Raw genomic sequence first — 72,089 nt, 5'->3', positions numbered from 1 at the left:
TGGGGTGTCTAGCTAGATCTGAGGCCGAACAAGACTTCTTGGAACGGAAGGACTGGTCTTTTCATCGCCTGGCCTGACGCAAGATGGACTTCTGCATTGCACTCTGAAAAGCTTTCGTTTTATAAGTTAGATATCTCAGGCTCTGATTTAATTTGATATATGTGTTAAAAATATCATAATGTAGTTATTTTAAACCGAGTTATATCAGTTTATATCAGTATATTGCGATTTTCGGTATTTTCTTTGTTCTGCGTTATGCTGAGTTGGACACATCTGCGCCACATGGCTAACGTTTGCTGATAATTACACAGTTGAAGACGACCTTCTACAACCGAGCAACGATTATTCTGGACAAATGACAACTTGTACAAGATTCTGATGGAAGCTCATCAAATAGTAAGAACTATTTATGATGTTAATTCGTATTTCTGTCGAAAATGTCAAACTATTATTCCGCCATTAATTTCGGCGCGGTCTCGCTTTAACGTACGCTGTGTGTCGTAGTAACGTTAATTTTAAAAATCTAACACAGCGGTTGCATTAAGAACTAGTGTATCTTTAATTTGCTGTCCAACCTGTATTTTTTAGTCAAGTTTATGATTAGTTATTGATTAGATTAGGTGCCTCTCCCAAGATTTCTCCCGACATTTTGTGTGCAGTTTGGCTACTATTCACATTGTAAAACCACGATTTGTGCCGCTAAATATGCACATTTTCGAACAAACCATATATGTATTGTGTAATATGATGTTATAGGACTGTCATCTGATGAAGTTTGAGAAGTTTGAGAAGGTTAGTGAAAAAATTAATATCTTTTGCTGGTTTATTCGCTATCGCTAACGTTATGTTGAATGAATGGGGCTGTGTGGTAGGCTATTGTAGTAAGCTAATATAATGCTATATTGTGTATTGTCTATATCGCTGTAAAACACTTAAAAAATCTGAAATATTGGCTGGATTCACAAGATGTTTGTCTTTAATTTGCTGTACACCGTGTATTTTTCATAAATGTTTTATGATGAGTATTTAGGTATTTCATGTTGGTTTCTGTAGTTATTCTAGCTGCTTTGTGAGAGTTGTGATGGTGGCTGCAATGTAAAACTATGATTTATACCTGAAATATGCACATTTATGCTATACAATAAATCTGTTATAGGACTGTCATCTGATGAAGTTGTTTCTTGGTTAGTGACTATTTATATCTTTATTTGGTCGAATTTGTGATAGCTACCTATGCAGTAAAAAAATGGTGAAAAAAAAAAGTTGGGTCTTTTGCTATCGTGGTTAGCTAATAGAAATACATATTGTGTTTTCCCTGTAAAACATTTTAAAAATCGGAAATGATGGCTGGATTCACAAGATGTGTATCTTTCATCTGGTGTCTTGGACTTGTGATTTCATGATTTAGATGCTAGTATTTACTTGTGGCGCTATGCTCCCGGATCCGGGATGAGTACCAAGTAGAAGTTAAAAGTTGCGTCATACTGCAGCACACCTTGCGGGCTGCCGCAGAATTCTATGGCACGTTATTTAATTGTCAGCCATTGTTACCATTAACTTCTCTGGGATAGGTGGGACAGTAGCGTCCCACTTGGCCAAAATCCAGAAACAATGTAGCGCGCCAAATTCAAATATATTACTATAAAAATCAATCTTTCATGAAATCACACATGAAAGACACCAAATTAAAGCTACACATGTTGTGAATCCAGCCAACATGTCTGATTTCAAAAAGGATTTACGGGGGAAAGCACACCAAACAATTATGTTAGCTCAGTACATAGCCACAGAAAAACACAGCCATTTTCCCAGCAAAAGATAGTAGTCACAAAAAGCAGAAATAGAGATAAAATGAATCACTAACCTTTGATGATCTTCATCAGATGACACTCATAGGACATCATGTTACACAATACATGTATGTTTTGTTCGATAATGTGCATATTTATATCCACAAATCTCGGTTTACATTGGCGCAATGTTCAGAAATGCCTCCAAAATATCCGGAGTAATTGCAGAGAGCCACGTCAAATAACAGAAATACTCATCATAAACTTTGATGAAAAGATACATGTTTTACACAGAATTAAAGATACACTTGTTCTTAATGCAACCGCTGTGTCAGATTTCAAAAAGAAGACAGCTGCAGTACAACATTACAAAATGGAATTATCAACAGGCATTTTTCGTTAGGGCAAATCTGATCTGTGAGAATGTCTAAGGGGCTTTTATATAATTCTAAATGAATGAATAATAATAATCGCTTTGTTTAAAAAAGAACGATATTTTGGAGATGCTTTCGTTTTCAAATAACCTAAAGTGAGCGGGAAAAAGGCCGTTCTTGAACATGGGGTGAGACATTCTTACTAATTTCTATATAAAGCCAGTTTGTTATTTAGAATTATTTATTTCTGTTTTTAGAGGGAGAGAAACCAAAAGCCCACCATCGCCTCATGGATCTCTCGGTTTCTGCCGGCACGGGTATCGAACCAGCATCTGTAACAACGTAGTTTGCACTGCGATGCACTGTCTTAAACCGCTACGCCACTCGGGAGGCCCCATCCACAAAGTTTTTAATGCTGATCAATTGCCTTGCACAATGTATCAGGGTTAATAATAGTAAAACTAATACTTTATCTCCCTTCCACATGTTAAAGGTTCCAATTGATAAAGTTGTTTTATTAATTAGTATATTTGAGTTGAACCACAATAGTTGTAGGCACTCATATGAAAGGGATCTGGAGACAATTCGATGGCAGAAACTTCTGAGCAATAACATGGATGGATCCCAGGGCTTACTCTTTGATGGTGTACTGGAAGCGGCCCTCTTTGCCCTTCATCTCTGGCATGGTGATGTTGCTCAGTTCCTCAACCACAAACTTCTGCGTCTCGTACTTCACTGAAATGCAGGTTGAAAGAGTTGAGTTTAGAGTCTAGAACTACCTAATGAATACCTTAAGCAGACAATCCTGACAACTGAGAGGGGCTAAATGGATGACGGTGCTTTGGTAGAGAAAAATTCTGATAGTGGCAATGCAGTGGAGATGACGTCTTCCTTTGGTCAAGACTGACCGTTGAAGACTGTCTGGGACCATTGTAGACTGTTGAAAACTATTAAGATCACATGTACAAGAGCGTTTTTTGGGTGAATTTCTTACACATTTCGAGCCCCCTGTTAGTGATCCGGATCTTGCAGCCTGGCGGTTCTTCTGCTGACATGGCGGCGATTAGAGGGAACAGGAAGAGGATAGACACCATACAGGAAGCCATCGTGACTGCCTGCAGGGGGGTCAAAACAGAAGAGAGGGAGAGTGGATAAGGACCCAGCCACCTCAAAGCTCAAGCACTAACACATCCGACTCAACCAGGGTTGACTTGGGACCTAAAGAGCCTAAACAGAGTAAGTATTGCCTTACTTGTAGAACTACTCAATACTAGACCTCCAACCGGTCACTCTCAGTCATAAAAGGATCAGTTTATCGTTGGTGAACAGCTTTCTGTGGTTGCTTTACTCTTCTTCGAAATGAGGGCGATAACATGATTCATCCAGTTCTTATGAACTTTATTGATGCTTTGTTCCATGAGACACAATATGAACCTAAAGTCAAGTCATCAAGGTTTATATTATAAAATAAATGGGTATTAATTTCAAACATAAAATGTCATATTAAAGTCAAAGGTTATTTTTAAAGTCAGGTTATGAATGCCTTTTGGAGAAACTTAGTGCACTGTCTATATCAATGTTCCTCTTACCCTTTTCCTGGGACAGTGAACAGAATCGAAAACTAAATGTAGAGACATGATTACTAGCCGCTTACAAACAGGTACATTGTACCCCTTTCATTATCAAAAAGATAGGCAATTTAGAGATACTATGGCAGTGTAGTTACAATAACAGATGTTATTGTAGGCTAATCTGTGCATTCATATTGTCAACCTTGCTTACAAATGTTTTGAAAAGAGTCCCTAGATATCATGAGCAACAGCAACGTCAATGGAGTTATTCCTTCTTGTCCTATACACCACTCTCATGCCCCACCACCCCACATTCTCTCCATCACAAGTTAGAATTCAAAGACTTCTCTTCCCTGAAAAAAATCCTGCACCAAAATCTCTTACCTCAACGATGGAGGGTCTGTGGAAGGCCAAACAAGAGAGAAAAACAAAGAGAACCCCTAAATGTTTGTCTTCTTTAAGGTATCTCCACAGTCTGAAATTCAAATGCTGCAGTCCGTTTCTCTGCCCTGCTGTAGCATGTACAGTTGCTGAGTAAGTGAGTCAGAGAGAGAGAGAGAGAGAGAGAGTGTGTATGTGCGTGTCAAAGAGTGTGTGTGTGTGTGTGTGTGTGTGTGTGTAAAGCTGCACAGCCCTTTGTCTCATTCAACAGCAGGGACAGCAGTGATTGCTCTACTAACCCCCCATGGTGAGGAACTGAAAGGCATCAAAGGAAAGCAGGATGTTTTTTGACCCATAACATTGACTGACTTACAACCCACCCCCGCCAAACCCATTTAGCTTAGACTCTCTACAGTCTAAACTCATAAAAATGCCTCCCAGGGAATGAAACAAATACTCGACAGTAACTCACTAACATCATCCTACACGGTTCTCACATCATCTGCCTTGTCTGGTCTTATCAGCATGTGTGTGTGGAGTGCGGGAACCGGTTAACTCAACAATTGGAGAGAACAAAACAAGATAGAACAGTTATTCAATGAGACTCAAGGAGGTCATTGACCCCCAAGGGGGACATCTACCCAAAGACATTTTCCATTGATTAGACAATTTATACAATTTCCTCACCCCTTTCTCTGAAGGGGTGAAAGATTGAGGGTTCCCAGAAGGAACTGCGTCAGTGTCTTCTGCACAACAGCATTGACCACCACACAAGGAGGAATGCATATGCAGCTGTACATGTCTCACTTCAGACATATAAATCACCAAGTGTTTAAAGCTGCAATATGTCACTTTTTGTATTTGTTTTTATAGTGGTCATCCAAAGTGATGCAACAGTAACAATATTGTGCATCTAGCCTTCCTGGCGAGAACCACTGCATTCATTGGTTTTCATTTTCCTTGTCTGGTCGGATTTTCCAGCCAGATTTTGGGGCGCACACAATGAGTGACGTGTTTTCCATCAGTGAGGTGGCAGTGTGATAGCTAGCTTGCTGAGCCCATGGCCAGCACTTGGCTAATGGCTAGAGGAAATAGCTAGCTTACAGACATGGCAGATGCGAGGGGCAAAAGACCTGACCAGGCAGCAACTATTATTCCATCTAAGCCAAAGAAAGACACATTTTGAGAGCAGACAGGCAAAAAGGGAAAGGGATAGAGAGCGGGCCAAGACGAGAGTAAACCTCAGATTTGCGTTCACACAGTGGAGAGAACTAAGAGAGTTGAAGGGATTTTATTCCATTTTTTTTCTGCTGAAAAGGTAAGTTCTTGATCTGAATGCCCTGTCTTTAGTCAGCTGTTGTACAACACAACATTTGAAATCTTATTCCATCTTTCCGCTAAAGGAGAAACTACAATAACAAGTCTTGAAGGTGAAGTGTCTACACACTGAAAAATACACCGAAATCCCAGGAACTTCAGACAGCAGTGTTGAGAAGACTGGGCTCTTAAATTGGGGCTACCAAGGAGTATAATCCTGAGATCAGATGACCCATGACTCCCTGAAGTGCCACCACCAACAACAGCTGAGCTGCTACAACTTCGAGGAGACGTCGCCCCGCAACACAGCATGCTGCAAACAAACCTTTGAGCTGGGAAGGACCGGCGCTTTCCCTGTTGTCAGACTTTGTGGTTCCCGAGAAGTGTGAAAACCCACAGAGCATTCAGAATTGTTTTTGAAAGAGGTGGGCCTACAACCAAACATATATATTATATAAATAAGGGAAGTTTGTGGGGGCAACAATAAACTTGTGTGAGAGACAATACTTGTGCATGTTTTATCTAGCATATAATTGTCAGTATTGTACTTTTGTAATGGTTTTAGAATCATTTACTAAACGGTTCTCTTTTCCTGGATATCTATACTCTTGACAGTTTACACTTCAAATTAGCAGACGTACAGGGGGGTAGATATCTAGAAAAACAGATGGACTACCCTGGTGTAAATACAGTAAAAAAAACAAGTTGGTCCGATTACACAGATCAGGTCAAAACCTTTTATTAGGGAGATAAACAAGAACACAAGGTAGTCTCTGTAACCTTCCTCAAAATAAAAGACAGTGTAAGGGAAACATTCTGATAAAGTACTGAACTGATATCAACCAGATGAAGGCAAAATTCACACACAAAAAATGACGGAGTATTGTTCCTAATTGGGATCCAAATGAGGAATAAAGTACAGTATAGTGTTAACCTGTTATGTAAACATACTTGGTAATAAATCAATTGAATATTGCAGTGGTGAAATGGCAGCAGTTGTGTGCTGTAAGGTGCATGAGTCTCCCTGTAATTCATACAGGTGCACCATCGAGGTTGTCCGGAGACCGTGGGATAGCTCTCCGGTACTCCATGATGTCAAAAATTACTCCAGGTAGATGGTGCTAACCATCTCGGCCAGCCTCTCTTCTTGCAGTCGAGCAGCCCTTTCAAGGTCTTCCTGTCCAATTCTTTCTGCAGCCCTGCCTGTGCCCCTGGATGGTCTGCGGCTCTTCAAAACTGGAATCCTAAAGACAAAAATATGTGCACACTAAACACTTATTAGGATTGTATTGTAATGTTCACTACATGTATAACCAATAAGAATTTTCATGCAGAAGAGTCGAGTATAAAACTTCTACAATCAATACACATCTTCATAGTCATAGCTCTCGACAATCAAGGGGCCATTCCAGTAATGTTATTAGCCAGCTAGTAAAGGAGTCAGAGAAGGGCAAAGGACTTGCTAAGGCCAAGGACATTTTTTGAGGTCAGGGCTCTGTGCAGGCCGGTCAAGTTCTTCCACACCGATCTCGACAAACCATTCCTGTATGGATCTCGCTTTGTGCACGGGGAAATTGTCATGCTGAAACAGGAAATGGTCTTCCCCAAACTGTTGCCACAAAATTGGAAGCACAGAATCGTCTAGAATGTAATTGTGTGATGTACCATTAAGATTTCCCTTCACTGGAACTAAGGGGCCTTGCCCGAACCATGAAAAACCCCATACTATTATTCGTCCTCCACTTGTGTGCGGCTGGTCGGCCATGGAAACCCATTTCATGAAGCTCCAGACGACCAGTTATTGTGCTGATGTTGCTTCCAGAGGCAGTTTGGAACTCGGTATTGAGTGTTGCAACTGAGAACAGACAATTTTTTAATGTGCTGCGCATTTCACACAAGTTCTGTGAGCTTGTGTGGTCTACCATTTTTCGGCTGAGCCATTGTTGCTCCTATAAGTGTTCACTTCACAATAACAGCACTTAAAGATGACTGGGGCAGCTCTAGCAGGGCAGAAATTTTAAGAAGTCAGTTTGTGCCATGTTGAAAGTAACTGAGCTCTTCAGTAAGGCCATTGTCATGACTGTCCACGAGTATCCAAATAGGTCAGATCAGGTTTGCAATGAATAACTTAAATCAGACCCCCTCTCACCCGTGGAGGAAAGAAGTAGTAGGGATTAACAACTCACGCCCTGTTGTAAATCAAGGGAGAAGATCCAGGCCTATGCTCTCAAAATTCACCAAAGGAATGTACTTTGTCTCAATTGGCTGAAACTCTAACACGTTCAAAAGCGAATACAGGAACAATATTTCTAATGTAGAACGTGAGGAATCGTCAGAGGCGATCTATAGAACAATAATGCAATTTTGTTTGTTATTTTGTGATGTCATTAAACATTTTATAAAATAAATACTGTAACTTGGAAAGTATACCCACTACATGGATGAAGTTTCCATACTATGGATTGTGCATGTAATATGAAAAATTATGAGTGTTTTTGTTAAGAGAGGGATGAGATTTGAGAAGCTATAAGAGATAATTGTTTTCCATAACTTTGCACAGTGAGTAACCACCGCCCTGGAGTGAGGTCAGAGAGTGTGTCAGCCAGCCGGAATCGCCCCTTTAGAGCAAAAAAGGTATAAATGATGGGTTAAGAAATTAACACATTGAACCAGAAAAAGCATGAAGTGGCAGCTAAAATGGTTTGAACTTTGAATCTCAACACGAGGTGGAGATGATTAACTCACCTCCTGGACAATCACTGGTACGACTGATTAGCTGTCCTAAGAACAGTATCCTTGAAAGCAAATTTAAGTAGGACCATCCTGTTACTCTGCTCAAACCATCTTATTACGCTAGTCTCATCACCTCATTGGTGAACCATTGATATGGCTGGCTAGCCTATCTTCAAAAAAGCATCTTCAAGAGCGAATGAAAGGAAAATCAACTCAAGGCTGCCCGTTCACTGAGAGATCGCCAGCGAACCCAGGCATTTCACGTAAATACATTCATATGTTCATGATTTCTTGCTCATTCATGTGCAAAGTATAAGGTTATTGTAGGTGAGAGTAGTTTCTGAATGTGGCAATGTTATTAAGTGTATCTGTCCCTCTCTTCTTTAACAAGTATCCATGTTGTCATTCCGCTAGGGACCTGTTTACATCGTATTACATCTCCAGTCAATAACCAGTGCAGAGTGCATGTGTTTATCCTGTGTTCCCATTTAATTAGCTAGTAAATAAATAATTTAACCAATTTGTGTGGTACTGAATCATAACTAAGGCTCTGGTTTTTGCAGATGCAAGGAGGTTACGACTGTTCAGAATGGTGACATGATACAAGGTTATGATTAATAAGTTGACTGTTTATAGATGTGATGGGTAAAATACCTTTTAGAGTTTAATTAAAGAAACACTCTCGTGGTGCCCCAGATCCTAATGAGTTCATTGTTACATGATTAATTTAAATTGGGTAACAATTAAACATAGTTAGTTAATCTAAAGACTGTTATTTATCTAATTAATGTTAAAGTCAAGTCACAACACCATTCATAGACAATCATTGGCAGTAGGAGATTGCATGGCTGTGTGCTCGATTTTATACACCTGTCAGCAACAGTGTGGCTGAAATAATTGAATCCACTAATTTGAAGGGGTACTTTTTGCATATATAGTGTATGTACAGTGTGACATTTGCCTTGGGCCGTTACTCTTCTCTATCTTTTACAAATGATTTTCCACTTGTCTTACAAGACTCTAAAATGACTAAGAATGCTGATGTTTGCACACTTTAAACATCAGCACCAACAGCCAGTGAGCTCACTGAGACTTTTAGCAATGACTTGCAGTCAGTGTAAGAATGGGTAATTAATGATAAACTGGTCTTAAATACAGTTGAAGTCGGAAGTTTACATACACTTAGGTTGGAGTCATTAAAACTCATTTTTCAACCACTCCACAAATTTCTTGTTAACAAACTACAGTTTTGGCAAGTCAGTTAGGACATCTACTTTGTGCATGACACAAGTAATTTTTCTAACAATTGTTTACAGACAGATTATTTCACTTAGAATTCTCCGTATCACAATTCCAGTCGGTCAGAAGGTTACATACACCAAGTTGACTGGCACAGAAAATTATGTAATAGCTTTAGAAGCTTCTGATAGGCTAATTGACATAATTTGAGTAAATTGGAGGTGTACCTGTGGATGTATTTCAAGGCCTACCTTCAAACTCAGTGCCCCTTTGCTTGACATCATGGGAAAGTCAAAAGAAATCAGCCAAGACCTCAGAAAAAGAACTGGAGACCTCCACAAGTCTGGTTCATCCTTGGGAGCAATTTCCAAACGCCTGAAGGTACCACATTCATCTGTACAAACAATAGTACGCAAGTATAAATACCATGGGACCACGCAGCCATCAAATCAATCCCAGAACAACAGCAAAGGACCTTGTGAAGATGCTGGAGGAAACAGGTACAAAAGTATCTATATCCACAGTAAAACGAGTCCTACATCAACATAACCTGAAAGGCCACTCAGCAAGGAAGAAGCCACTGCTCCAAAACCGCCATAAAAAAGCCAGACTACGGTTTGCAACTGCACATGGGGACAAAGATCGTACTTTTTGGAGAAATGTCCTCTGGTCTGATGAAACAAAAATAGAACTGTTTAGCCATAATGACCATCGTTATGTTTGGAGGGAAAAGGGGGAGGCTTGCAAGCCGAAGAACACCATCCCAACCGTGAAGCACAGGGGTGACAGCATCATGTTGTGGGAGTGCTTTGCTGAAGGAGGGACTGGTGCACTTCACAGAATAGATGGCATCATGAGGCCGGAAAATGTGGATATATTGAAGCATCTCAAGACATCAGTCAGGAAGTTAAAGCTTGGTCTCAAATGGGTCTTCCAAATGGACAATGACCTCAAGCATACTTCCAAAGTTGTGGCAAAATGGCTTAAGGACAACAAAGTCAAGGCATTGGAGTGGCCATCACAAAGCCCTGACCTCAAGCCTATAGAAAATTTGTGGGCAGAACTGAAAAAGCGTGTGTGAGCAAGGAGGCCTACAAACTTGACTCAGTTACAGCAGCTCTGTCAGAATGGGACAAAATTCCCCCAACTTATTGTGGGAAGCTTGTGGAGGTCTACCCAAAACTTTTGACCCAAGTTAAATAATTTAAAGGCAATGCTACCAAATACTAATTGAGTGCATGTAAACTTCTGACCCACTGGGAATGTGATGAAAGAAATAAAAGCTGAAATAAATAATTCTCTCTACTATTATTCTGACATTTCACATTCTTAAAATAAAGTGGTGATCCTAATGGACCTAAGACAGGGAATTTTTTATTAAGATTAAATGTCAGGAATTGTGAAAAACTGAGTTTAAATATATTTGGCTAAGGTGTATGTAAACTTCCGACTTCAACTGTAGATCTAAAACCAAAAGCTTTGTATTCGGTTCAAAGCATTCTCTTAGACCTAAACCTCAACTGGAGTTGTGTATAAAGGGTGTGACCATTGAACAAGTTGAAGAAGCTGAACTCCTTGGAGTAACATTGGATTGTCAGTTATCATGGTCAAGTCATATTGACAAAGGTGTTGTGAAGATGGGGAGAGGTTCAGTATGTCTATTATAAAAATATGTTCTGCGTTTTTGACACCAAGATCAACTGTACTAGTTGTTCAGGTTTTGATATTGATTACTTGATTACTGTCCGGTAATATGGTCAGGTACAGCAAAGAAAGACCTAGCAAAGCTGTAGCTGGCTCAAAAAAAGCAGCACGCCTTGCCCTTAACTGCACACACACAGAACCAACATCAACAACATGCATGATAGTCTTTCGTGGTGGAGGGTTGAGTAGAAATTGATTACTTCTATTCTAATAATTTTAAGAAACATTTGTGTGTTAAAAATGCCTAACAAACTTGTATAATCTATTTCCATGAACTTCAAAAATACATACATACCCCACTAGACACGGCACTATGGGTTTCTTCACGGTACCAAACCAAAAACAGATTTAATGCGTCGCTCAGTTATATATAGAGCCATATCATCGTAGAATGCTCTGCCACCAGAGGTTACTCAGGCAAAAAGGAAGTTTAGCTTTAAACTAGATACAAAAACATATTGTATCACAGCGCCTCTCCTCTTTCTACATTTCTAATTTAAATGTACTGTATATAAGAATATGGATATATGAATGTGTGTAAATAGTATTTTTCTTGTCTTTCCTATATACACCTTCGAAAGGTATTCAGACATCTTGACTTTTTCCACATTTTGTAACGTTACAGCCATATCCTAAAATTGATTAAATAAAAGAAAATCCTCAGCAATCTACACACAATACCCCATAATGACAAAGTGAAAACAGGTTTAGAGTTTCTGCAAATGTATTAAAAATAGAAAACATAAATACCTTATTTACATAAGTATTCAGACCCTTTACTATGAGACTCGAAATTGAGCTTATGTGCATCCTGTTTCCATGAATCATCCTTGAGATGGTTATACAACTTGATTGGAGTCCACCTGTGGTAAATTCAATTGATTGGACATGATTTGGAAAGACACACCTGTCCATACAGTGGCAAGAAAAAGTATGTGAACCCTTTGGAATTACCTGGATTTCTGCATAAATTCATCATACAATTTGATCTGATCTTCATCTAAGTCACAACAATAGACAAACACAGTCTGCTTAAACTAATGACACACAAACAATTATATGTTTTCATGTCTTTATTGAACACATAATGTAAACATTCACAGTGTAGGGTGGGGAAATTATGTAAACCCTTGCATTTAATAACTAGTTGACCCACCTTTGGAAGCAATAACCTCAACCAAACTGTTTCTGTAGTTGCGGATCAGACCTGCACAACGGTCAGGAGGAATTTTGGACCATTCATCTTTACAAAACTGTTTCAGTTCGACAATATTCTTAGGATGTCTGGTGTGAACCGCTCTCGAGGTCATGCCACAGCATTTTAAAATCAGATTGAGGTCAGGACTCTGACTGGGCCACTCCAGAAGGACTATTTTCTTCTGTTGAAGCCATTCTGTTATTGATTTACTGCTGTGTTTTGGTTCGTTGTCCTGTTGGGTCATCCAACTTCTGTTGAGCTTCAATTGGCGGACAGATAGCCTAACATTCTCCTGCAAAATGTCTTGATAAACTTGGGAATTCATTTTTCAGTCGATGATAGCAAGCTGTCCAGGCCCTGAGGCAGCAAAGCAGCCCCAAACCATGATGCTCCCTCCACCATACTTTACAGTTGGGATGAGGTTTTGTTGTTGGTGTGCTGTGCCTTTTTTTCTCCACACACAGTGTTGTGTGTTCCATCCAAACAACTCAACTTTAGTTTAATCTGTCCACAGAATATTTTGCCAGAAGCGCTGTGGAACATCCAGGTGCTCTTTTGCGAACTTCAGGCGTGCACCAATCTTTTTTTTGTACAGCAGTAGCTTCTTCCGTGGTGTTATCCCATGAACACCATTCTTGTTTATCGTAGACTCGTCAACAGAGATGTTAGCATGTTCCAGAGATTTATGTAAGTCTTTAGCTGACACTGACAGGATTCTTCTAAACCTCTTTTAGCATTCTGCACTGTGCTCTTGCAGTCATCTTTGAAGGATGGCCACTCGTAGGGAGAGTAGCAACAGTGCTGAACTTTCTCCATTTATAGACAATTTGTCTTACCGTGGACTGATAAACATCAAGGCTTTAAGATATACTTTTGTAACCCTTTCCAGCTTTATGCAAGTCAACAATTCTTAATATTAGGTCTTCTGAGATCTTTTGTTCGAGGCATGGTTCACATCAGGCAATGCTTCTTGTGAATAGCAAACACAAATATTGTGAGTTTTTTTATAGGGCAAGGCAGCTCTAACCAATATCTCCAATCTCGTCTCATTGATTGGACTCCAGGTTAGCTGACTCCTAACTCCAATTAGCTTTTGGAAAAGTCATTAGCCTAGGAGTTCACATACTTTTTCAAACCAACACTGTGAATGTTTAAATTATGTATTCAATATTGACAAGAAAAATACAATAATCTGTGTGTTATCAGTTTAAGCACACTGTGTTCGTCTGTTGTTGTGACTAAAATGAAGATCAGATCAAACTTTGACTAATTTATGCAGAAATCCAGGTAATTCCAAAGGGTTCACATACTTTTTTCTTGCCACTGTATAAGGTCCCACAGTTGACAGTGCATGTCACAGCAAAAACCAAGCCATAAAGTCGAAGGAATTGTCCTTAGAGCTTTGAGACAGGATTGTGTCGAGGCACAGATCTTAGGGAAGGGTACAAAAAAATGTCTGCAGCATTGAAGGTCCCCACGAACACAGTGGCCTCAATCATTCTTAAATGGAAGATGTTTGGAACCACCAAGACTCTTTCTAGAGCTGGCCGCCCGGCCAAACTGAGCAATCGGGGGAGAAGGGCCATGGTCAGGGAGGTGAACAAGAACCTGTTGGTCACGCTGACAGAGCTCTGGAGTTCCTCTGTGGAGATGGGATAACTTTTCAGAAGAACACCATCTCTGCAGCACTCCACTAATCAAGCCTTTATGATAGTGGTCAGACAGAAGCCACTCCTCAGTAAAAGGCACATGACAGCCCGCTTGGAGTTTTCCAAAAGGCACCTAAAGACTCTCAGACCATGAGAAAGGTCTGATGAAACCAAGATTGAACTCTTTGGCCTGAATGTCAAGTATCACTTCTGGAGGAAACCTGGCACCATCCCTACAGTGAAGCATGGTGGTGGCAGCATCATGCTGTGGGGATGTTTTTCAGCGGCAGGGACTGGGAGACTAGTCAGGATTGAGGGAAGGGTGGAGCAAAGTACAGAGAGATCCTTGATGAAAGCCTGCTCCAGAGTGCTCAGGACCTCTGACTGGGGCGAAGGTTCACCTTCCAACAGGACAATGACCCTAAGCACACAGCCAAGAGAACGCAGGAGTGGCTTTGGGACAAGTCTCTGAATGTCCTTGAGTGGCCCAGCCAGAGCCCGGACTTGGACCCGATAGAACATCTCTGGAGAGACCTGAAAATAGCTGTGCAGCAACGCTCCCCATCCAACCTGACAGAGCTTGAGAGGATCTGCCAAGCTTGTAGTCTGATACCCAAGAAGACTCAATGCTGTGATCACTGCCAAAGGTGCTTCAACAAAGTACTGAGTAAAGGGTCTGAATAATTATGTAAATGTAATATTTCAGTATTTTTATTTGTAATAAATTAGCAACAATTAAAAAAAAAAAAACGTTTTTTGCTTTGTCATTTTGGGGTATTTTGTGTAGATTGATGTGGGGGAAAAAAACATTTAATCAATTTTAGAATAAGGCTGTAACTTAACGTAACAAATTGTGGAAAGAGTCAAGGGGTCTGAATACCTGTTATTATTAATATATATTTATTGATTTAATGAGATATCTTATGTTGTTCTTGTCTGTTACTGTTCTGTACTTTGTCATGTATTTGTACGTTTTATGTGGACCCAATCAAGAGTAGCTGCTACACGTGCAGTAGCTAATGGGGATCCTAATAAACTTAACTAAACCATTGTATATCATCCTCCATCCCCCAGTTATGGGAATCTTTCTCCAGATAACTATTTTGGCTGATAGGAAACAAGTGTTTTGCAACAGAGTAGAGTGAGGGTACTCCAGTTTAAACACACATGTGTACTGTGGTATCCAGGCCATTGACCGATAGAGAACTCTGAGTGAAGAGATCTGGGAAAAGGGCGTGTTTGTATGAGGTTGTATTAATGCTCTCTTGTGTTTAGTATCTCATGAACTCATGTAGTACATAAATCAGGTAATTAGCAGTGGTTTATTATTATGTGTATGCCAAATAATTTCCATTTTAAATAACAAACATCTCAGGAGACACATAGGCAAGAGTAGCCCCAAAAAAGATCAGCCCCCCCAAAAAACTAAACAACAAACTTGCTAGATACCAGGGTTGAGGTCCATTTTGAATTGAGTTGCGAATTGCTCTTTAATACCAATTCAATTCTTGAATTTAATTTGAATTGGCCACACCACACAGGAGGCAGAATTTGAATTGAATTTGAATTATAGGAAGTACAATTTAATTCAATGAAATTCCATGAAATTCAAATGGCTTATTTATTCTACACATCACTATACAAATGCTTATTATGACATCATGTATGGATACCAATTCCATGTAACGTATGGTTGAAACATTTAATTTTAAAAACATTCTCCTAAAACTATATTAAATCCCTACAGTGGCATGTTTTACAGTGGCCTATTCTAAGAACATATTGTGGGTTGTCTATAATAATTTATAATTCCCTTAATGTTTTAAATATCAGGAAATATAAGTTTCCCAGAATGCATTAGATCAAAAACTGGAGTATGAAAGGGAACAATGATCTCATGACAATGAAAAAAACTGTTAGAAATATTTAATATTTGAAATGGTATGTGTATGCTTTGCATTAATTGGCAGATACAAATCTGATAAAATATTTGTCAAATTAATGATATGTTTCATGTCTCAGTTGAATTGGTTTGAATTAAATAATGTTTCCTTCCATTCAAATTCTGCTTCTTGTGGGGTGGGGCCAACTCAAATGCAATGGTTCAATGGAATTAAATTGAGAAATTCCGAATTGACCACAACCCTGCTCGATACCAGTCAAGTAACTAGCAAACTAGTGATGTTATGCGTGTTGAGGCTTTGCATCAAGTTTCCTCACTTGATCTCAGAAATAAGATATTATGCAGAGCAAGTCAGAGCTGACTGATTCAGCACCTGCTACATCTCTACATAAAAAATTGTCATAGCCTCAGGTGCTATTTCAATAGGCATATGACTTAATTTTAGGACCCCAGGGCCTAAAATTTGCTGGTCAAAGTATTACTTTCATTGAGTGAAGATGAGCTGCAATACTGCCGTCGTTGATCATTATTTTCATGTGATCAGTCTTTTTTCCTACTTTCAACATCTATCTCAAAGTTATCATTTTATCATTACTAAAACACAGCACCTTAAATTCCACTGAAAGGTGTCCTCATCAATTAAGCTTTAACTTACACTGTCACACACACCAAGTTGAAACAGAAGAATGTATTGAGATTTTATCAAATCTCTAATCTCAGTGTTGGAATTCATCCAAGAAGTGATATGCTCTAACATAATTACAGTAAACACGGGATTTAAATACAGACCGCTTAAACTGTCTACATAAACAGCATTTTCCACATCCACTTAATACCTTTTGAATTGATAATGGTAACAACCCGTTTGTAAACCTCTAATTGGACGAAGCCTTCCTATAGTTCACTCTGTTGTATCATCCCACATCATAAAACACAAATCCAAACCAGTCTGGAAAAATAAATTCTGTGCAGCATCTCAGCATGAATCTTAGCAGGATATTAGTTTCTAACTTTAATTTAATAAACACATTCAACAATACCTGAAAGTCAAACACCCACTCACCTTTGCTTGTGCCATTGTGGAGATGGCACAGAAAAGTATTTGTCCTCTGCCTGGTCTGTTTACATCAGTGGTTCTCAATCCTGGTCCTGGGGACCAAAAGGGGTGGACATTTTTGTTTTAGCCCTAGCACTACACACCTGATTCAAATCCTCAAAGCCTTTTGATGAGTTGATAATTTGAATCAGCTGTGTAGTGCTAGGGCAAAAACAAAAATGTGCATCCCTTTGGGTCCCCAGGACCAGGATTGAGAACCAGCGGTCTACATCATCTTAATCTCTTTTACTCACATCCCTCATTTCCCTAATTTTGCTTGAGCAGTGAATATAATCAGACATCATACCAATTTTAGAATACATGCAAGTGTATATGCAAAATCCCAAATTATGATTCATTTTCATGACCTGAAACATCCTTGAGGGGCCCAGTTTGCAGATAGCTTTTCTTTTTGCAAGGCTGTCCATAATTTGTGAGAGAACCTGTCTTCTCTTAAGAATGAATGTTTTGCTTTTTAAAAGTATGATGATTCAAAGGTTATTTGAGGTACTCCATGCCACAAGGTTCATTAAATAACAGTAGCCTTGACATTTGGAAAACCAGTCTTCTGACTGAGGTAAAATACAAAAACTGGCTAGTACCAACCATTGGATAGATTGGGCTAAACCAGTGGTATGTTATAATTGTAGCATACTCTTAAGACAGTGAGAATTTCCCAATAAGGTTGCCATTGGAGACCTATATCATATATTTTTACCAGTTTTATTGACCTGGTGCAATGTTAGGTAAGTTGGTGTATGCCATGTCGATTTAGGTCACTTTTATGCCGTCAAGTTGTTGCACAGACAACTGAACTGTACAGGAATGCTGAACAAATTGGGAGCCACAGGGGCAGGGTTGGTTCACAGTGTTAAGCTGTTGCCATTTAAGTCTCTGGAGCAAACAGATCCTAATGGTTCCCAGCTCCTCACCACAATGATGGCTCATCTCACTTCTTTTATGTATATTTTAACATAAAACAGCCATTCTGAGAAGTGGGAGGATATTTAAAATGAGCTAAATGGGGTTCTGCATCAATTGTAGGCTACCGCATGAAATTGAATGGGTGAATTACAATGTGCTCAAAAGGGGCCAGAAGTAATATGTTCATCATGTTTAATAATTTTAATGGCCATAGTAGAACAGAACATCCGTACACCGCCAGATGTTTGTTCAATTGAAACTCTCATTTTAGTTGTTCGGTTTTACAACCATTTGGACTAATGATTACACCCCACTGTTGGCATGCACATTTCAAACAACCCAGTCACACCTGAGGCACAGTAATCACAGCAATAAAAAGCAATTTCTTGAGATCATGTGCAGGGAACAGATGGTATAGATTTTTTTTTTTTTTAGAAATGTCTGAAATTCCTTTAGCCTATTACCAGGACTGCAACTTTTATTTGACAAATAACCAAAATATGTTATACAGTTTAGAATATTTAACATTCAGTGCACACATAATGGAACAATACAAAGAAAGAGACAGAATATCAACATTAATTGATTTATTAGTCTTAGTTATTAATTTATTAGTCAACATAAAGACATGAGTACATCTGGTTGACATGGTATCATCACATAGGCATAATGCAACATCTAACATTATAATAAATACATAGACTACTGAGCATGTCACGAATAATGGGTTGTATCAATTGAAAATGTAGGCACTGCACAAAACAAAACTACACAAAAGTGAATATAATTCGATATTATTTCGTAATCCCAACCATGCCATCGGAGTATTACTGGTTAAATAGTTCAGACGAGTTCGCAAATGTGTTTTTGCATGACTACTTTCATTAGAAAGTTATGAAGAACTAGCTACTAAGATTCAGCAGCATGTCGACGTTGACAAATGCCTTCTACATATGGCTACTTCTCAATGACAAATATTGCCTAAAACGAGGACTAAACTGGCGCGTGCGCAATACCAAGGCCCGAGTCCCCGATACAAGATGGCGGAGAAGGTGGAGAGGCAGGTCCGGATTGAATAGAGCAAAGGCTATACAAGGTTCCCAACAAACCTCTATAAGGTAAGGGGAATAACCACATTAGCGCTATAGGAAGGCCATGGGCAGGTGGCGGAACATGCAGGGTATCATATGATCCACTCAAAATGTACACGCATTGTCAATGCACGAAATAAACAAACAATATTGTCTGCAAGGGTTGCTATGACTCGGTATCGCGCGCCATCTTGTCTCAACCAAAGTGCGCGCCTACATATTTGTATGTGTTTCAAGTAAAAGGGGTTCAGATACGCCTATTTTGACAGCATATACCTGGTACCCTTACTAATTCTCGTCATTTATATGTACCAATAACCCCATTTCGTACAGTATCCTACCGTATTGTATCTGTTTTCCACGTATCCCTTACTTGGGTTCCAAGATGCTGCCATTGCCTTTTATTGTGTAGCGCAGCTACCAGATGTTCTCCCCTCCTTTGTGTTTGTTTTCGGGCGGTGTAGCAGGCGCATGCGTGTCCTTTTGCTAATTTATGTACGATAAAGATAAACGCATCTGCAAGATGTCAATTTGAAGTGTTATGCTAATCAAAATGACATAAAATTAATAATGAAACACTAGGTACTAAAATGTATAGGTATAGCTAGACAGTTAACTATCTAGCTACATGTTTTATACATACATTCATGTTAAGGTAGATAGTTTAACTTCACCATCGTAATCCCCACTGCTGGTATCACTCTGCTCGTTCGGAGGGAGTTGACGCAGATTATGCCGGTGCACTGTTGCCAATAACACATTGTGGAAGTACAGCATAATCTATCAAACTACTGTTACCCCTCTAGAAGCACTAGTCTGGCTAATTACTCTTGTGCGCTCGCTACGGGTCTGGATGAATGGGTTCTATCATTCATTCATTGAATGATTACCACTAGTAGGCTACCATTCACTCCAGACTATAACAGCAGAATTGTCAGGACGATCAAGAGGTCTTGCTTGTTGAATAGTAACCACAATGAAATGATATGGCCAAGCGAAAAATCCTTGGAACGCTGTGATGGCGGCGAGTAGGCTAGTGAGGATGCGGCGGTTGGAGAAGCAACATAAGTGCTGTAATGCGATCAATATGGACGATCGTTCTGAGGATATGGTCAAGAAACTGAATGGTCTGTAATGGAAAGTAAGAGGAAAAGGAGACCATGCTACTTACTGAAAGCAGTGGCGCTTCTGGTGAAGAGAGTGTAAAGGTATGATGGTGTTTGTGACCCCAGGGCCTAATTTACAGGACTACACCAAATCTTGCCTCAGGACCTGCAAACCGGTGACCCCCATCATATGCTAGCAAAAACGGCGAACAGCGTTGTTAGGGTTTGGCTGGGGTAGGCCGTCATTATAAATACGATTTTGTTCTTAACTGACTTGCCTAGTTAAATATAGGTTCAATACAAATATTTAAAAATCAGGTGAATGACAAGGAAAAGTAATGAACATAATACAATTAATAGATTAAATTGACATTTGTTTTGGTCACTGGTCACACTACCCCAAAATGTCGAAGTTGAATTGTTTTCTTTTTTCTCTCACAAATTAGTAAAAAATGAAAAGCTGAAATGTCTTGAGTCATTAAGTATTAAACCCCATTGTTATCAATCAAATGTATTTATAAAGCCCTTCTTACATCAGCTGACGTCACAAAGTGCTGTACAGAAACTCAGCCTAAAACCCCAAACAGCAAGCAATGCAGGTGTAGAAGCATGGTGGCTCTGAAAAACTCCCTAGAAATGCCTGAACCTAGGAAGAAACCTAGAGAGGAATCAGGCTATGAGGGGTGGAGATTATAACAGAACATGGCCAAGATGTTCAAGTGTTCATAGATGACCGTCAGGGTCAGATGATGATAATAATAATCAGTGATTGTATGGCAAGCCTAAATACATGTGCATGGACTCACTTTTTGCAATAATAGTGTTTAACATGACGTTACTTTTTTAGATGATTACCTCATCTCTGTACCCCACACATACAATTATCTGTAAGGTCCCACAGTCTAGCAGTGAATTTCACCATGGATTCAACCACAGAGCTTTTCCAATGCCTCTCAAAGAAGGCCACCTATCGGTAGATGGGTAAAAAAAAAAAATGAAGCAGACATTAAATATCCCTTTGAGCATGGTGAATTTATTAATTACACTTTGGATGGTGTATCAATACGCCTAGTCACTACAATGATACAGGCGTCCTTCCTAATTCAGTTGCCAGAGAGGAAGAAAACCGCTCAGGGATTTCACGTTGGGGCCAATGGTGACTTTAAAACAGTTGCAGAGTTTAATGGCTGTGATCGGAAAAAACTGAGGTTAGATCAACATTGTAGTTACTCAACAATACTAACCTAATTGACAGAGTGAAAAGAAGGAAGCCTGTACAGAATAAAAATATTCCAAAACATGCATCCTGTTTGCAACAAGGCACTAGTAATTAGTAAGTAATACTCACTAGTAAGTAATACTGCAACAAACAAAGTAATACATTTTGTCCTGGTTACAAAGTGTTATGTTTGGAGCAATCCAATACAACACATTACTAAACCTGGGGAGTTTTTCAGGATAAAAAAGAAACAAAAGAACTAAGCACAGGCAAAATCCTAGTGGAAAACCTGGTTCAGTGTACTTTCCACCAGACACAGGGTGATGAATTCACCTTTCAGCAGGACAATAACCTAAAACAAGGTCAAATCTACACTGGATTTGTTTACGAAGAAGACAGTAAATGTTCCTGAGAGGCCGAGTTACATAAATCTATGGAAAGACCTGGAAATGGTTGTCTAGCAATGATTAACAACCAATTTGACAGAACTTAAAGAATTTTGAAAATAATAATGGGCAAATGTTGCACAATCTAGGTGTGGAAAGCTCTTAGTCTCACAGCTGCAATCACTGCCAAAGGAGCTAATACAAAGTATTGATTCAGGGGTGTGAATATTTATGTAAATGAGATATTTATGTATTTAATTTTCAATGAATTTGCAAACATTTCTAAAAACATATTTTCACTTTGTCATTATGGTGTATTGTGTGTAGATGGGTGAGAGAAATATATATTTAATACGTTTTGAATTGAGTCTGTAACGCAATAAAATGTGGAATAAGTCAAGGGGCATGAATACTTTCTGAAGGCACTATAATTGAAAGAGGAAGTGTAAACTCTAACAGCCTATTAGATAGTAGGGGGGTCAATAGGTACGTATTGGTATATTATTTTTGACGATGTAGCTTATCGTTTTGACAACATCGCAAAAAATGTTTGCCACCATTTGCTGTACCTGCAGCAAAACTCCAGTCTTTTTCCTTCATAGCTTGTTCTCCATCTTCTTTGTAAATAGGGTGCCGCTTTTTCCCCCAGCACTTTTATTTCGATGACTGATTAACTCGTTTTCTCATGACTCTCTTATCCCTCTGCAGCAGACATATAGTGAGCAATATGTTGGGAACATAGAATCAAAATACATTTAGAATTGTGAGAATTGCAGTACACATCGTATCGGCACCTAAGTATCGTGCAGGCCTCGCAATTCCCAGCCCTATTCGATAGAAAGGTAACTCCTAACACATTTTTGCTAATTGCAGCTGTTTAGCTGGTTTAACAAAGGTTAGCCATGTATTGGCACACATTTATTAAGTCAAGGAAGCTTACCAGCAGCCAGCAGCACTTTCTGCGACTGGTACTCGCGGGTGCTTTTTCAAACGTATGTCAGATAGTCCAGTGAGTGCAATTAGCTCCAATGAGTCTAATTTGCTCAATATTAGGAGTTGAGAAGTGAAGTTGACATCATTAGAACGATATTCTCCTCTTTTTCTACTGTAGGTATGGAATACAAATTCATTTGTTACTAGCTATATTCATAAAACCAAAAAATGTATAATTTTCGGTGGATGCCAGGTGCAGAGAGAGGCCCAGAGATATAGAATCAATGTCTCATATGCAGACGCTGTAAGACTGATTGGTGGAACGACTAGGCGGACTGATGGAGCTACCCCTGCTGCTCCCTTAGTACAGTTCCTTCAGAAAGTTGTGTTACAGCCTGAATTCAAAATTGTTTAATAGATTTTTTTTCTCACCTATCTACACACACTACCCCATAATGACAAAGTGAAAACAATTTTGTAGAATTTCTTGCGAATTTCTTGAAAATAAAATACAGATATCGAATTTACATAAGTATTCACACCCCTGAGGCAATACATGTTAGAATCACCTTTGGTAGCGATTACAGCTGTGAGTATATTTCAGGTTAAATCGCTAATAGCTTTGCACACCTGGATTGTACAATATTTGCACATTATTATTTTTTAAATTCTTCAAACTCAGTCAAGTTGGTTGTTAATCATTTCTAGACAGACATTTTCAAGTCTTGCCATAGATTTTCAAGTCGGTTTAAGTCAAAACTGCGACTAGGCCTCTCAGGAACATTCAATGTCTTCTTGGTAAACAACTCCGATCCAGGTTTTCCTCTAGGATTTTGCCTGTGCTTGGCTCTGATCATTTATTTTTAATTCTAAAAAACTCCCTAGTCTTTGCCGATGACAAGCATACCCGTAAGATGATGCAGCCACCACCATGCTTGAAAATATGAAGAGTGGTAGTCAGTGATGTTGTTTTCGATTTGTCCCAAACATAAGGCTTTGTATTCTGGACACATGCATGTTTTGGAATATTTTTTATTCTGTACAGGATTTATTCTTTTCGCTCTGTCATTAAGGTTAGTATTTTGGAGTAACTACAATGTTGTTGATCTATCCTCAGTTTTCCCCTATCACAGCCATTTAACTATAACCGTTTTAGTCACCATTAGCCTCATGGTGAAATCCCTGAGCGGTTTCCTTCCTCTCCAGCAACAGAGTTAGGAACGACGCCTGTATCTTTGTGGTGACTTGGTGTATTGACACACCATCCAAGTGTAATTAATAACTTCACCTTGCTCAAAGGGATATTCCGGAATTTATTTGGTCTTGCTATAACAAAGGGGTTGAATACTTGTTGACTCAACACATTTCAGCTTTTCATTTTGAATCAATTTGTAAACATTTCTAAAAACAATTCCACTTTGACAGTATGGGTTATTGTGTGTGTAGGCAAGTGACACAAAATCTCATTGAAATCCATTTTAAATTCAGGCTGTAACAAAATGACTACACGGACTATCTGCATTGACCCTTCTATTTTATTAAATGTTTTGCTCTCTCTATCCACACGTATACTGACACTTCAACACACACACGCACATTCATACTGACTCTACACACATGCACATACAATCATCATACATGCTGGTGCTGCTACTCTGTTTATTATATCTCTTGACGTCTAGTCAACTTACCCTTATACATATCTAACCCTACCACTCCAGTATCCCTGCACATTGTAAATATGGTATTGGTACTGACCCTGGAACTGACCCTGTTACATAGCTTACTTATTTTCTGGTGTTCTTATTTCTGTTTCTTGTGTGTTTTTTGTTCTACTTTTATTTAAAAATGTTATATTTTTATAGTACTACTGATATTGATTATTGCATTGCTGGGGAATACCATTAAGAAAGGCATTTCACTGTACTAGTGCAGTGCACTGAATAAAAACTTAACTTGAAATAACCTTTCCAATGAAAGCTATGAAGTAAATTTTATCTACTCGAATTGTCGAAAGCAGAAATGCCGGCAACAGAGTTTAGGTGTAACAGATGTTACTGTCAACATGATTTTTTAACATGCTGAATAATCCTAAAGGTGGATTGTCTCAGCATGAAAGAATAACATTTTGATGGGGTTTTCGGTATGGGGGAGGGTTTGTTAGTAGGGATTTTAGTTAAAAAAAAATCTTAGTAATACAGAATTAAGCAAAACATGATTGATCGCACACTCCAGCATAGTAGGTGGCGGCATGCACCTTAAACGATTGTTTGCGGACCGCCATTATAGCATAGAAGGTCTTGCTTGATCCCTTGAATGAAAATCTTATTTCGGAAAGCATGTCAAATCACCACCTGGGTACCTTGGAGATTATGGAACATCTTTACATTTTTATCACATTTAATAATAGTAAACGGCTAGGTTCATTGCTCTGTCATTTGAAAAGTACACAGTATATCAGTTGAAGTCGGAAATTTTCATACACTTAGGTTGGAGTCATTAAAACTACTTTTTCAACCACTCCACAAATTTCTTGTTAACAAACTATAGTTTTGGCAAGTCGGTGAGGACATCTACTTGTTTACAGACAGATTATTTCACTTATAATTCACTGTCACAATTCCAGTGGGTCAGAAGTTTACATACACTAAGTTGACTGTGCCTTTAAACAGCTTGGAAAATTCCAGAAAATGTCATGGCTTTAGAAGCTTCTGATAGGCTAATTGACATATTTTGAGTCAATTGGAGGTGTACTTGTGGATGTATATCAAGGCCTACCTTCAAACTCAGTGCCTCTTTGCTTGATATCATGGTAAAATCAAAAGAAATCAACCAAGACCTCAGAAAAACAATTGTAGACCTCCACAAGTCTGGTTCATCCTTGGGAATAATTTCCAAACGCCTGAAGGTACCACGTTCATCTGTACAAACAATAGTACGCAAGTATAAACACCATGGGACCACGCAGCCGTCATACTGCTCAGGAAGGAGACGCGTTCTGTCTCCTAGAGATGAACGTACTTTGGTGCGAAAAGTGCAAATCAATCCCAGAACAGCAAAGGACTTTGTGAAGATGCTGGAGGAAACAGGTACAAAAGTATATCTTTCCACAGTGAAGCGAGTCCTATATCAACATAACCTGAAAGGCCGCTCAGCAAGGAAGAAGCCACTGCTCCAAAACCGCCATAAAAAAGCCAGACTATGGTTTGTAACTGCACAGGAGGGACTGGTGCACTTCACAAAATCGATAGCATCATGAGAAAAGAAATGTATGTGGATATATTGAGCAACATTTCAAGACATCAGTCAGGAAGTTAAAGCTTGGTTGCAAATGGGTCTTCCAAATGGACAATGACCCCAAGCATACTTCCAATGTTGTGTCAAAATGGCTTAAGGCCAACAGAGTCAAGGTATTGGAGTGGCCATCACAAAGCTCTGTCAGGAGGAATGGGCCAAAATTCACCCTACTTATTGTGGGAAGCTTGTGGAAGGCTATCTGAAATGTTTGACCAAAGTTAAACAATTTAAGGGCAATGCTACCAAATACTAATTGAGTGTATGTAAGGTTCTGACCCACTGGGAATGTGATGAAATAAATAAATGCTGAAATAAATCATTCTCTCTGCTATTATTCTTACATTTCACATTCTTAAAATAAAGTGGTGATCCTAACTGACCTAAGACAGGGAATTTTTACGAGGATTAAATGTCAGGAATTGTGAAACACTGAGTTTAAATGTATTTGGCTAAGGTGTATGTAAATTTCTGACTTCAACTGTATGTATATGTTAGGTAAGGCTGCAGTCAGTTAGTTGTAATTTCAGATAGAGCAAACATTTGCATATATTTTTGTTAACTACACGTGACAACTCCGCCTTTCCTATTCATAATATAATTTAATCCAATGTTTGAGTTTAACCTTAATATTTGTTACTTATTCTGTCTTTTCTCGGGATGAAACTGGAATTGCAACCAGCTTTGTATGGCTTGTTTTTAGAAAGGGCGATATTTTGAAAATGGTTCCATTATCAATTGACTGAAAGTGAGAGGTTGTAATCTGGATTTCATTTATTTCCCTTATAAAGGCCATTTTTTTGAACAATGGGTGAGCTTTTCTTACTAATCTACTGGAGAAATAGTTTTGGTTTAAGTATAACTTTTGTATGACTGATGCTTTTAGTAAGAGGTTTAATGCTTGAATATTTAATAATTTTTGCCCCCCGAACTCATTCATTATATAAATAAGCACGTTTAATTTTGTCTGGCTTGCCGTTCCTAATAAAGGAAAATGTATTTCAGCTCATATCATTTTATAAACTAATTATTTGGCATAGGCAGGGCCATAAAATGGGTAAACTGGCATATGACTAAATAATTAATCAGGGTGATTTTTCTACAAATAGACAGGTATTTATCTTTCTATGGTAGTAAGCAAGATCTTATCTATTTTTGCTAACTGTCTATTGAAATTTGTTGTGAGTTAATTTATTTCTTTAGGGATATGAATACTGATGTCTGTCATTGTTGCTGTTGTAGAATATACTGGGACCTGGACATTCAGACAAACGCAGTGATCAGAGAGCGAGCCCCCGCCAACCATCTACCTCCCCACCCGGAGATTGAGCTCCAACGCGCCCAGCTCACCACCAAGCTACGGCAGCACTACCAAGAGCTCTGCTACCAACGAGAAGGTAAATTACCCACACAACTGGCGTTGTCAAGTCAAACTTTGCTTTAAATGAAAATTATTGCTTTTCTTACCTTTTTTAATGACTTACTTTTCAAGGTGCCTCCCCATTATGCTGTCAGATGTTTGCTTTCTAGATGAGCTTGAGGTGTCTGTCTGAAAACAGTTCTAAGGTGTCATTTTTATTTTATTTTTTACAACGCTCAACATTTTTTTAAGCCATTGTTGTCACTCACCACCCCTGGTCCTGGAGTGCCATAGGGTGAGCAGATTTTTACTCCAGCCCAGGGTCACGTTCATTAGTAGTAGGCTGTCATTGTAAATAATAATTTGTTTTTTTAAACTGACTTGCCTAGTTAAATAAAGGTTACATAATAATAATGATTATTAGGCACCAAACAGAAGACAACGGACTGAAATGAAGGGACTAGCTGAACTTTTACAATAAGCAACGCTCATTTTCATTTTACGTTGTGAAATGGATTCAAATGTTTTCCCTAATTTATGACCTGGTGAACACAACTCCGGTGTTCCTATACTCGGCTGACGTCAACCTTGATGATAAATGGCCTTTCCCCCTCTCTAATAGGTATCGAGCCCCCACGGGAGTCTTTCAACCGCTGGCTGCTGGAGCGCACGGTGCTGGACAAAGGGCCTGACCCCCTACTGCCCAGCGATTGTGACCCCAATCATCTCCCGGTCCATGTTCAAAGAGGTCATGAACGACATCCCCATCAGGTCAGTGGGAAAGGGAATCTGTACCAGTCCTGGCTTCAAATCTGTGCTTGATTGATCTTTCCTGGCGCAAAGGAACCAATGGAATAGACCCACAACTGCAAACCCCGCCCATTGGACACACCATGCTGGCTCAATCAAACGCTCAATGTATTTGAAAGATGTCAAATATAATATTTGAACGAAGACCTGTACATACCAATTATACTATATTCTTTAATTAACGTCTGTATGGCTTGATTCAATACAGTAAATTACGTTGTCTGATGTTGCACAAGGAGCTCGTGAAAAATGAGTGCGTCAGTCTGGTGCAATTTTGTTGCATGTGAAATGTCGTCTTAGCAATTCATTCAATTTATGGTTAATTTGGACAACAGTGGCTCCTCTCAACACTTTTTCATTTACTACTATTTTGTCATTTCTTATGCCAGGTTGTCCCGCATCAAGTACAAAGAGGAGGCCCGGAAGCTCTTATTCAAATACGCTGAAGCTGCCAAGAAAATGATTGACTCGAGGTAGGTGTTTCTGGCACACTATAATTAATTTTTACAAATTCCCTTTTTATATGGCCTGATATTCTTTGATGTCACTCCCAAGTATGACGTTATAGAAGCTGTCTTAAAGAATTCGGCCGATAAGTTATATAACTCAAGTGATGGCTCAGCATTTTTTAAGACCACCGCTTTGACTGCAAGATTCAGCTCATAACTTAAAAAGCAACACAATGTCTCAGTATTTCGGCATCCTACATAGAAAGCTTTTATAGACCTGAAGCAGAAACCCGCAGCTTCTGGGTTTGCACTCTAATGCTAAACCAAAACCGTCCCTTCTCTTTCTCCAACTGTCTTGACTGAGTGGCAGCTTGGATAGATTGGAGAAAAACTGAAGAGAAAAAGAAAGCATTTAAATGGGAGATTGATTGGGCTCGTTGAGTGTCTCTTTGGTTTGAAATGCTTTGTCTTGCTTGGAGAATGACCGGTGTGTTTTATGTCCTGTTAGAAACGCCACACCAGACAGCCGGAAGGTTGTGAAATGGAATGCGGAGGACACCATGAACTGGCTACGGAGAGACCACTCAGCCAGTAAAGAAGACTACATGGTATGTGTGTGGTCAAGGAGTAGAGTTTGTGTGTGTGTGTGTACTCGCGTGTAGTTGAGTAGTAGATTGTGTGGTTTAGAAGTGCGGCGAACTGTATGTTTGTGGCAAAAAAAAATATCCATTGCTGTATAAATTCACCTCAATGGAAAGTACACTGACATGTATCTGTTGAAAATCAGATCCTAAAACAAGTTTTTCCCTCAGGATCGTCTGGAGCACTTGCGGAAACAGTGTGATCCCCATGTAACGGCAGTAGCCAAAGACTCTGTGGAGGGAATTTGTACAAAGATCTACCACATCTCAGTAGAGTACGTGCGACGTATTCGCCAGGCCCACCAGACCCTGCTGAAGGACTGCAACATCACGGGTGAGACGTGCTAGCTAGCTAAATCGCCTTAGACTCTGCACACTAGGCTAGACGCCATCCATTTAGCCCCACCCACGGTCTCTGTGACATGATTTTTTTTTTTAAATGCAGGGGGTGTATATGAAAGTATAATCTATAGCTTTGTAACGATTCACCTATACAAGTGCATTGGTCCGCGGACCCCAAACTGATCCAAATGTAGTATTCGCCTGTCAGAAAAATGATTAAAACGTTACGAATCGCCTGTTCACTACATGTTTTGGTTCATTTTCCATTTTTTTACCTTCCGAAAATACCTTTAATCTTTTCTGAAAATTGATACGTCCTCCTTCAGTATCGAACTGCATTGACAGTCATTAATTTACAATTTATTTTGCATGCTGAACAACCCCAGGCAATATCAGTAGACTAGTCAAACTGGGCACTATGCCCGGCTTCGCACGCTGGCTTCGCACACATGAGGAATGCCCCTGTTCCTGATCTTTCACATCTGCGCGGCACCTTCAGCATTCAAATTCTAAAATGGCTTCCTTGATATTAGGTTTTATTAGTTGAGTGACAACCTATATAATTTGCTAGGTTATTGTTATCTATGCGATGTTGAATATCTTGTTTTACCGGAATATAGGTAAATTACCGGAGACTCAACTCTCATCTAGCTAAACCTGCCGAACGGGGCTTACAATAGATTTTAGTTTGATTGTTTAGTTTCGCCATCAGCGATAGTTTTGCTTTAAACAATCAGTGCCTTCAGAATGTGCTCATACCTCTTTACATTTTGTTGCTACAGCCTGAAATCCAAATGGATTAAATAAATAAAAAATGCTGACCCATCTACACACAATAACCCATAATGACAAAGGGAAAACATGTTTTTGGAAGATTTTGCCAATTTAGTGGGGGAAAAATAAAAAATAAACATATATACAGAAATATCTCATTTACATAAGTATTCATACCCCTGAGTCAATACATGTTAGAATCACCTCTGGCAGCGAGTTACAGCTGTGAGTCTTTCTGGGTAAGTATCTAAAAAATTTCCACACCTGGTGTCGGTTGGAAAGCAGACTGAACAACTGCCCGAGTTACACCAGGAACGCAAAATCCCTCCATCAGTGCTCAGACTGTCCGCAATAGGCTGAGAGACGCTGGACTGAGGGCTTGTAGGCCTGTTGTAAGGCAGGTCCTCACCAGACATCACCGGCAACAATGTTGCTTATGGGCACAACCACCGTCGCTGGACCAGATAGGACTGGCGGTTTTGTCTCACCAGGGGTGATGGTCGGATTTGTGTTTATCGTCGAAGGAATGAGCGTTACACCAAGACCTGTACTCTGGAGCGGGATCGATTTGGAGGTGGAGGGTCCGTCATGTCACAGCATCATCGGACTGAGCTTGTTGTCATTGCAGGCAATATCAACGCTGTGCGTTACAGGGAAGACATCCTTCTCCCTCATGTGGTACCCTCCCTGCAGGCTCATCCTGACATGACCTTCCAGCATGACAATGCCACCATCCATACTGCAAGTTCTGTGCGTGATTTCCTGCAAGACAGGAATGTGAGCCATGGCAGCAAAGAGCTTGGATCTCAATCCCATTGAGCACGTCTGGGACCTGTTGGATTGGAGGGTGAGGGCTAGAGCCATTCCCCCCAGAAATATCCGGGAACTTGCAGGTGCCTTGGTGGAAGAATGGGGTAACATCTCACAGCAAGAATTGGCCAATATGGTGCAGTCCATGAGGAGGAGATGCACTGCAGTACTTAATGCAGCTGGTGGCCACACCAGATACTGACTGTTACAGGGACACATTATTCCATTTCTGTTAGTCATATGTCTGTGTAACTTGTTCAGTTTATGTCTGTTGTTGAATCTTGTCATGTTCATACAAATATTTACACATGATATGTTTGCTGGAAATACACACACACACACACACACACACACACACACACACACACACACACACACACACAGTACCAGGAAAAAGTTTGGACACACCTACTCATTCCAGGGTGTCTATTTATTGGTACTATTTTCGACATTGTAGAATAATAGTGAAGACATCAACACTATGAAATAACAGATATGGAATCCTGTAGTAACCAAAAAATGTCGAACAAATCAAAATATATTTAATATTTGACATTCTTCAAAGTAGCCACCCTTTACCTTGATTACAAATTTGCACACTCTTGGCATTCCCTCAACCAGCTTCATGAGGTAGTCACCTGGAATCCATTTCCATTAACAGGTGTGCCTTGTTCAAAGTTCCTCCTTAATGCATTTGAGCCAATCAGTTGTGTTGTGACACGGTAGGGGTGGTATACAGGTAAAAGGCCAAGTCCATATTATGGCAAGAACAACTCAAATAAGCGAAGAGAAACAACAATCCATTAGTACTTTAAGACATGAAGGTCAGTCAATCTGGAAAATGTCAAGAAATTTGAAAGTTTCTTCAAATGCAGTTGCAAAAACCATCAAGCGCTATGATGAAACTGGTGCTCATGAGGACCGCCACAGGAAATGAAGACCCAGCATTACCTCTGCTGCAAAGGATAAGTTCATTAGAGTTACCAACCTCAGATTGCAGTCCAAATAAATGCTTCACAGAGTTCAAGTAACAGACACATCTCAACATCAACTGTTCAGAGGAGACTCAGAATCAGGCCTTCATGGTTGAATTGCTGCAAAGAAACCACTAAAGGACACCGATAAGAAGATACTTATTTGGGCCAAGAAACAAGAGCAATGGACATTAGAATGGTGGAAATCTCCTTTTGGTCTGTCCAAATGTGAGATTTTTGGTTCCAACCACTGTGTCCTTGTGAGACGCAGAGTGGGTGAACGGATGATCTCTGCATGTGTGGTTCCCACCTTGAAGCATGGAGGAGGTGGTGTGGGAGTGCTTTGCTGGTGACACTGTCTGTGATTTTATTTCGAATGTAAAGCACACTTAACCAGCATGGCTACCACACCATTCTGCAGCGATACGCCATCCCATCTGGTTTGCGCTTAGAGGGACTATCATTTGGTTTTTCAACAGGACAGTATCCCAAAACACATCCCCAGGCTGTGTAAAGGCTATTTGACCAAGTAGAGTGATGGAGTGTTGCATAAGATGACCTGGCCTTCACAATCACCCGACCTCAACCCAGTTGATATGGTTTGGGATGAGTTGGACCGCAGAGTGAAGGAAAAGCAGCCAACAAGTGCTCAGCATATGGGAACTCCTTCAAGACTGTTGGAAAAGCATTCCTCATGAAGCTGGTTGAGAGAATGCCAAGATGTCATCAAGGCAAAGGGTGGCTACTTTGAATAACCTTAACACTTTTTTTTTTACTACATGATGTGTTATGTCACAGTGTTGATGTCTTCACTATTATTTTACAATGTAAAAATAAAGAAAACCCTTTAATGAGGTGTCAACTTTTGAGTGTGTGTAACATTATTCAATTAGCACGCCCTTTGAAGAAGTTGCCTCTATTTTCCCTCCCGTGCGTGACATCGTCACCATTTCTATTCCAATGTATCTCAGAACTAATAGGATGTCCAACTTATATATATATTTTTAAATCAACCAGATTTTTTGTCTCACCTGTCCGTATATTGCTGCAGTGCTGACTGATCCGGGTCTTAAGGCTTCGACGGGTTTTCCCTATGTAAGACAGACCGCGGGGACATTTCAACATGTAAACAACATTGGTGGACATGCAGGTAATCAGGCCTTTGATCTTAAATCTTTGTCCTGTGCTGGGTAAATGAGTCACATTTTATACTTGGAACTGCCCAAGTACCCTTTCGAAAAGGATTCTCCCGGATGCACCCTGAATAGAACACTAGCATAGTTGCAGTCTAATTGCACTGTATGAAGGGAGTTTAAATATCTTTCTCACTTCCTCTCTCAGGGAGGAGATGTACTACAAGGCAGTTCACGGCACGGTGGTCATCTTTCTGCAGAATGACGCCGGCTTCACCAAGTGGGAGCATTGGGCTCCCCAGTTCCCTCCTCTGCGCTCACTATGCCCTCCCCAGCCAGTGCGGGGGTGTCGGGCAACAAAGACTCTACTGCCGCCAAGACGGCACCTGAGTGATCGGCCAGTTTGGACACATCACCCGCTAGCCAGGAAAACAGCAGTAGTTCTTGTAGTCCTCTGGAAAATACTACACCACCTTCCGAGGCAGCCAGCCTTTAAAAGCCGGGGAGGGGACATGGGTGAGAGTAATGTGCGTTTTGGGGATGGGGACCCTACAACTGGTGCTGAGAGAGTGTGGGGTGAGGATTTGGCCCTGGACTACTCGGGCGCTTGGGTAGCCTACGAAGGAGGGCCTCTCCCCTAAAATAGGTTTACTTTCTCTGCCTCGACTATTTAATATTAGTTCTACTAGGTTTTTATGATTCTGGTCGTTATTTACTATAGTATCTCTCGTTGCTTTTTATCAAGGTAGCTAGTGGTAGCGGTTTACTAGGATTTATTTTTCCATCATTGTTGCTGTCATTGTCAGTTATTATTGGGTAATTCTATTCCTTGTTCATTGACCTTTTGCTGTAGAGTGCGTCCAAAATGGCACCCTGAGAATAGGGTCACATTACCACAGAGTATTAGTTCCATATCGGCCAAGTCGATACACCATTTCCATATCTGCAGTTAGAGGAATTTTGTAAAAAATAATTATCAATAAATGCAAATACAGGCCATTAATACATCTTACAATGACAATATGTTAAGCATTGGCTCGAGCAACAGCTGAATTACTATGCCTTTCCCCCTGCGCTATGTGTAAATCCAAAACAACTGACAAAATTTGTTGAACTGGCTTGTTGAGTACGTCCCTTTGCTTATAACAGTACGTCCCTTTGCTTATAACCCTATCCACGTCTCTAAAATATGGTAAAGTACTAAATGAAATAATACCTGATGTAAATTATACCCTCGTTAAACATAATTGTGGGAAATTCTGTGATTGTGTTAAACCTGGTTGCGTTATTTTCACATTGTAGTGCGTGGTATGGCATGGAAACATAGAATAGTTATGCTGTTTTTAATCCCTCCAATCTCAATTTTTATATTTTTATATGTTTACACCAGTATGACATTAGAACGCATCACTGGGCAGCACAATGAATGTACATTTTTAAATGGCAAAACAGAAGGTCTCAGATGCATCCCACATGGCACTATATTCCCTTTGTAGTGCACTACTTTTGACTAGGGCTTATAGGGCTCTGGTCAAAAGTAGTGCACTATATAGGGAATACGGTGCCATTAGGGATGCAGCCAAAGCGACTCACCTCGGCCTCAGTCATCTAGCCGAGAGAATAAATGTATAAAAAATAAGATACAAATATTTATTATACAATTCCTCATTATATGACTAATTGTCTCTGTCCTTGTAAACTATGATCCTCACGCACTACTATGCCATCTCCGCATATATTCTTATCTATAGCCTGAATGCTTGTACAATGGTTTTAGGCATAAGTTTCTTACTAGAACTCTTCACTTGCCTTTGCCCCATTTGTATATACTTAGGATTTTGGTTTTTATAGAGAAGTAATTAGGCATGGGGCTGGAGGTTAAGGCAAGGTTCTGTTTATGCTGTTGCAAATGTATGATATTTGTCTTGCTCTTTGAACATAATACTTACTGCAGCAAGTCTGGCATCGTGCCCAAGAACCTGAAGACAAACTCTAGCCATTCATTCTTCGTAATTTGAGCGTCGAGCAACAGTCACATACCCTGATCCTAGTATGTTTCTGTCACCAGCAAAACAAAGTGTAGATATTGTACCGAAAATTGGTATGAAGTATGTTATTTTTCTCTGCTACACAATTGTATTGAACTCTGATAGCAAAAATAATAATTGTGCTGTCTGTTTATCCATGATTTTTTTATTTTAGTTAATTTAACATGATTTAAGAAATCTGTTTTATGTATTATACAGTTTATTGCATATAAATTGTTTTAAACTAAACCAAAGTGTTATTAAAATAAATATCTATTGTATGTAAAAGTAGTGTGTATGATTGCATTAGTAATGCTTAAGGTGTAACCAGCAAAATTACTACTTGAGTTTTATTTTTATAATTCTCTTTTTTTGTTCTGGTAAGAGCATATTTTATGTTTGGAATTTATTTTGCATTACATTTCTGACACCTTAAATCATAAGAAATATATTTGTATTTAATCAGTTCATAGACTTTTTACATAAAGGATGAGTATGAATACATTAATTTATCCCTATCGGTTTACCCTTATGGTAATTTATTGTCTGTAGAGCATCTAATACCATAAATGTTTTTCTCAATGTGATTCCTATGGGCAAGAATCAGGAGAATGTAAATGCTGAAGTCATTCATTTTCCTAGTTCCCTCTGAGTAAATTATCAATGTTGTGACATGATCTCCATTGGAACCAGCATAGAGATGCGCCGAATCACATTTGCTCCCAGTAAAATGTGTCAAACCATGTATGTTATTTGGATCTCTAATAAACTAGAACACCGTAGTAAGTTTTCAGGCTCTCTTCAAGATGCTTACTTATCTTCTGACACCACATGTTTTGGGCTTTGAACCATAATTTGAACAGCTCTCACAGACTTTAAAATATTAGATACATTTTTCCATAGTTTTTCCATTCCTCTTACAGTGCATTTGTTAAGTATTCAGACCCCTTTACTTTTTCCACATTTTGTTTGTTACAGCCTTATTCTAAAACTGATTAAATTAATGGTTTTCCTTCCGAGTGGTACAGCGGTCTAAGGCACTGCTTCTCAGTGCTAGAGGCGTCATTACAGACCCTGGTTCGATTCCTGGCTCTATCACAACCAGCCGTGATTGGGAGTCCCATATGGTGGCGCACAATTGGTCCAGCGTCGTTAGGGTTTGGCAGGCCGTCATTGTAAATAAGAATTTGTTCTTAACTGACTTGCCTAGTTAAATAAAATCGTTCTACATGTAACAGTATTACTTTAGTCCGTCCCCTCGCGCGAACCAGGAACCCTCTGCACACATCAACAACAGTCACCCACGAAGCATCGTTACCCATCGCTCCACAAAAGCCGCGGCCCTTGCAGAGCAAGGGGAACCACTACTTCAAGGTCTCAAAGCGGGTGACGTCACCGATTGAAATGCTATTAGCGCGCACCACCGCTAACTAGCTAGCCATTTCACATCGGTTACATACACACAATATTCCATAATGACAATGTGAAAACAGGTTTTTTGACATTTTTGCAAACATATATAAAAAAAATGTTTTTATAGAAAATACTTATGAAAATATGTTAAGATGCTTAAAATTGAGCTCAGGTGCATCCTGGTTCCATTGATCATCTTTGAGATTTTTCTACAACTTGATTGGAGTCCACCTGTGGTAAATTCAATTGATTGGACATGATTTGGAAAGGCACACACCTGCCTATATAAGGTCCCAAGGTTGACAGTGCATGTCAGAGCAAAAAAAAAAAAAAGCCATGAGGTCGAAAGAATTGTCCGTAGAGCGCCGAGACAGGATTGTGTTGAGGAACAGATCTGTGGAAGGGTACCAAAAAATCTGCAGCATTGAAGGTCCCCAAGAACACTGGCCTCCATCATTCTTAAATGGAAGAAGTTTGGAACCACCAAAGCTCTTCCTAGAGCTGCCTGCCCGGCCAAACTGCGCAATCGGGGGGGAGAAGGGCCTTGGCCAGGGAGGTGACCAAGAACCCGATGGTCACTCTGACAGGGCTCCAGAGTTCCTCTGTGGAGATTGGTGGAGGTCTTCCAGAAGGACTCCACCAATCAGGCCTTTATGGTAGAGTGGCCAGATGGAAGCCACTCATCAGCAAAAGAAACAACAAGTTGGCCAAAAGGCACTTAAAGACTGACCATAAGAAACTAGATTTGGTCAAAGGCACTGCATCTCAAAGTAGGAGGCGTCACTACAGTCCCTGGTTTGATTCCAGGCTGAACCACATCCGGCCGTGATTGGGAGTCCCATAGGGCGGCGCACAATTGACCCAGCGTTGTCCGGGTTTGGCCGGGGTGGGCTGTCATTGTAAATAAGAATGTGTTCTTAACTGACTTGCCTAGTTAAATTAATAAAAATGTATAATTTGCTAAAATTTCTAAAAACCTGTTTTTGCATTGTGTGGGAGGGGACGATGACGGCCTAACCTGGACAAAACTTAATGCTCTCTGTTTGTAACATTGTAGTTTCAGGAACAGAAAACTGTATTGAGATCAAACGATTCATCGATGAGAAAATGTGCATAATGTCGGCCAAAATCCATCTCGCGCGATCTTCTCCCACTGCCGGCCATCGGGCTTCCTCTCATCACCATATTTGGTGGTGAGTGGAAACGCCAAAGGGATGCTTCATATTTATATATCCGGGGAAACATCTGGCTCATTCTGTGATATTACTTTGGGGAAATAAAAACGTATACTGTCATGCTAGTAAATACAACCGTAATGTTACAACCCAGTATGCTGATAGCAGTGCGGAATAGTCAGTATATTCCAAAATGTTTGGTGATAGTCAAATTGCTGCTGAAAGCCCCTACAAAGATGGCGGCTGCATTGGTTCATAAGCTTTCGTCACACGGACACGCTTTTACGCGTGCGCTGAATACATTTTGGTACCTCCCGTACAATAGATGGCAGTCATATGTTCGTTTTGGTTTTTAGAAACATCGTCTGTCAAAGAACAATTGTGTGGTTAGAAAATGAGACTGTTGCTTTTGATTGCTGGAATATTCTGTAAAGTTACTCAAGTAATTTGACAGCACGCATTTAGAAAACCATCAAGTCTTATTTTGTACAAATATATTTAAGATCTATTCGCAATTTGACAATTGCCCACTTCTGCAAAAGCGTCGAGACGGAACATAGTTTTCCTGGTCGCGAGCTACCGCGAGGATCTATTCAATCATCACAACCCAGACTGTTGTCTTCAAATTAATACTTGCTAAATGGGTGCTCATCGAAGTGAGGGACGGAGGGATTGGCTTCAACAAGATGCTGTTGAACAGCCGCCCATACAAACTATGGTGAGCGCTAAGCATCTACAAATTCCATAACATACTTTCTTACGAACTGTGATTGCTACACAGTCATGTTACGATAAAGTGCACAACTGATAGTCCTTTTAAATAGTTTTGTATTTGTCAGTGAAAGTGGACAACTGACAGATGCTAATTTAAGGACTATCTCATCTGTCAATGATAGCTAGCTATCGCAGATTGATAGTTTGAGCTCATTCCTCAATCTTTGCGTGGAAGCGAGGCAATTATGTGTTTTGCGATTGTCATTTCAACAGTCTATAGGCCGGGCGTACGCTACACGTTTTTGCCGTCCCAAACGAATTTTCATAATCTGTTGAGCTGATTTTTTTGACCATTTCATTGGTCCTTAAGTGAAATCTGTATTTACCCGGTGCACCGGGCTATGCTAAACTCAATCCACCAATATTGGCCTACATTTGCGTCCTACCATGACATAAACCAAAAATATGATTTCATATTAAGTCCATATTCTGCGTCTTCGTCTCTTTTTTAAATATTTTTTTTTTTACAAAAGTATACATCTGCACATAATGCGTTACACTGTTTCAGTGACGGCATATTTTTCCTTACGACAACCAACAAACTCAGGGCAGGAACAACGAGGCAATTAATAATCGTGTAACATTAGCACCCACGTCCTGTGGTTGAGAATGGACGGAATGAAAGATTTGGGAGAAGGAAATCAGAAAATGTGAACACGTCAAAGTTAAGATTAAGTCGTGTAGTGTGTGCACAGCAGAAGTTTTGCAGTAGTGGTTGGCATTCAAATGTATTTATAAACTGGGCGTTCAAGCCCTGAATGCTGATTGTCTGAAAGCTGTGGTATATTTAAGCAATAAGGCACAAGGGGGTGTGGCTGTTCTTAGGCACGACGTAACGCGTGCCTTATTGCTATTATAAACTGGTTACCAATGTAATTAGAGCAGTAAAAATATATGTTTTGTCATACCCCGTGGTATACGGTCTGATATACCACGGCTGTCAGCCAATCAGCATTCAGGGTTCGAACCACCCAGTTTATAATAGACCATATACCACGGGTATGACAAAACATTTTATTTTTTACTGCTCTAATTACGTTGTAAACAAAGGAGAGCCGCACACTCTAGGAGCTCAGATGCAAAAATGTAATGTCCAACCTTTTGACAGCCAAGATGTCTTCATCAGGGTATAATCACAAACACTGCGAGATGACTCGTTTATATAGTGTCAAAAGACACACAGATGTCTGTAATCATGGCCAAATGTGGCTTAATATCATTGGTTAATTCTCAAGTATTAAAATGGCATACAAAGAACACCATAGAAAAAACAAATGAATAGCATACGGTCATAGATTCATTTTAGACTACACAAGCTTACAAACAATTACAATGGCAAAGTCACAATAATCACAAGAATGGCTTAAGCCTAAGCCTAATGGCTTAAGCCATTATTGTGATTATTGTGACTTTGCCATTGTAATTGTTTGTAAGCTTGTGTAGTCTAAAATGAATCTATGACCGTATGCTATTCATTTGTTTTTTCTATGGTGTTGTTTGTATGCCATTTTTTATATTTGAGAATTAACCAATGATATTAGGCCACATTTGGCCATGATTACAGACATCTGTGTGTCTTTTGACACTATATAAATGAGTCATCTCGCAGTGTTTGTGATTATACCCTGATGAAGACAGCTTGGCTGTCGAAACGTTGGACATTACATTTTTGCATCTGAGCTCCTAGAGTGTGCGACTCTCCTTTGTTTTCAAGTTTTCTACTCCGCTGGCCAGCACCTCGCCTAAACAGGTGTGCGTTTCTTTTTCTTCTAATTACGTTGTAACCAGTTTATAATAGCAATAAGGCACAACAGGGGTTTTTGGTATATGGCGAATATACCATAGCTAAGAGCTGTTCTAATTTAAGCAATAAGGCACCTCGGGGGTTTGTGGTGTGGTATATTATACCACAAACCCCCGAGGTGCCTTATTGCTTAAATAGGTCATAATTCAAAAAACACTGAATTCTAACTGAAGCCGGGCGGGCCAGTTGTCCCCTTTGACGCCTCACTCAATTAAAATGTCTCTATTTTGGTGTTTTATTGCTGACTCTGTGCATCTTTTGCCTCTTCTTCCAGAATCCATGGAACATCATGATAAAACACAGACAGGTCCATCGCAGGGGCAGACGCTCACAGATGACCGTGAGGTAAGTTGACTGACTGTTAAAGGGATAGTTCACTCAAACACATCTGTGTTTTGTTAATTAGTCCACTTTTAATAGTAATACAATACGAAATATTGTACATGTCAGCAGTCAAGTTTAAGATATATCATTTTTAGTACAGAGCTAAAACTGTGATTTGTTTTGTGAGAATGACTTTCCAGACAGATTTTCCAAAAGGTGTAATATAGCTAATCTATTCACTATCATTGTTCATCTAGTTACACGGATCCTGCTATATCCATGGACCTCCTCCGAACGGTTCTACAGCCCAGCTTCAATGAGGACATTATGGGAGTCTTCAGAAAATACATGAAGGTAAGTCTGCTGGATATATTTTCTTCCGAATTCCATGCATTTTAAATGGCGATTATTCCATTGCAATGTGAATATCTCCTCACAGTGCATACTCCCAGGACATGCATTTGTTTACTCATAACCTCAACTATCGTAATTCTCTCGAGGGATTTGATCAAATTTGAAATCCTTACTCAACACAGCTTATAAATTGAACATGCTTTTTATTAGACATTTTTCATAGTACCTTTTCATATGATTTAACGAGAGCACGTAATGGTTTTACACCCCAAACAAATCTGAAATGTAAACTAACAGTCACTACTTTGCCATTGATATGCTCATACTTTGGCATTTATTTGTCTCTGAAATGTGACTCCTTTCTTCTGTTGAGAGCAGTCTTCGTAGCTTGACTTTCTTTTACCGCAGTTCTTTGAGAAAGCAGCCAGCAATGTCAAGGAGAACGTTGGAGACGACGTGCAGACCGACCAGCTGATCCGAGAAGCCTGCAGAAACTGCCTGGAAAATGTAAGAAAGCAGCTAAATGTATTTAAGAAGTATCTCTGTGTAGATTGTGTGTTTAACAGACGGAGACATCTATGGGTAATGTTCATTTCCTGTCCCTTGTCAGGCCAAACAGATCTTTTCAGATGGGGAGAAAGCGGTGGCAAGACCAGGGCCTGAGCTTCCATTCAAGGTAAAGGATGATTTTAAATGAGTGAAGAGAACGATGGCTTTTTTCTCCATCCATCTTTCCTTGATTCCTCACCTCAAAGTGCATTAGAGGAGAAGGACTGAGGGGAGGGCCTTAACTTCTCCTCCAATATGGTTGAAAGGAGGCGAGGAGATAGGATGCGAGGTATTGCAGAAGGACTTATCTAGATGGAGCCCAAGTCTCATATAAATTCAGTTGTTTTAATGTGAACATGATACACTGATTCACGCTTCCAAAAAGTGATGTTGTTATTTGAAAGTGAGGATGCTGCCTAGAAGTATGAGTGAGTGATTTACTCATTGCATTAGTCTTATTGCTCCTAAATCATAAATGGAGTTCTTGGAAGGAAAGTAGAGAGAACGCTGTCACTTTCATCTCAGCAACAATGTCTATTTTCTTACAGCGGGTGAAACTACCGGATGAGTCCAGCCAAAGGGCCAGTCCTGTTCCAAAAAAGGTAAACTAGTCTGCCCTTCTTGTAGAAATAAACTTTTAGACTTCATCAAAAATAATAAAGGTACCAAAAACCCAGAGTAACTGACAATTTGGAAATTATTTTTTTTTACAGCGGAAAGGGCGCCCAACCGCTCCTGTCGGTTCTTACGACAAACCTGTTACATATAGCAATGTGTGAGTATGTGCTCCTGTTCAACAAGACATGATTTCACCTTGCTGCCAGTGAAGTTGTTTTCTTTGTCAAAACCTATGCAAAATACAAGTAAAAGCACTGATTCATGAATGCTCATACTCAAATTCACATATAAGTGATGGTAATTTAGTTTTTTTATTTAACCTTTATTTAACTAGGCAAGTCAGGTAAGACAAATTCTTATTTACAATGACGGCCTAGGAACAGTGGGTTGCCTGCCTTGTTCAAGGGCAGAACGACAGATTTTTAGCTTGTCAGCTTGGGGATTCGATCTAGCAACCTTTCGGTTACTGACCCAATGCTCTAACCTCTATGCTACCTGTCGCCCTGGATCTCAGCAATGTAAATCTAGCTTAAAATGAATATTCAAACATTTATGCCGTAAAATGCCATGATTCATATGCACGTTCACCCAGTGTATTCCCCCCTCTGTAGGCCCAAGCCCAAGACATTGGAGTCTGTAAAGCGTGAGGGACCAAAGTTGAGTTTATTGCATTTATTAATTACGTGATAATGGCTAAATGCAATAGTCATCAATCGATTACCGTGAAACTATAACTAACTATTTTCTCTCATGCGTTGTAATATTTCAAAAGCACAGTCCTTTTTGGATTAAATTAAGATGAAAGTATGTAATTTGTTTGAATTATGTCCCATGGATTTGAGTGATTCATTTTCTCTATACAATACATTTTATATTCTACAGTGGGAACCTTCCAGACTGAATGAAGGAAGCACATTTGTTCTTGGGTCCAGGGCAAACAAGTAAGTGAAAATTAAGGGGAGTGTATTAACAACGTTCAATTGACTCACACAAAAAAAATAGAAAGATGATGACATTGAGTTACATGAAGTGTGGTCCAATGTCCAACTTTATATTTGTCTGCATTGCTTCTAATGCATATCTAAATCCCTGCTTATCTGTAGGGCTTTAGGAATGGGTGGCACCAGAGGAAGGATTTACATCAAACATGCTGAACTCTTCAAGGTAAATCTCTCTCTCGTGATGTACATTTGGTTGTATATCAAACGTACAGATCTGGTTCCAAATCTAACCTACTGCATGATCCCAAATGTATTTTGGGACAAAATAAGAGCAATGAAAGAAGCATCAACTGAAATATTTATTTTCCAGACGGTTTAATTATAATACATTCAGAGAACATGGCATATTTAAAAATGTTATGCTAAATATGTTCTCTTGTCTAGAATCAAAATCTATGTGTACTGGCTGGCATTTCCATGCCAGGATCCTCCCCTTTTTTTCTCTCCTTCTTTTGAATGTGCTAAGGGATCCCATTACAGATCTCCTATGGCATATAACTCAGAAACCACCCTTTGGATATCTGGACAGTGGTCATAATCAAATGAAAAAAGGCCTTCCAGCAAGCCAAGGTCTACTATCTCTCTTGCTTGATGTGTTATGTAGTTGGACCATGATTTGGTATTGGTCAGAGGAAAGGTGTTCTTTTCTTCATAAGCAACCTACATTGCACTTCATAAGCACACTACCATGCAACAGCAGCGGTCCGTTGCATGGTAGTCTCCTCCGGGATTCCATAGGATGGCTGTGCATTGAACAGAAACTTTACTGACCTCAACAGTTACGTTATCCTCCTTGCTACTTTCATTGGTCAATGCATCAAATGGATTCAGTGGAACAGAAGCCCTGGCTTATAGAATGAGTTTGTTCCACTAAGGTGGACTCAACATCTACAACAGTCTCTCCCTCAAAGGGAGTGTTTGCCAAGTCTTTCTCATCCCTTAAGGAGTCATGGACTTTCTGGGGCGGAGTCTTGAATAGTTTTTGATCACAACTGGTTTATAGAACTCTTCAAATTCAAGATTCAATCTAAAATAACATCACCCATCGGGGTTGTCCACATTAATGCGTTTCAGAATGTGCCCCATTCACTTGTAAATCAGGATAATCTGGGATTCATCAAAGCATAATTTGTTGTTATATTTGGACAGTCACAAAATGTTATAGAGGTTGAGTAAAAAGTATTTAGCTTAGGTTTTTTTGTTGTAGTGAAAACTAAGTTATCAGGAAAGTAAGAAGACAGTCCTTGCTTATTTTTACGAATAATATCTGCTGTCCTTGGATATGGCAACAGGTTGTGTTTACTTCAGTTACAGGTATTTCAATACAGTTTAGTAATAGACAAGTATTTGGCGCAATATTCAAGTGACAACGTTCTTTGTTGTTTTTTTTGCACTGACTCTATGCACACACACTGGTCTCTACCCAAACACTCACACATATTTACAATGACACCCCAACAGACACTACATACACCCACTCATGTATACTGAAGCCACACACACTTTAACACTTGCCACATATGCTACTGCATATCAGCTCATTCTATTATCTATCCTGTTGCGTAGTCACCCTACTCCTACCTATATGTACACTACATAGCTACCTCAATTACCTCGTACACCTGCACATCGACTCGGTACTGGTATTCCCTGTGTATAGCCATGTTATTTTTATTCACTATATTTATTCCTCATGTCACTATTTTTATTTGATCAATGAAATGTATTTATAAAGCCCTTTTTACATCAGCAGATGTCACAAAGTGCTTATACAGAAACCCAGCCTAAAACCTCAAAGAGCAAGCAATGCAGATGTAGAAGCATGGTGGCTAGGAAAAACTAGGACTAACTAAGGCAGGAACCTAGGAAGAAACCTAGAGGAACCAGGCTATGAGGGGTGGCCAGTCCTCTTCTGGCTGTGCCGGGTGGAGATTATAACAGTACATGGCCAAGATGTTCTTAGATGACCAGCAGGGTCCAATAATAATCACAATGGCTATAGAGGGGGCGGCAGGTAGCCTAGTGGTTAGAGCGTTGGACTAGTAACCGAAAGGTTGTACGATCGAATCCCCGAGCTGACAAGGTAAAAATCTGTCGTTCTGCCCCTGAACAAGGCAGTTAACCCACTGTTCCTAGGCCGTCATTGAAAATATATTTTTTTTCTTAACTTGCCTAGTTAAATAAAGGTAAAATTAAATAAAACAGTTCAGCACCTCAGGAGTAAATGTCAGTTGTCTTTTCATAGCTGAGCATTCAGAGGTCAAGACTGCAGGTGCGGGAGTAGAGGGAGAGGCTGGGTCGAAACAGCAGGTCTGGGATAAGGTAGCATGTCCAGTGAACAGGTCAGGGTTCCATAGCCACAGGCAGAACAGCAGAAACTGGATCAGCAGCACGAGCAGGTAGGACGGGGACAGCCAGGAGTCATCGGGCCAGATAGTCCTGAGGCATGGTCCTGGGGCTCAGTTCTTTCGAGAGGGGAGAAAGTAAGGGAGATGTGGGAGAATTTGAGGGAGCATACTTAAGATCACATAGGACACCAGATAAGACAGGAGAATTACACCAGGTAGGACAGACTGACCATAGCCCCCGGCACATAGACTAAACTCAGCAAAAAAAGAAATGTCCTCTCACTGTCAACTGTGTTTATTTTCAGCAAACTTAACATGTGTAAATATCTGTATGAACATAAGATTCAACAACAAACATAAACTGAACAAGTTCCACAGACGTGACTAACAGAAATGGAATAATGTGTCCCTGAACAAAGGGGGAGATCAAAAGTAACAGTCAGTATCTGGTGTGGCCACCAGCTGCGTTAAGTACTGCAGTGCATCTCCTCCTCATGGACTGTGCCAGATATGCCAGTTCTTGCTGTGAGATGTGACCCCACTCTTCCACCAAGGCACCAGCAAGTTCCCAGACATTTCTGGGGGGAATGGCCCTAACCCTCAACCTCTGAACCAACAGGTCCCAGACGTGCTCAATGCGATTGAGATCCGGGCTCTTTGCTAGCCAAGGCAGAACACTGACATTCCTGTCTTGCAGGAAATCACGCACAGAACAAGCAGTATGGCTGGTGGCATTGTCATGCTGGAGGGTCATGTCAGGATTGAAACGTCCCTTTTTCACTGTTGCTCCAAGCAGAGGAAACTGCAGTTCTGAAATACATCAAAACGTGTTAAGACTTCTGGCTGAAGCCCATACACGCAGCAGCGTACATGTTGGACCCCAAGTATGCTGGCAGTAGCATCCTGTCTGGTGCAGAGATCAACAAGGCCTATGGTGTCATCACTACTGTGTGTCTCGCCACCTTGGCCTGGATGAGGGTAAGGTTCTTGGCAGTGGCAAAGTACACTTCCAAGCAAGGCAAGCAAGGGCTTTGGGATGGAGATGCAATATGGCAGTCGTGCCTACATATCTCATCAGCCACCTGGTGGAAGGGACTTTGTGGATCTGGGCCTCTTTCCCCTGTTGCCTCCATCCTCCTCCAAATCCCACCAACATCAGCCGCCTCGGAGCGCATCTGGTCCTTGTTTGGGAACACACACATCAAAGCACGCAACAGGCTGACCAATACAAGGTTTGAAAAATTGGTGGCCATCCAGGCAAATTTGAGGCTTTTTGAGGCTGACAACGAGCCATCCTCAACAAGGTTGGAAAGTGAAGATGAGGCCTCAGTCTGATGTTCAAGAGGTGGACATTGAGGAGGTCCAGGGAGAAGACATGGAAGCCTGAGAGGATGACAACCAAAGCTTTAGTTTCTAGACTATCATTTTACAGATGTATGTTGAAAACGTTTTTGTGGAGATGTGATGGATCATTGGTAATCATTCAATATTCCTGTTTTGTTGTTCAGTGAAATCATCCAATGTGAAAAGTCAACTAATTTAATTAAAGTTCAATTTGTAACTAAATTGTATTGGAAGGATTTAATAATTTGCAATTGTCTACTTATAAGGTAAAATGTTTGTTTGTCTCCATATGATATGGTAAATATATCCAATGCAAAAAACATCTACTTTTTATATGGTATTAATTTTCAAATATTCCCATGGAAATGTTCAACCTCTGAATATTCCCCAAAATGTGCAACCCTACTTGAGACAGGGAAGGTCAGGGGACACTGTGGCCCTGTTCAACGATACCCCCAGACAGGGCCAACCAGGCAGGATATAACCCCATCCACTTTGCCAAAACACAGCCCCCACACCACCAGAGGGATATCAACAAACCACCAACTTACTACCCTGAGACAAGGCGGAGTATAGCCCACGAGGATCTCCCCCACCACACAAGCCCGAGAGGATGCAAAACCAGACAGGAAAATCATGTCAAGTCGAGTATAGCGAATAGTCTGGCACGACGTGATGCACCCCTCCTAGGGACGGCATGGGAGAGCACTGGCAAGCCAGTGACTCAGCCCCCGTAATAGGGTCAGAGAATGAGAGTGGAGAGAGGGGAGCCGGCCAGGCAGAGACAGCAAGGGCGGTTCGTCACTACAGTGCCTTGCTGTTCACATTCGCACCCTTGGGCCAGACTACACTCAATCATAGGACCTACTGAAGAGATGAGTCTTTAGTAAAGATTGAGACCGAGTCTGAGTCTCACATGGATCGGCAGACTGTTCCATCAAAAATGAGCTCTGTAGGCGAAAGCCCTGCCTCCAGCTGTTTGCTTATACATTTTGCTGTTTGCTTATATAGCCATGCAATCTCCATAGACAAACATTGGCAGTAGACTGGCCTTACTGAGCACCGTCATAGGATGCCACCTTTCCAACAAGCCAGCTGGTCAAATTTCTTCCTGCTGGAGCTGGCCCGGTCTACTGTAATTGCTGTTTTTGTGAAGTTGAAACATCTTGGCGCAATAACGGCTCAGCCGCGAAGTGGTAGGCCTCACAGAACGGGAGTGCTGAAGCGTGTAAAAATCGTTTGTCCTTGGTTGCAACACTCACTACCGAGTTCCAAACAGCCTCTGGAAGCAAAGTCAGCACAATAACTGTTCGTCATAGCTTCATGAGATGGGTTTCCATGGCCGAGCAGCCGCACAAGCCTAAGATCACCATGCGCAATGCCAAGTGTCGGCTGGAGTGGTGTAAAGCTTGCCGCTATTGGACTCTGGAGCAGTGAAAACACGTTCTCTGTAATGATGAATCACGCTTCACCGTCTGGCAGTCCGACGGATGAATCTGGGTTTGACGGATGCCAGGAGAGCTCTACCTGACCGAATGCGTAGTGCCAACTGTAAAGTTTGGTGGAGGAGGAATTATGGTCTTGGGCGATTTTCCATGGTTCGAGGTTGGCCCCTTAGTTCCAGTGAAGGGAAATCTTAACAGCATACAATTACATTCTAGACGGTTCTGTGCTTCCAACTTTGTGGCAATCGTTTGAAGGTCCTTTACTGTTTCAGCATGATAATGCCCCCGTGCACAAAGCGAGGTCCATACAGAATTTTTGGGGGGGAAATCAGTGTGGAAGAACTTGACTGGCCTGCACAGAGCCCAGACCTCAACCCCATCAAACAACTTTGGGATAAATTGGAACGTCGAGCAGAATTTCTATGATCTATGTCATCATAGAAAGTAATCAACATTCTAATCATGCCTCAACATTCTATTACTATGGTTTCAACCTCGCTCTAGTCCTTTATGCCTATCTTTATTACTAACAAAAATGTCCACCTATTAGAACCTCCTATAAAAATGACCCTGGCCTCAAGGTTTTGTGACGCTGACATGAATTGACCAAGTGGGTGACCTCTTGATTCATGTGTACATTGGGAGTTAAAAAACTGAATTGCAGTAGCACATACAATAAAATCTAAAAGTCAAACATATGGAACAGGGATGGCCATGTGCGAGGACGGTTGCATCACTGCTCTTTTATGCTAACCAACCTGTGAGTGAGACAACCATTATCCCCTACCATAAACCATCACAAAGCTTACATAAAGTAATAATACTGTGTGTCTGTGTGTTTTTTCAGTATGCGGCTGATGCTCAGGACAAACACTGGTTGGCAGAGAGACAGCATATGAGAGCCACAGGTGGAAAGATGGTAAGAGCTCTGTACCAAACTCTAACCTCGTTGCAGATCTCTTTGTGCTTTAGCCAAACTCCTCTGTCATGTTCAATGTCATGCAAAGTTGGCTGAAGGACAAACAGGTCTTTGTGGACTACCCTACCAAATTCACATCCAAATGTGAGTTATACACTGAATGTACAAACCATTAGGAACCTGCTCTTTCTATGACACACTGACCAGGTCAATCCAGGTGAAAGCTATTATCCCTTGTTGATGTCACCAGTTAAATCTACTACAATCGGTGTAGATGAAGGGGAGGAGACAGGTTAAAGAATCATTTTTAAGCTTTGAGACATGGATTGTGTATATGTGTCATTGAGGGTGAATGGGCAAGACCAGCGGTTCCCAAACTAGAGGTCGCGACCCTTTTGAAAATTATTCAACTCTAAAAGATCAATTTCAACCAGAGTGCCCATAGATCATAGGAAAAGGCCGCAGTTGACCATTGCACTTGAATCATTCCTACGGTGAATGTCTAGGCCCCCTACGTTATGAAACCACACACTATTGCAGAGACTTTGATATTACCGGCCGCAATTGATATGGTGAAAACAATGTGTAGGGAGGCAGAGGCACAGAAACTCACATTAATTCCTTTGTCAGATAACACTGTTAATCAAAGAATTTATGCTATTGCTAGCAATCAAGAGGAAACTGAATTAACGACTCAAACTCCCCAGCTTAAGCTCTCCAAATGCACGTTAGCTGTGAGGGCTGAGATGCGCATGCATTGACTTTTGTTCGCTATACATGTTGGGGAATTCTTTTCACAAAGTCATATTGTTCTTTTTCGCGATTCCCGAGCATGAAATGGCACAGGGGATGTTCAGTGTGCTGCGTGGCTATATTGACAAAAAACTGATTCTATGGGATTGAATGGTGGGCTTTTGCACAAATGGGGCTCCTATGGCAGATTGGCAGGCAGTCCTCTGCACTCTAGTTATGAATGTGTCTCCCTCTGCCATATGGACGCGTTGTATAATACACCGAGAGCAACTGATGGCAAAAGAGCTGAGCACAGAACTCTGCGATATACTGCAGCAGGTAACTTCGATTGTAAACTACATCAAACCACATACACTGCGTGAACGCCTGTTCACAACACTACATGGAGATATGGGATCAGAGCATGACAATGTTCTGTTTCACACCGAGGCTTGGTGGTTATCGAGGGGGAGTGTTGGAAAGAGGTTTCACATTGAGAGAGGAACTGTTATCATTCACAATGGATGTGTCGTGGAAATTCTTACACAGGGACACTCAAAGTCAAACTTAAATGAATCATCCTTTGTTTGTCAGCGTGCTGGAGAGGTTCTAACCAACTCAATGCACCATAGTACATATGTCTATCAGGAGCTCTGCCTGGGCAGTCCCAGCAGTTGTCTTATATACAGAAAAGTTACATTTGTATGATTTAGCATAATTCATGAATCATTACCATTTTGTTTCATTCATGTGACAGACCAATACCTCACGATGGTTCTTCTCTCTAAGCTGAGACATTGAAACTGAGATGTATTTTGTTCTTTCTCAAAACAAGGCCTCAGCTACTGATAGTGAGGATTTGTACAGTCAGCCACTTGCATGAACACAGAAATTGGTTTATAGAACAGCACATGAATAGAACACAGAAATGTGTTATAAGAAAAGCCCAAACAAAAGTTAATTACAGGTGTTAAAACAACAAAGCAGACTTGGTTGACTTTCTGTATAATGAAAAGAATGTTTCCTTGACTATGTAAGACATACAGGTATTTGGGAAACTGAATGCAAGCAATCTACATATGTGACCAAATCAGTGGATTCAAAGGAAATAATTCTTATTGGAGAGAGTCTTTCAAAAGCGAACTATGCCACCTTCCCTCGGCTGTGGATGTTTCTAACAGAAAACAGCATCAGTAAGTGTCCCACTCGAGTGATGACTGCTCACCTCCAATGCTTGGAAGAGCAATTTGGGACCTACTTCCCAATCCATTGGACTGTGATTCTGGCACCGTTGACATGTCGGTAAGTGAAATCGAACAGCTGATCGAGCTGTCATGTGATCGAATGCTTCAGACAACGCATTCACAGGTCACTACAGAGGAGCTTTTGTTCCTGACTCAAAGGGAATACCCTGCTGTCTCTCTGAACATTAATGCCGCATTCAAAACAACTGGGAACTCGAAATCTCCGACTTCAGTGCGTTGAAGACAACTGGGAACTCTTGGGGTGGGGGACAAGCTTAGACTGGGGGAAAATAGTATTGAACGGCCATTCAACTCGGAATTAAGGCATCTTTCTAGAGCTCTGACTTTCCCACCTGAACGTCACTGACGTCATAATTTGACCCCGTATTTTCGCAAGTTCCCAGTTGTTTTGAAAGCACCATAAAACTCATGGTACCTTTCGCCAGCTCATATCTGTATGAAGCTGGATTCAGTGCTCTCATCTGCATTAACCAGATATCGACCCAGGTTGGATGTGACAGCAGAGATGAGCTGTGTACTGTCAACCACACCCACTGACATTGAGTAGCTCCGACGCGACATGCATCAAGCCCACTTATCTCATTAGTGGTGGTGAGATACATTGTCAGATTAATTTGCAATTGACTGTCATAGCCCACATTAAATGTATGTGATGGGGAGTTAAGACAATCAGAAATACAGTTAGAATGTTTTTCAATTGACTGCCATATCCCCAAATAAAGTAAACAGTTAACAGCTGTTAATTACATAATTTTTTTCACATGGTTGGGGTCGCACTAAGTTTCAGACATCAAAATGGGGTCATAGGGCCATAAAAGTTTGGGAACCCCTGGGCAAGAGAAAGATTGAACTGACTTTGAACAGGATATGGTAGTAGGTGCCAGGTGCACCGGTTTAAGTGTGTCAAGAACTGCAACACTGCTGATTTATAGTAATTTAGTGTGTTAAGATGCTTTTCTGTGCTGGAATGATGTGGGCGTATACACAACAGAATGCTGTGGGCGTATACTGGTCATTAAAAATATGAGTAGACTGCTGGTTGGCCCAATCATCCTCCTCTAGACCGCTGATTGGCCAGCTCATCCTCAGAAGTATGACATTCTCTATGAGGAAATGGCAAGCATTTTTTTTTAACGGTCTGAGATACAAGTTTGAAGTGGGGTTATTGAAGTTTTTTTTAAATTTATTATTTTTTAATTCATGCATTGGCAGCATGAGTATAGCGTGAATCAACAACATTATTTGGGTATGCGTTAACAGAATATGAACATTTTAATGTGAGATTTTCACAGGACAGTTACTTTAAGCTTCACTTTTCTGCTTTGTAAACACTAGCTTCTTCAAATATATTATTTTTGCTTATTGAAAAGATATTTGTTTAGATTTGTATGATTCTCTACAGTGTTGCTTATTTAGTCACATAAACTGAAATTAGGTGAACATGATCGAATATAGCAACCAGGTAATGGCGGAGCGATTTCTACATATTGTAAGTTTAAAAACAAGTTTGATTTGCTAAATGTATTAGCAAATGTAAGCTAATCTGAACATTTTATGATTTTATAGGCCTATCTCCTTATTGAAGAGGATGTCCAGGACCTTTCTCTGAGTGACGATTACAAGTAAGGAAAACCTTTTGTTGGTCCCCATCTTATCCAGTAAGTGTCAATCTGTCATTGAACTGAGCATCTTCGATGGCTATTCACTTCTTAAACCAGGCACACCTCACCTGGTCGCCCCAGATGAGTTGGCCATAGCCTACAGCTCAAACAGGCTAAATCAAGCCCAATGGGTGTTACACTGGTGTCATGATGAGATTATGATTCTGTTGTGTATTGTTTATGTGATCTTTTTTCCAGAGATTGCCCCGACCTAAAAATGAACCCAATTGAATTAAAGCCTTTTACGGTTCCTGGGTGGATGATTGAGAAGATGCAGAAGGCCATGGAGGTCCAGAGTTCGGGGAAGGAATAAAATTGGACTTTGTGTGCGGGGAAGGAATAAAATCCTAGTTTGCGTCCCTATGGCACCCTATTCCCCATAGAGCACTACTTTTGACCCGAGCAATATCCTGTAGGCCATGGTCAAAAGTAGTGCATGACATAAGGAATAGGGTGCCATTTGGGATGCAAACCTAGAAAACCACAGAACAAAAAGAATTCCTGTCATCAAATCACGAGAGACTGGACAAGTGTGCCAATGTATTTTCTGCCTGTGTGGCTTTGGATGCAGTGTCATTGTATACAACTACTGAACAGTGTTCTTTGATGAAGAAATGTGCCCCTTTTTTCTATTTGTATCCTTACTGTACTGTAACGTTAAAAGGGGCTCTATGGCAGGCTATGGCCCCTTGGTAATAGAACGGTTCTTGGGGGTGAGGGTGTATTTCCCCCCCCACATAATGAATATACAAGGAGTTTCCATTGTTCTTGTACAGTGATTTTGTTTTCCCATTGACTAGACTGTATTCTCAATTTTATATTTTAAAATGTTTCTACAATGTCAGTTGCTTTTGTTTGTCATTTGCTGTCATTTTATTTTTTACTACAAACTTTCAAGAGCAGAATGTATTTAATTTTGTCTTTTCGGATTAGCTGACTATGATTTAAAAGGATATGGGTGCTTGATGATCACTTTGTTAGTCATTTCTATGCAAAATACACGTTTTAATGACTATAGCTATATTTTGTTTAGTGTTTTGGTCATGACATTGTACTTCATGGCATAGACCTTGAACTTAAACCATGTACTTTTTTTCTATCAAAAACGTGAATCAACCATCACTTAATATACAGTTGAAGTCGGAAGTTTACATACACCTTAGCCAAATGCATTTAAACTCAGTTTTTCACAATTCCTGACATTGAATACTAGTAAAAATTCCCTGTTTTAGGTCAGTTAGGATCACCACTTTATTTTAAGAATGTGAAATGTCAGAATAATAGTAGAGAATTATTTATTTCAGCTTTTATTTCTTTCATCACATTCCCAGTGGGTCAGAAGTTTACATGCACTCAATTAGTATTTGTTAGCATTGCCTTTAAATTGTTTAACTTGGGTCAAACGTTTCAGGTAGCCTTCCACAAGCTTCCCACAATAAGTTGGGTGAATTTTGGCGCATTCCTCCTGACAGAGCTGGTGTAACTGAGTCAGGTTTGTAGGCCTCCTTGCTCGCACACTCTTTTTCAGTTCTGCCCACAAATGTTCTATAGGGTTGAGGTCAGGGCTTTGAGATGGCCACTCCAATACCTTGACTTTATTGTCCTTGAGCCATTTTGCCACAACTTTGGAAGTATGCTTGGGGTCATTGTCCATTTGGAAGACCAAATTGCGACCAAGCTTTAACTTCCTGACGTCTTGAGATGTTGCTTCAATTGCTTCAATTGCTCCACATAATTTCCCCTCATGATGCTGCCACCCCTGTGCTTCACGGTTGGGATGGTGTTCTTCGGCTTGCAAGCCTCCCCCTTTTACCTCCAAACATAATGATGATCATTATGGCCAAACGGTTCTATTTTTGTTTCATCAGACCAGAGGACATTTCTCCAAAAAGTTTGATCTTGTCCCCATGTGCAGTTGCAAACTGTAGTCAGGCTTTTTTATGTCGGGTTTTGGAGTAGTGGCTTCTTCCTTGCTGAGCGGCCTTTCAGGTTATGTCGATATAGGACTCGTTTTACTGTGGATATAGATACCTTTGTGTCTGTTTCCTCCAGCATCTTCACAAGGTCATTTGCTGGTGTGCTGGGATTGATTTGCACTTTTTGCACCAAAGTACGTTCATCTCTAGGAGACAGAACGCGTCTCCTTCCTGAGCGGTATGATGGCTGCGTGGTCCCATGGTGTTTATACTTGCGTACTATTGTTTGTACAGATGAACGTGGTACCTTCAGGCGTTTGGAAATTGCTCCCAAGGATGAACCAGACTTTGGAGGTCTACAATTTTTTTCCTGAGGTCTTGGCTGATTTGATTTTCCAATTATGTCAAGCAAAGAGGCACTGAGTTTGAAGGTAGGCCTTGATATACATCCACAAGTACACCTCCAATAGGCTAATTGACATCATTTGAGTCAATCAGAAGCTTCTAAAGCCAGGACATCATTTTCTGGAATTTTCCAAGCTGTTTAAAGGCACAGTTAACTTAGTATATGTAAACTTCTGACCCACTGGAGTTGTGATAAAGTGAATTATAAGTGAAATAATCTGTTAACAATTGTTGGAAAAATTACTTGTGTGATGCACAAAGTAGATGTCCTAACTGACTTGCCAAAACTATAGTTTGTTAATTAACAAGAAATTTGTGGAGTGGTTGAAAAACTAGTTTAAAGGACTCTAACCTAAGTGTATGTAAACTTCCAACTTCAACTGTATTTAAATGTGATATTTACGTTTTTTTTATTTTTAATACATTTGCAAATTTTAAAACTTGTTTTTGCTTTGTCATGTGTTATTGTGTGTAGATTGATAAAAAAATAAGAAGGCTGTTACCTAACAAAATGTGGAAAAAGTCAAGGGGTCTGAATAATTTCCAAATGCACTGTAGATCATAGTGGTCAGAATAAGGCCTGTCCTTATTGGCAAGGTAGTAGGCTGACCTGAACAAAGCACAGATGGCTTTTAGTTATGACGCATTCATACTATCACACATCTTTTCATTTGTATAAACCTAGCTGTTTGTCTCCGACATTTGCAACATTGTTTCAATATTCAAATTCGATCTCCAGCTGTCCCATAGTAATGAACGTGTCGGGAGTCGGGACGAGACCGACAGGCAGCTTTTCTCAGCCAGTCGAAATCATGAATCAGTGTAACAGTACTCTTCTTGCGTTGTGTACAATCAATCCTCGACACGAACTCCAACGTGTAGCACCAGTCATGGAGATTTATTCTGATAGGAACAGCACAAAATTGCACGTCATGCAATGCACGGCTCACCATCCAACTCTGCACTCACGCACGCTGGTTTGGTGCTTGTTCACTGGGCATGTAGTTACCAAAATAATACAATTACAATATAATATCTTTAACAATGTACCTGATAGGAACAGCACAAAATTGCACGTCATGCAATGCACGGCTCACCATCCAACTCTGCACTCACGCACTGTACAAAATATATGAACCCCCCCCCCCCACCAGACACAGTAAGTTGCTAGCTAGTACTGGCGGGAATTCTTTACAACAAAATGCACAACCAATATTCTCCAAAAAACACTGCATCTTATGTGTGATGTTCGAATAACATTTACAAACCGGTTGATATAAATTGTACATTTAAATCATCACTTGGGAGTATAAAAATCACTTTTGACGTACAGTGCTTTGCAACCAACAACTTACCGCTGGTTTGGTGCTTGTTCACTGGGACGATTCTAACTGAAACATCCTCCCTCGTAAACAAGCTACGCAAACCAGCCAATAAGATGCCATGTTGAGTAGGTGAAGGCAAGACAAAACTAAAACCAAAAACCCATTGGCTTAACAATAAAGTGGCAAGGGGAATCACCAATAAAACCCTGTTACATCAGCATAATCTTTATGGATATATACAAAGGACTATCAATAGAAAACAGGTTAAACAAAACTAAGTGCAGCTAGTTTGCAGTCTTTCCAGCTCCAGTTTGAAGGGATTGTGTTAGCTGTGTTGTTGGCTAGCTCCTCTGAACAACAGTGTCCTGACGAGAGAGCAAATTTTCTATGTCAGGTGAAATTGCACATTATTAGCTCATTGTTATGGGTGTATCCAAATAAGTTACACTAGAAAACAGCTTAAACTAATGCAAATGCAGCTACTTTGTTGTTATTCTGGCTGCACTGTTTGATGTGACTGTAAGTTAGCCGTTGTTGGCTAGCTAGCTAGGAAGGAAGGGATAAGAACGTTGCCAGCCAGTATGGCAATAGAATATTTTGAATGAACGTCCATATATACAGAACAAAAATACTTAATGACTGGGTTGCGTCTCTGGCAACCGAACCGATAGAACAAACGACCAGCTGGCTTCGGTAGCAACCCTAGGTTTGTGTCAGACTATATCTTGTGGAAGGATGAAATAGTATGAATAAATTAATCAAAATAAGGTTTTTAATGAAAATATCTAAATCATTATTTGAATATGTTGGTAATCCGTTGTATATAAGTGATAATGCCCTCGAAGCCAGTGTTTGGAGGATATATTGGCACAGTTTACTAACAACACCCATGCCAATGTATCCTCCAAACACCGGCTTCTCGGCAGTGGCGTGCCTGGGGCCTGGGCCTTCAGTGAGGTCCTACACAGTCCCACCCGAATTAATCCACCTCTTATTACCATCATTATGATGCCATGGCTCTAGACACTATACATTTAGACAGAAACGCAGTATAACCAGGCGTTGCGTCACCTTGAAATTGACATTTATATTCAGAGAATTGCAGGGGAAGAGTACAATACAGTACAGTTCAACTAATAGGCAAGAACATAGTCGAGTGCAACAGAGTTATATTAATATTCTTCTTCTATCCATTTCTGGTCCACAAACTTTGAGCTTTAAGTCCCAAAAAAAATACAGTGTGTTCACTAAACAGCGCATTGTCGCACCCAAAGCAGTTTCACCGTGATGATAAAGACACATAACTATTCACTGAAAATAAAAGAAAGAAAACAAATTATTTGCAACATAGGCTATTTGCCATTTTATTTTGTTAATATATAGGCTATTTAATATTAACGAAATAAAATGCGAAACATACATACACATTTAATAAAAAATAAAATGCATTGTATGCCTACTCACCAAAGACTGATTATTTGAACACAAAATCCTTCCTCCTTTCTTTCCTCAAGAAGACTTCAATGACTCTGTTGTACAGTCTATCTGTGCGTTTTAGTTCCACCAATAAGTCCTTTTCTATCGACATGGAGGCTAATGCTGAAAGCCGAGTCTGTCCAGTAGCATTTCTGGAATACTTTTGATTCGCTTTAAGGCCGAGAATGGCCGCTCGACAGAAGCCGTGGACACAGGGATAGTCACTCACACATGCCAATGTGTAAAGTTGCCCCATGTCCTCATTCAGATTTTTCTGCTTAAGGAGATCAGAGGGACTTTTCCCTTCAAAATCAGTCATAGTATACATTACAGTCAGTTCTGTTTTTAGCTTGGATAGGTCGAACAGTGTTCCGTGACTCTCTGTTAAGCTGGAGAAGGCTGTTTGCGAGAATTTTTTCCGGTAGGTCTGAAAGTGCTGGGGGTCCAGGAGGGAGAGAAACATACATTTTTCGTGGTCTTGAAACCTGTTTCGTATCTGGCAAAGAATGTTCCCCAGAATATTGCTGTGGAGTTGTTGGTAGTATGTGCGAGGGTCTCCTTGTGCTGGGCCTCTGCGTGCGCTGGGTGAACTTGAGATGCGTCATCGTAGATTTGACTGAACCTGCGCCTCTCTCGCTCAATTGTGTCACAAAACTAGTTCACCCTTGTCAGGCAGAATTGTACATCCAAAGTTTGTTTCTGTAGAATTCCAAAAAGCACATCCGAATAATTAAATCAATCAATCAATCAAGTTTATTTTATATAGCCCTTCGTACATCAGCTAATATCTCGAAGTGCTGTACAGAAACCCAGCCTAAAACCCCAAACAGCTAGTAATGCAGGTGTAGAAGCACGGTGGCTAGGAAAAACTCCCTAGAAAGGCCAAAACCTAGGAAGAAACCTAGAGAGGAACCAGGCTATGAGGGGTGGCCAGTCCTCTTCTGGCTGTGCCGGGTGGAGATTATAACAGAACTATGCCAAGATGTTCAAAAATGTTCATAAGTGACAAGCATGGTCAAATAATAATCATGAATAATTTTCAGTTGGCTTTTCATAGCCGATAAAAATCCCATTGAATGTTTCAAGCAAAAAACAAAACTCAAAATCATCCAAACGTGCATTAAATCCATCAGCCATAAGCACAGTATCCCCGTCATGGTCATCATGATGTTCCAGTAAGTGGTTAAACAGCTCCTTTAGGGCAACTCTCTTTTCAAAGACTGCATTGACCAATCTAGATGTATATTGCCACCTCGTTGGTGCAACCTTAGGAAGATGACGCTTGCAGATGTCATCCAGCAGTTGCGTGCGCTTAGGGGATCATGAGAAAAATGCTGCAAGGCCATTGAGGTTGGCAAAGAAGACCTTGCATTCTTTAAGCTTTGAGGCTCCTTGAGTCAGTACTAAATTTAGTCGATGTGCATAGCAGTGAATGAATAAGGCCATCGGTGCCCTCTCCTTAACTTTGGCCTGCACCCCATTGAGTCCAGATGCCATGACTGCTGCGCCATCAAAACACTGTGCCACAACTTTATCCAGACTACATTCATTTTCCTCCAAGAAATGGAAAATAAGAGCGGCAATGTCATCAGCTCGCTTGCCGCTTGTCACATCTTCAAATCGGATAAATCGCTCCTTGACTCCTGTGTCCGTCACATAACGCAGGACGAGTGAGAGCTGTGCTGCATTTCCCACATCTGTTCTCTCGTCCACCATAACAGCAACAAAGGGAGCTTTTTTAATCTCCATTTTGATCTCTTCTCCCATCACTTCAGCAATAGCATAAATTAGGTAATTTTGTATTTTGCCTGACGTCCCAATGAACACTTTGTTAGTGGACAGGTAGTATTGTAAATCTGTGTTGCTTTCAGAAAGAAAAGAAAGAAGCTCCACGTAGTTCCCTTTGTTTGTGGAGTCAGCACTTTCATCGTGTCCCCTAAATGAAAGTTCCTGTTTACCCAAAAACATGACACAATCAATGAGTCTTTTCAATATTTCCCTATTTTTCTTCACCTTTTCATTGTGCAGCTCCGTTGCCCTGCACGCTTGTTCGTTGAGCTGTAGATCCACTCGGGTGTCCCCAAAAGTTTTCAAAAGCACCATTGCTTGTAAGTGCCCAGCCGTACTTTGGTGTCTCGTTGCTGCCTTGGTTAGACAACTCAAGTTTGCAAAGCCAGTGTGGCTCCAAACACCAAATCGATCACTTGCAAATAATAGGCATTCCCAGCAGTACAGTTTGCAGTGCTTCTCGGAGCCTGTGAGCCATTGATAGCGCTCGTAGTTGGAACTTTGAAAGTGGCGAACGAACCCCTTTCCCGCCTGTGACAGGCTTTGTAGCGTCGGCGTCGGGCGACCTCTCCTTACAATGTCTAACTTTTCTTGAAAAGTTTGTCTTGAGAATTCCGTTATAATTATATCCTCGACCAAATCGATATCTTCTCCTCCTTCCGCCATTGTGGGTTGAAAAAACAGCTTAGTAGTACGCGAAATAATTCGTTTATCAAATTCAGTTTCCTAGTTCTGAGGTTCTGCATAGACCTGCCCATAGGACCTGCCTCTCAATATTGGTAATCTAATCAAAAGACGTGCACGCACTACGCCTGCTAGCTGGCTCATGTGTAACACTGGAGCCAGCCAGCAGGCGTACAATAGCCAACTCTAAAGCTGATTGGTTTACACAATTTTCATTTCCATTCACTTTAAGCTACAAGCGCCCGCACTGTTGATTCTGAAGGCCTGAGGGCAGATTTTAGACCCCTGGCAACACATGATGGCTGAATATGATTGGATAAAAGATCTAACATAAAGACCAGCCCTCCAAATCTCAACCTGGGGCTGGAAGCAGTGCAACCAGGAGGAAAGCTATGAAATGAAGAGTATAACTCTTACTCTGGGGAATAATTTAATACATATTTGTGGGAAAATATATTTAAAAAAAAATTATATTCTGATGATGTTTAGGCCAGCAGAGAAGGCCTTGCTGGCCCTGACGGCCCACCACTGCTTCTCGGGTATTATCACTTAATTATCTACTTCCTTAGAGTCAGATGAATTCATGGATACCATTTTTATGCCTCTGCATCCAGTATGAAGGAAGTTAGAAGTTGTTTCGTGAGTCAATGCTAACTAGTGTTAGCGCAATGACTGGATGTCTATGGTATATACTAGCGTGCTAGCAGCTCCCATAGACTTCCAGTCATTGCGCTAACGCTAGTTAGCAATTGCGCTAACACCAGTTAGCAACTTCCTTCAAACTGCACGCAAAGGCATAAAAAAGGTATCCACTGGTTCATCTGACTCTGGGGAAGTAGATAAAGGGCTTCCTTGCCAAAATCTCAAAGTATCCTTTTAACCATTTGTAAATTTGAACTTCAATGGGCATGGTTGTGGGAAGATGTTTTTTTTTTTGTGTAATGGCTATTTTGGTCCACTCGGGAGTAGTAAAGGCCATACAGTACTTTTCTGATTTATCAGGGGGTGCTGCAGCACCCTCAGTACCCCTTTTCTTTTAAATGTTTTTTTATGTATTTTATTCATAATACAAAAATCAACTTAAATTGCTACATCAAACATGTCTAGCAAACCAAACACAGGTATTAACAGTGCTCAAACATACAAAAAATATAAAAATAAAATACAAAAAATAAACAATTTAAGTACAATTATATTCACTCTGAAAATATCTTATTATAATGATTCATGAAGGTGTTATTCTTGTTGTTATTCACTAGGGTTAGTGTTTTAATAAGATAATTAAATTCAATCAGAAAAATTGGTAATTTTGGTATAGAATTTTGGAATTTTTGTTTGTGTATAATAAAGTATTTGGCAACAAGAATAAAAAAATTAACAATAATTTCAGTGGTTTTGTTATCATTGCAATAGTAACATATTATATCTTTTATGTTAAAATTATAGGCAGTGTTCATAATGGTAAATAAGTACTTTGCAAGGTTTTCCCAAAATTCTGACACAAATTTACATTCAAAGATCAAGTGAGACAGATTCGCACCTTCTTTTTCACAGAAAATGCAGATATCATCAATAGCCACAAATTTGGAAATTATAGTTACATGGATATATCTTATGTAAAATTTTGAAGTGCACTTCCTTAACTTTGTTTGGTATACAGTATTTGTAAGGCCTTAACCATGCATTTTTCCAGACAATGTCAGGAATAAGCATGTTCCAGAAAAACGTTCCTCTCGGTGTAAGTTGGTTTTGTGAATGAAGAATTTGTCTTATATATTTATTACAACAAGATTTCTCAAGTAAGCCCACGCCTTCCAATCTGAGTTCTGGATAAACTTTGTGATCATTCCCAAAATTAAGATGACTTTTCATAAGTGTAGTTAGACCACTGGGAACGGCTTTGAACACAGAAATAAACTCTCTGAAAGGTATTGGAAACGCTTTCATTGTTATAAATTGTTCATATGTGAGAATATTACCCTTGTTGTCGAAAATATCTAGAACAAAGTCAATATTCCTCTCATGCCACCTGGGGTAGAACAATGACTTATTCCTTACAGTAATGTCTGAATTATTCCACAAAAGAGCTTTATGAGGGGAAACATATTTTCCAGGCCATTAAAGCTTGTTGGTGAAACCTAGCCAATTTAGCAGGTAATCTTTCAGGAATATAATTACATTTCAGTAAAAATCGAAGACCTCCCAATTTATTAAACACATTATTTGGAATGAAATACCATATTGAGTCAGTATCGAGCAAACATTTTTTCAGCCAGTTTATCTTGAAAGTGTTATTTATGTCAACAAAATCCAACACTTCTAGACCGCCTTCAGCTCTTTTGTTAGAAAGGACAGATTTTTTTTAGTTTGTGAGACTTATTTTTCCAGATGAAGTCAAGAAAGGTCTTATTTATCTCTTTACAAGTAGCTGGATTTACACATAACGATAATGAGGGGTACACAAAACGAGACAGTCCCTCTGCCTTGGACAGAAGTACTCTCCCAAGTATAGAAAGATCTCTTTGTAGCCAATTATTAAATATATTTTTAGTTCTCTTAATTTTAGGAGAGAAATTCAAATGTTGTCTGACTAAGTGGTTTTTTGACAGATGTATTCCTAAATATTTAACACAGTCCTTTACAGGAATATTTTCAATTTCTTTATCATCAGAGTCAAATAAACATAAGATTTCACATTTAGAAACATTCAGCATTAATCCTGATGCAATAGAAAATGCCGTTATAGCACCCTCAGTACCCCTACTTCCCGCTATGTCAGTGGGGTGACGTCAGAGTTGGGACGACCCATGGACTTTCCCGTTTTCATTTGTGGATGACTACCGTTGAAAATGGTCCGGGATCCTTGGGACGTCCAATGCTTGACTGAAATAGGTGCGGGTGTCACGTCCTGACCATAGAGAGCCCTTATTTTCTATGGCAGAGTAGGTCAGGGCGTGACTGGGGGGGTTTTCTAGTTATTATTTTCTATATAGAGTTCTAGTTTAGTTTTTCTATGTTGGTGTTTGGTATGATCCCAATTAGAGGCAGCTGGCTATCGTTGTCTCTAATTGGGGATCATATTTAAGTAGCATTTTTTCCACCTGTGTTTTATGGGATATTGTTTTGAGTTAGTGTATGTTACACCTCTTAGTTACGGTTCGTTGTTTGTTTATTTCTTTGTTGTTTTGTGTGTTTCTAATAAATAATATGTGGAAACCCTATCGCGCTGCAGCTTGGTCCAATAATTATTCCAGCGGACGTGACAGAATATCCCATCAAACCAGGACCAAGCCCAAAGAGGGAAGTATTTCTGGACATGGGATGAAGTGATGGGGAGATGCGAAACCCTTCCTTGGCGACAGACGGAAGGAGATTATGGAGGACAGCGACGACGACAGGGTTCGTGGCTACAGAAAGCCCAAGGACAACCCCAAGTTTTTTGGGGGGGGAGGAGGTTGTCAGCTCAGGGATTCGCTTCTACTCGTCAGGCTACCTGCCACCCCCATACTGTCTTTAGCTGTGATTTAGGTGTGCTATTTATGAACTTTTTAATAAACATTACACATCAAATATCCTAACAATGAGGAAAAAAGTAGCTGGCTTGAGGATAAATTCAGCCACTATTTAGGCATATTGTTGTCTGGCTAATAGCCTACATAAATGGGCTGCAAAATTCAAGGTTAATTAAAATGGGCCTAAATCAAATTAAGTCCAACTTGAGAGACTCCCCTTGTGTCCTGAAGTACTCCTTTTTTGTGTGCAAATGTTTTCACCACGATCTGTAGGTCCAGGTTGTGGGCCCAAATGTTTTCTATACTGTGTATTGCCAACCCAGGCAGTCTTTCCTGAGACATTGGGCATTATATGTTCATTGCACTGCAGATGTAGTCTTGAAAGATGCATGCCAAGATATACCAGAGATAAGGGACTTGATATTGCAACCACACAACTCAAAGCAGGTTCACCAGTATGCATAGTCACTTTACCCCTACCTACATGTACAAATGACCTCAAATAACCCGTACCCCCGCACATTGACTCGGTACCGGTACCCCCTGTATAAAGCCTCATTATTGTTATTTTATTGTGTTTATTTTTAAAAATGTAATTAAATGTTTTACTTTACTTTATTTAGTAAACATTTTCTTAACTCTATTTTCTTATTAACTGCATTGTTGGTAAAGGGCTTGTAAGTAAGCATTTCACTGCAAGGTCTACACCTGTTGTATTCGGCGCATGTGACAAATAAAATTTGATTTGATTTGAACGAAAATCGCAAACAGATCTTTTTGTTCAAGCCCTCAAAAACTGTTATATGTTAATCTGTTTGCATATGCCACTTTATTGGCTGCCCAGTATCCAGACGACCTGTCCCTGGAGCTTCCTATACAGTTAATCTCTTTAACATGTTGAGGCCGGCAATCAAGGAGAATGAGCGGCTCAATTAAAGATGTTACTGAACTGCTGTATTTGACGCACTCCTCCTTTCTGCCCAGTTTCCCTGATGTTGCTACGGCACTCAAGCTGTTTGTAACCATCCCTGCAACTGTCACTTTTGCAGTGAGATTGTTTTCTAAACTAAATAACTATTCTGAACGCAACATGCAGCAATTTCAAAGATTTTACAGTTACAGTTCATATGAGAAAATCAGTCAATTGAAATAAATTCATTAGGCCCTAATCTATAGATTTCACATGACTGGGCTAGGGTGCAGCCATGGGTGGGCATGGGTGCAGCCATGGGTGGGCATAGGCCCACCCACTTGGGAGACAGGCCCACCCACTCGGGAGCCAGTCCTAGCCAATCAGAATTAGTTTTTCCCCACAATAAGGCTTTTACCCCACAGTTTCATCAGCTGTCCGGGTGGTTGGTCTCAGACGATCCCGCAGGTGAAGAAGCCAAATTTGGAGGTGCTGGGCTGGCGTGGTTACAGGTGGTCTGCTGTTGTGAGGCCGTTTGGACGTACTGCCAAAATTCTCTAAAACGATGTTGGAGGTGGCTTATGGTAGAGAAATGAACATTCAATTATCTGACAACAGCTCCGGTGGGCATTCCTGCATTCAGCATGCTAATTGGACACTCCCTCAAAACTTGAGACATTTGTTATTGTGTGACAAAATTGCACATATTAGAGTGGCTTTTTATTGTCCCCAGCACATCTGTGTAATGGATGGAGTCTTTTGGCAAAGGAAAAATGCTCACTAACAGAGATGTCAAACAAATTTGTGGACAAAACTTGAGAGAAATAAGCTTTTTGGCCATATGGAACATTTCTGGGATCTTTTATTTCAGCTCATGAAACATGGGACCAACACTACATGTTGCATTTATATTTTTGTTCAGTAAACATAAGAAGCATTAGGCTCGCGGTCTGATATGAGCTTTGAAAAGCTGCGTAAGCTCCACTCATCGCACTAGCGCCGTTGTAGCCTTGACCATGGCGTCTATTTGCCGATATCCCCGGTAGCCGGACATACACTACATGACTTCGCCACGAATTTGTCACGTTTTTTTGCCGTCCGAGACAACTTTTCATGATCGGGTTGAAATTCTATGAACATGTGCAGGATCAGTACGTTGGGATTCGCGTAGTTTGAGCAAGGTAAGGACGCACCGATGCCGGCCTTTCTGTTCTCCAGACCCCTGTCAGATGTCCTGATAATTTTCTGGCATGTCAGAAATTTTGGCATCTTGTATTATGAGCATTGCTACGACGCGATTGGACAAGGACTACTGCCAAGAGCCAATGAGCACTCAGCATTGGAGACCAAAACAAGGATGGCTAAGAGGAAAGCAACAACATGCAGGTTGTCACTAGTTTAAGACAGCCACTATGTCAAAATAGGCTATATCGTAAACATTTCTGAAAACCTTAATTTGAGGTTAGGGTTAGGCATAAAGTAAGCAAGGTTAGGGTTAGGGTTAAGGTTTACCTAACCTGGTTAAGTTTAGGGTTAAATTTAAAATCAGATTTTAAGAAGATAAATTGTAGAAATAGGCAGGGTTTAGCCACAATGATGACAGATTGGTGGAGTTGTGGAGAGAATGCAGCTGCCTTTTCAATATTAAAAGTTTTCACCTCCAATTCCCTCTGTAGAATATAAATCCATATTCTCCATGTCTGCCCAATCATCTGCTGGTGCAAATTCTACGCCTCAGTCTTTTTTTGGGGTGATGTTTCTGCACATAATAATGTGCACACTTATAAAGCAGCTTGCTGTTTGCATGTAAGAGTTTTTTCCCTAAGACAACGGAGAAGAGGAGGGCAGGATCAAATAGGAATCATTGTGTAACGTGAGCACCCATGTCCTGGGGTTGAGGATTTGGGACAAGGAAATAGAGAAATGTGAGCACATCCAAGTTGTTAAGATTTAAGAAATCATGTAGTGTATGCCCAGCATTATACTTTCAATCAGAATTTTTGGGGGGAGGTTTTCATGTCCTGGGGCACTTTTTCAGTCACACTATGAAGCCCAATAAACAAACACTTCGCTTACTAGTACATATATGGAATTTAAAAAAGGTTTATGAAAAAAATTGTTTTTGGAGGGTTACTGTCATGAACTATTAAATTAAATGAATTATTAATTTAAAACAATTTGACCTCTGTGACAGGCGCATGGCCCCCCAGCACGATATACCAGTGGGTGTAGACAGAGGTTAAGATTAGGGTCGTCCCAAGGATGCCAAATAGCACAGACCTGTAGAAATGAATTCGGACCAACCATTTGGCAATCTGTCACTTCCGAATGATCTTTCCCCCAATCACATCGAAGTATTTAGTAGGCGCATTCTTTCAAACGGTTGCTACGGAGTTGCTTTGTTTAAAACATGAAGTTGCGATTGGTTATTTTCGCAAACAGAGCTGTGACACCGTTTTGAGAAATAACATTTAAACGGGGGCGGGATATCTACATAGTTTGAAAATCTCAGTAGCAGAAAAACTGAGTTGGTGAAGACAGAACAGACACATCAGGCAAGTTACATTATGGCAACATTTGAGTCTTATTTTTGTTGGGGGCTGGTTGTTCTAAGTTGGTTATTTAGCTAACGTTAGGTGGCTAAAGAAGTCATTCAACCTGTTTTATGCTGCAACAAGATAACACTCACTCAGCTAACCGTTAGCTGGCTAGCTAATGTAGCTTGCATTTGCGCTGTAACAATGTTTAACTAGCTAGCTAACATTATTAGCAAACATACTCATGTATTATTAGCTAACCGTGGTAAATTGTGTTGTGCCTAGCCCAGGATATGTGGCCTACGTTAGCCAATGCAAACATTTCTAACGTTAGCTATGCCTTGCTAGCTGAAATGGATAACTACGCAATTTAAAAATCCAGCTAACGTCATGACAACACCCTGGTTAGTTGCTTGCAGGCGCGAAGCAAAATGCCGTGCAGTTGAGTGTTTAAGTAGCTAATATTTGTCTTTACTAGCAAGCTAGTTTAGTTTCCGACGTTAGCTAATTATCGTCCTCTCGATTGTTCTTCCAGTAGAAGTATGGCCTCTCAAAATATGGACCCTGCAGCAGCCTCATCCACAGCAGCTCTGAAAGGCACTGAGACCGGTGGGAGTGCAGCAAAGGGCTCAGTCACGAAAAGGTTTGACATTTAGTTTTGTTCATCTAGATTTAAGCTGATCTTAGTTCCCAGCTTTAGTAGGAAAGTAACGTTAACATGTAAGTGGAGGAACCAAACAGTATTTTGTAATTTGATTGGTGCCACTATTTGTGCATAGGCTAGTTGGGGTAAAAAGTTTGGGCATTTCTGAATCTTTGCTTTTTATACCCTAGACTTCAACAAGAACTGATGACACTAATGGTAAGTGTTCCCCATGTAGGACCATCTCTTTATAATCACAATTGGAGATATCAATCAACATATTTTGTAGAATTGCTATTTCCTTGATCTGATGTTTATTTCTTCATCATGTAGATGTCTGGAGATAAAGGGATCTCCGCTTTCCCGGAGTCTGACAACCTTTTTAAGTGGATAGGAACGATAGACGGAGCGCAGGGAACAGTAAGTCGTGTTTACTTTCTACTCCAGCATGAAAAGTACAGCCTCAGTAGTTGCTCAGATTTTAAGAACAATAACCCTATACCATATGAACATGGCCAACAAGGTCTACGGTATAACTCCTTTGAACATTCAAACGCTTGCTGTGAAATGCTTTTGCACACAAAAACAGTATAACAAAAATCTTCCATCGTTCATTCTTAGGTTTACGAAGGCCTGAGGTACAAGCTGTCGTTGGAGTTCCCCAGTGGCTACCCGTACAAAGCCCCCCGAGTGAAGTTCGTCACGCCATGTTTTCACCCCAACGTCGATGATCAGGGCTTCATCTGTCTCGATATCTTGAAAGACAAATGGTCAGCCCTGTACGACGTACGGTCCATTCTTCTGTCCATCCAGAGTTTATTAGGAGGTAAGGCACTTCCAACAGAAATTAATAAATGGCACTCAGTTCATCAAGTTGACTGGAATTCACCCAACCAACTAGGTTTAACAGTGCTTTGCGATCAAATCACTGTCCAAGTTGTCACCTGTTTTTATTATTTTTTTATTATTGTTTTGAGAGTTTGTGCCACTGTCCAATTTGTTAACTTTGTACTACTCTGTCTTCAGAGCCTAACATTGAGAGTCCATTGAACACTGCTGCTGCTGAGCTTTGGGATAACCAGGAAGGTTAGTATATGGACACATCTGTCCCAACATGGTGCACTTCTTCTGACCAGGGCCCATAGGTCATTTGGGAGGCACACTGTTAATACTCGTGTCATGAGTCAAGTTGTATGATGTTAAACAAACTTGCACTATATTAAGCAAATTATTTTTTTCTTTCAGCCTTCAAAGTCCATTTGAACACAACCTACAAGAACTGACTCAAGCTCCTACAATCCTGCCATGTGTTTTATTTCTGTGTTTTTCTATACTTTAATTATGTACATTTCAATACTGGGTATGTCTGTACAATATTTTTGTTTGTATGACCTCTATGTGAATAAAGATGTCTAGGTATGTTAATTGTGGCTCTTGGTTACTTTCCACTCAACATTTGGCTTTATTTCACTTTGAAAAATATATTTATCTATCACTAACTTCAATACTTATGACATATCACTAAGATGGATATAATGACCATAAAAATCTATCCTCTGCATAGTTCATAATGCCTTCAAAGGCTGCTTGTAAATTTAGATTGGATATCCATCAGGATTTATCCCAGTATTCTACACAGGTACCTTTTTTTCTTCCCCCATCTATGCGGGCTGACACCTGTGTCTCACTGGGCCATGGCTCTGGTGGACTTGGTGCCAAAGCCAAGCCACTGGTACTTTTAAGATGGCATTTTAAACTTCTCGAAAACCAACTTTTGATAATGCAAAGGTTGACCATTCTGCTCTTCACAAGTCCTCACTGTCAGCCCTAACTGGAAGCAATTTCCCTTAGTGGACACTGGTGTTAGGGAGCAGTTATGCAGCTTTGACTACCTAAAGACATTTGTCCACCAGTCATTTTATTAGCCAAATGAAAATGACTTATGCCTGCATGTGTTTTTTCTCTGCATCACTGACAACATTCAGTAACCAAGTGTTCAAGATTACACCCCAAATTTGTCAGGTCAATAGACAAAATACATCACCTTAACAGTTTAGGGGATGATACCATCTTGGGACACCACCTATCTCTTCCAGTCACACTCGTTCTGAGACTGGGCACCCTCCACCCAGGCGTCTTCAGTACTCCACTGCTAGCCGGGGGGGGTTTGGACTGACGCCACCCTAGAGACACCATCAGAAGCCCCTGTTTTCACCAGGGCCCAGTGGTCATTCCTTTGTTTCAAGGGGAAGCGGTCTATTACGTCACTGGCTTTGACAGGTCCTGTTGGCGCTTCTCTAACCCAGTGAGGACGAGAACCCACCACCCCCCACCTGTTGATTTTCTTGTCCAGAGTCTCCCAGCTGTCTGCAAACCTGGATCATGAGACAACATACAGACGAATCGGAGTGGAATTTGCATATGATGCACACACTATACAATGCATTTCCACACAAATTCTTGCACTTGTGGTTTCAGTTCCAGATGTAATTGATCTGTTAAAATGACAGTTCTGTCAATTACATTGTATACTTTATAGACACCAACGGGCTGAAAATGTTGCACTTCAAAAGATATAACCTGAATTTGAATGGAAGGGTCCAGATCTTGAGGTCCATTAAGCATTCAACAGCATTGCAGTGGCCTTACCTGTGCAGATTCTATAAGCCAGTGCTCTGGTCTCGCCCATCTCAGAAATCTGCCGTCCGAGTTGCTTCCGACAGGTGGCCATTTGTTGGAAACAGGCAGTCACCTTGCTCAGGGCCTGCTGGACAACCTCAAACTCTGTGACCTGCTGCTTCCTAGCCTGGAGCTCATCCACTGACTTCCGCCACGATTCATCTGAACCAGTGGAGACTGCTGAGGGGAGGACAGCTCATAATAATGTCTGGAACGGAGCAAATGGAATGGCGTCAAACACATGGAAACCATGTGTGTGTGGTGTATTTGATACCCTTCCACCTCTTCCGCTCCAGCCATTATCACAAGCCCGTCGTCCCCAAATAAAGAACCTCCTGTGATCTGAACCTGCACAGAGAAACCATACAACAAAATGTAATACAATACTTCCATAATTGGTCCATTTACACAGATATTCTATATTTTTTGCTGTCTCATTACCCAACCTTATGTAACAGTATTGCTTCCGTCCCTCTCCTCGCCCCTACCTGGGGTCGATCCAGGGACCCTCTGCACACATCAACAGCCACCCTCGAAGCATCGTTACCCATCGCGCCACAAAAGCCACGGCCCTTGCAGAGCAAGGGAACAACTACTTCAAGGTCTCAGAGCAAGTGACGTCACCGATTGAAACGCTATTAACGCGCACCACCACTAACTAGCTAGCCATACACTTACACACATCTAAAGTGCCTTGCTCAAGAGCACAAAAGTAGGTATTATATGGGATATTGAAGCCGTTAACCCTCCAGCTGCCAGCTCGCTTCCTGTAGGATCCCTACCAAGCATCTTGGGGATAAAATCCGGGAACCCTCTGGTTACCGGCTCACATCTCTAACCTTAAGGCTATCAAACAATAGCCTATTCATGGTACAGACTAAATAAATGACAGTAATAAATACAAATAATAAAAAATTCACACAACTTCACTAAACCAGGGGAATGTATTGTTATTATAAAACCAATATAGTCCTGAATATTGATAGTCATCTCTGATGATGATGATTATGATGATTGGTATTTAATGTTCACTTTAAAAGTATCATGAAGTTATATTTTCTTTAAGGGTTCAAGGATAGACAGCAAATATCCCTCATCCTCTCCCTTTATATTTCAATTAAAAAATATTCTTAGCATTACTATCAGTATTCCAGAATCTACAATCCAAATCTATACTCTGCCACCACTAATAACTCCACTAATTTCCACCAACTTTATCATGACCACATATGAAACACAAAATACAGGAATCTGGAATCA

At 40.4% G+C, this 72,089-nt stretch overlaps 3 protein-coding genes and 1 pseudogene across 7 annotated transcripts in view; 3 read left to right on the top strand and 1 right to left on the bottom strand.

Annotated features, from left to right (window-relative positions):
- LOC120022164 (phospholipid transfer protein-like) overlaps positions 1-3,270 on the bottom strand; it is a 22,026-nt gene extending 18,756 nt beyond the window's left edge. The window contains exons 1-2 of the mRNA XM_038966039.1: positions 3,159-3,270; positions 2,800-2,899 (exon numbers count right to left, since the gene is read on the bottom strand). Coding sequence (XP_038821967.1) covers positions 2,800-2,899; positions 3,159-3,270 — 212 coding nt within the window. The remainder of the gene's footprint in view (positions 1-2,799; positions 2,900-3,158) is intronic.
- Positions 3,271-18,803: 15,533 nt separating this feature from the next.
- LOC120022159 lies at positions 18,804-36,010 on the top strand (annotated as a pseudogene).
- Positions 36,011-38,176: 2,166 nt separating this feature from the next.
- On the top strand, positions 38,177-53,977 carry LOC120064431 (deoxynucleotidyltransferase terminal-interacting protein 1-like). 4 transcript variants are annotated; one of them, XR_005478599.1, is made up of 14 exons: positions 38,177-38,534; positions 40,669-40,739; positions 40,976-41,072; positions 41,481-41,579; positions 41,683-41,748; positions 42,170-42,223; positions 42,335-42,396; positions 42,851-42,896; positions 43,122-43,180; positions 43,343-43,403; positions 49,225-49,296; positions 51,210-51,330; positions 52,860-52,915; positions 53,153-53,208. XR_005478599.1 is itself a non-coding variant. In XM_039015012.1 (13 exons), the coding sequence occupies exons 1-13, from the start codon at positions 38,457-38,459 to the stop codon at positions 53,265-53,267; spliced, it is 936 nt and encodes a 311-aa protein (XP_038870940.1). In that variant the 5' UTR covers positions 38,177-38,456; the 3' UTR covers positions 53,268-53,977. The 4 variants fall into 4 exon arrangements, 1 of the variants encoding a protein (XP_038870940.1); XR_005478597.1 differs by having other exon boundaries at positions 51,210-52,915; positions 53,153-53,221; XR_005478600.1 differs by having other exon boundaries at positions 51,067-52,915; positions 53,153-53,221.
- Positions 53,978-67,398: 13,421 nt separating this feature from the next.
- LOC120026541 (ubiquitin-conjugating enzyme E2 C-like) lies at positions 67,399-69,575 on the top strand. 2 transcript variants are annotated; one of them, XM_038971409.1, is made up of 7 exons: positions 67,399-67,525; positions 68,043-68,150; positions 68,342-68,369; positions 68,484-68,570; positions 68,772-68,976; positions 69,177-69,236; positions 69,396-69,575. In XM_038971409.1, the coding sequence occupies exons 2-7, from the start codon at positions 68,050-68,052 to the stop codon at positions 69,431-69,433; spliced, it is 519 nt and encodes a 172-aa protein (XP_038827337.1). In that variant the 5' UTR covers positions 67,399-67,525; positions 68,043-68,049; the 3' UTR covers positions 69,434-69,575. The 2 variants fall into 2 exon arrangements, with proteins under 2 accessions (XP_038827337.1, XP_038827338.1); XM_038971410.1 differs by having other exon boundaries at positions 67,410-67,525; positions 68,046-68,150.
- Positions 69,576-72,089: the final 2,514 nt, after the last annotated feature.

The sequence above is a fragment of the Salvelinus namaycush genome, chromosome 2 (genome assembly GCF_016432855.1).
Source record: "Salvelinus namaycush isolate Seneca chromosome 2, SaNama_1.0, whole genome shotgun sequence".
Lineage (NCBI taxonomy): Eukaryota > Metazoa > Chordata > Actinopteri > Salmoniformes > Salmonidae > Salvelinus > Salvelinus namaycush.
The sequence above is the reverse complement of the archived record's forward strand: the minus strand, read 5'-3'. Positions and strand labels throughout refer to the sequence as shown.

Bases quoted from the DNA above. Each gene is read 5' to 3' on its own strand.
- LOC120026541 (XM_038971409.1), top strand. From the start codon at position 68,050: ATGGCCTCTCAAAATATGGACCCTGCAGCAGCCTCATCCACAGCAGCT. The intron at 68,151-68,341 runs GTTTGACATTTA...TTTATACCCTAG, and splicing joins AAGGGCTCAGTCACGAAAAG to ACTTCAACAAGAACTGATGA. The intron at 68,370-68,483 runs GTAAGTGTTCCC...TTCATCATGTAG, and splicing joins AAGAACTGATGACACTAATG to ATGTCTGGAGATAAAGGGAT.
- LOC120064431 (XM_039015012.1), top strand. From the start codon at position 38,457: ATGGGTGCTCATCGAAGTGAGGGACGGAGGGATTGGCTTCAACAAGAT. The intron at 41,073-41,480 runs GTAAGTCTGCTG...CTTTTACCGCAG, and splicing joins TCTTCAGAAAATACATGAAG to TTCTTTGAGAAAGCAGCCAG. The intron at 43,404-49,224 runs GTAAATCTCTCT...GTGTTTTTTCAG, and splicing joins AACATGCTGAACTCTTCAAG to TATGCGGCTGATGCTCAGGA.